General features: G+C 34.1%; 5 protein-coding genes and 2 long non-coding RNA genes across 7 annotated transcripts; 5 read left to right on the forward strand and 2 right to left on the reverse strand.

The window, feature by feature from the left end:
- Positions 1–10,978: 10,978 nt before the first annotated feature.
- LOC146951665 (uncharacterized) lies at positions 10,979–12,442 on the reverse strand. The gene is made up of 2 exons (XM_085741426.1): positions 11,175–12,442; positions 10,979–11,036 (listed from the first exon to the last, which is right to left on the reverse strand). The coding sequence occupies exons 1-2, from the start codon at positions 12,440–12,442 to the stop codon at positions 10,979–10,981; spliced, it is 1,326 nt and encodes a 441-aa protein (XP_085597552.1).
- Positions 12,443–17,113: 4,671 nt separating this feature from the next.
- On the forward strand, positions 17,114–19,264 carry LOC146951666 (putative F-box protein PP2-B12). Its single transcript, XM_085753961.1, has 3 exons — positions 17,114–17,406; positions 17,489–17,622; positions 18,512–19,264. The coding sequence occupies exons 1-3, from the start codon at positions 17,137–17,139 to the stop codon at positions 19,011–19,013; spliced, it is 906 nt and encodes a 301-aa protein (XP_085610087.1). The 5' UTR covers positions 17,114–17,136; the 3' UTR covers positions 19,014–19,264.
- A 2,893-nt stretch (positions 19,265–22,157) lies between these two features.
- LOC146951667 (uncharacterized) lies at positions 22,158–23,761 on the reverse strand. The gene is made up of 3 exons (XR_015029979.1): positions 23,317–23,761; positions 22,720–22,965; positions 22,158–22,632 (listed from the first exon to the last, which is right to left on the reverse strand). It is a non-coding gene; the product is annotated as an uncharacterized LOC146951667 (long non-coding RNA).
- A 3,675-nt stretch (positions 23,762–27,436) lies between these two features.
- On the forward strand, positions 27,437–29,381 carry LOC146951668 (uncharacterized). The gene is made up of 4 exons (XR_015029991.1): positions 27,437–27,880; positions 27,974–28,038; positions 28,206–28,265; positions 28,926–29,381. It is a non-coding gene; the product is annotated as an uncharacterized LOC146951668 (long non-coding RNA).
- A 4,323-nt stretch (positions 29,382–33,704) lies between these two features.
- Positions 33,705–48,265, forward strand: LOC146951669 (RAD3-like DNA-binding helicase protein). The gene is made up of 28 exons (XM_085753973.1): positions 33,705–34,252; positions 34,347–34,401; positions 34,546–34,621; positions 34,971–35,035; positions 35,121–35,165; positions 35,256–35,356; positions 35,453–35,594; positions 35,827–35,888; positions 35,966–36,039; positions 36,128–36,198; positions 38,000–38,087; positions 38,160–38,232; positions 38,335–38,430; positions 39,133–39,241; positions 40,366–40,459; positions 40,547–40,630; positions 40,707–40,863; positions 41,098–41,294; positions 42,524–42,568; positions 42,840–42,868; positions 42,960–43,081; positions 43,177–43,224; positions 43,663–43,787; positions 43,882–44,177; positions 46,353–47,241; positions 47,411–47,482; positions 47,818–47,937; positions 48,031–48,265. Exons 1-28 carry the CDS (start codon positions 33,925–33,927, stop codon positions 48,064–48,066), a joined length of 3,699 nt encoding a protein of 1,232 aa, XP_085610099.1. The 5' UTR covers positions 33,705–33,924; the 3' UTR covers positions 48,067–48,265.
- A 5,046-nt stretch (positions 48,266–53,311) lies between these two features.
- LOC146951670 (putative 12-oxophytodienoate reductase 11) lies at positions 53,312–55,214 on the forward strand. Its single transcript, XM_085753987.1, has 4 exons — positions 53,312–53,447; positions 53,560–53,700; positions 54,014–54,144; positions 54,260–55,214. The coding sequence occupies exons 1-4, from the start codon at positions 53,314–53,316 to the stop codon at positions 55,030–55,032; spliced, it is 1,179 nt and encodes a 392-aa protein (XP_085610113.1). The 5' UTR covers positions 53,312–53,313; the 3' UTR covers positions 55,033–55,214.
- A 3,345-nt stretch (positions 55,215–58,559) lies between these two features.
- Positions 58,560–61,915, forward strand: LOC146951671 (putative CoA ligase CCL5). The gene is made up of 5 exons (XM_085753981.1): positions 58,560–59,837; positions 60,808–60,953; positions 61,137–61,204; positions 61,359–61,461; positions 61,572–61,915. The coding sequence occupies exons 1-5, from the start codon at positions 58,607–58,609 to the stop codon at positions 61,683–61,685; spliced, it is 1,662 nt and encodes a 553-aa protein (XP_085610107.1). The 5' UTR covers positions 58,560–58,606; the 3' UTR covers positions 61,686–61,915.
- Positions 61,916–71,908: the final 9,993 nt, after the last annotated feature.

Raw genomic sequence — 71,908 nt, forward strand, 5'->3', positions numbered from 1 at the left:
TATTACTAATGATTCTCTAGTTTCACGATAGTTAACAAATTAGCCCTAATCAATCCCTTGAGTTAGGACCCTCTTTTTAAACTACAGCCCCTAATTCCTTAGGTGGTCTAATAATCATCAAAGGTTTAAGCACGTTAACCTAATATCACTAACAAACGATTATCCATTCCTAGACTAACCATGTTTATTAGAACAATTCAATTAGGTCTAAGTCGAAAGCTATGGTCAGTAGTCATTCGATCTCACAAAATCATGTTTATATTTGATCAGGATATAAAAAGCAGTAAGAACACTTGAATTGAATGAAAACTAGAATATCATTAATAAGTAATAGAGTTTCACAGCAACATATGATCAATTAGGGTTACATAGGTTCATCTCCGACCTAATCTCTAAGAGATTTAGCTACTCATAATTGAGTTTACAAATAGCATAATCAATGAAAGAATTAAAACATACATAAACTGGGTTAGAGATGATGAAATCCTCTCCGCTGCAGCCTTCTGGGTGTTAAAATCGCACTTTCGTTCTCCAAAATCGTAACCCTTGTTCTTCAGATTGAGTGCAGTATTTATAGAAGTCATGGGCCTGACCCATCAAAATCGCGCCGCGCCTTGTTAATTGGCGTGCCGCGATTTCCCCTTTACAGGAAGTGTGTATTTTTGCTTCAAAAATCGCAGCACGGCTTGAAATTGGCGTGGCGCGATTTCCTTCGAACAGACTTCAAATTTTAAGCTTTTTGCACTCCAGAACAGTAAAAATTGCATGAGAACTCTATCAAAATGTCACAATAAGTCCCTAATATTACGTAATGACAGAATGTCATCACTTGGGCTGCCAAACGCCTGCGTCATTATATGGTGAATCATACAACTTGGTTGATATCCCGAATGGATCCAATCAAGTACATCTTTGAAAAGCCTGCTGTTACTGGAAAGATCGCACGTTGGCAAATGTTGTTGTCTGAATATGATATTGTGTACAAAGCTCAGAAAGCAATCAAAGGAAGTGTCCTTGCTGAGCATCTTGCTTGTCAGCCGCTTGATGATTACCAGCCAATTAAATTTGATTTCCCTGATGAAGAGATTATGTATCTGAAAGCAAAAGACTGTGAAGAACCACTGATCAATGAAGGGCCAGATCCCAATAGCAAATGGGGATTGGTGTTTGATGGTGCTGTTAATGCTTACGGTAAAGGAATTGGAGCCATCATTGTAACTCCGCAGGGGCACCACATTCCTTTCACCGCTCGAATAACTTTTGAATGCACAAACAACATAGCTGAATATGAAGCGTGCATCTTGGGCATTGAAGAAGCCCTTGACTTGAGAATCAAACACCTTGACATCTATGGAGATTCTGCACTTGTCATCAATCAGATAAAGGGTGAATGGGAGACGCATCATGAGAAGCTGATCCCATACCGTGACTATGCAAGACGTCTGTTGACATACTTTACCAAAGTTGAGCTGCACCATATCCCTCGGGATGAAAATCAGATGGCTGACGCGCTTGCTACTTTGTCTTCTATGTTTCGTGTCAATCACTGGAATGACGTGCCTGTGATAAAAGTGCAACGGCTTGATAGACCCGCTCATGTGTTTACCATTGAAAATATGCCAAATCAAGCTGATAAAGATGTGAATGATAAAAAGCCTTGGTATCACAACATCAAACAATTCTTGCAGAATCGGGAATATCCACCTGGTGCTTCCAACAGGGATAAAAAGACCTTGAGACGATGGGCTAGCAGATTCCTTCTGGACGGAGAAATCCTATACAAGAGGAATTACGACATGGTCTTGTTGAGATGTGTTGACAAACAAGAAGCTGAGAAACTGATGCATGATGTACATGATGGTACTTTTGGGACCCATGCTTCGGGTCATACCATGTCAAGGAAATTGTTAAGAGCCGGCTATTACTGGATAACCATGGAGCGTGATTGCCACAAACATGCCAAGAGATGCCACAAATGTCAAATTTATGCTGACAAGATTCATGTGCCTCCACACGCTCTCAATGTTATCTCTTCCCCATGGCCTTTCTCTATGTGGGGCATTGACATGATCAGAAGAATTGAACCAAAAGCTTCCAATGGACATCGTTTCATTCTAGTGGCAATTGATTACTTCACCAAGTGGGTTGAAGCTGCTTCCTATGCAAATGTGACCAAGCAAGTGGTTGTCAAGTTTATCAAGAATAACATCATCTGTCGATATGGTGTTCCCAACAAAATCATCACTGACAATGGCTCCAATCTGAACAATAGTATGATGCAAGCTTTATGTGAAGAATTCAAAATTGAACATCACAACTCTTCTCCTTACAGACCTCAGATGAATGGTGCAGTTGAGGCCGCTAACAAGAACATCAAGAAGATTGTTCAGAAGATGGTCACTACTTACAAAGACTGGCATGAAATGCTACCGTTTGCCTTGCATGGTTACCGTACTACAGTGCGCAGTTCAACCGGGGCAACTCCTTTCTCTCTGGTATATGGCATGGAAGCAGTTCTCCCTCTGGAAGTGGAGATTCCATCTCTTCGAGTGATCATGGAAGCAAAGTTAACTGAGGCTGAATGGTGTCAAAGTCGGTATGACCAATTGAATCTGATCGAAGAGAAACGTATGGATGCTATGGCTCATGGACAGTTGTATCAAGTGCGAATGAAGAATGCTTTTGACAAGAAAGTCTGACCTCGAGAATTCAAGGAAGGCGAACTTGTATTGAAAAGAAGGATAAACCAGCAACCCGACCCAAGGGGCAAGTGGACACCTAACTATGAAGGTCCTTATGTTGTCAAGAAGGCTTTCTCTGGTGGTGCTTTGATCCTTACACACATGGATGGTGTTGAGCTTCCAAATCCTGTTAATGCCGATATAGTCAAGAAATACTTTGTCTAAAAAGAAAAGAACAGCGTGGTAGGTCGAAAACCCGAAAGGGCGGCCTAGGCAAAAATGCGCTTCCCGGTGGATCGAAAACCCGAAAGGGCGATCCAGGCAAAAGTGAGGGACAAAAAAATGAATATGAAAGAGCTCGCTGAGATTGTACGCAACTCAGGCAAGAATGAGCGCCTCGATGAGCCGAAAACCCGAAAGGGCGGTTCATGCAAAAATGAGGTTGATAAAAGACAAGTAACTATATCTGGCAAATCACCATTACCCCTTGGGACATCTGCAACTGTCAATGATTGTCTTCATCAGAGGCTTCTGTACTTGTGAATTCAAAATTTCTATGAAATGTAGCGGTCATCGTGTTCAATGTATCACCAACCAATAAAATTACCATTTTCCAGGCTTTGTAAATCCGTGAAGTCATGCCTTTGGCTGACTCTCACTCTCCTACATCAATTTGAGCCTGTGCTATTGTTTGAAATTCTATTTTTCTTTCTACTTTCAATGCTATATACAAAACACTTCCTTTCTATTTGATAATGACAATGTCTGAAACAAACATCTTTTGAAAACTAAACAATCGTTTTTATGTCTATTTTGAAAGTAAACCTGAGCAATAGGGTACATTTCAATGAAACATGCATGAATGAATGAATGTCAATGTCTATTTCAATACATATTACAAGCAGGTTACTCCCAGGATGATCTGTGGTCAATGGCAAGAATGAAAAAACAGAATGAAAATGAAAAAATGGAAAAATGAAAATAAAAAGCTCGCTAAGTTGAAAACCCGAAAGGGCGGCTTAGGCAAAAATGAGCACCCCGCTGATTGACAACCTATGAAGGCAATTCAGGCAAAAATGGGGCAATGAAAAGAATTTTATTCCCCGGTGAATCGAAAACCTGAAAGGGCGGTTCAGGCAAAAATGGGGTTTGAAAATGAAAAATGAAAGAATGAAATATTGAAGAAGCATTGACCACAGATGCGAACATCCAATGTTTACCCAGCACTGACACGCCTAGCAACGGCGAACTGTGTCCAAGAACCTTCCAAGGGTCCTCCTTTACAAGTTTTATTGCCCTCAGCCATGGTTTCGATACGTCTCTCAACGACGGTCTCTCCAAAGAGGTTTTCCCCTGTGAATATGTTGCAGCACGAGCCACTATGTGCCCAATCTTCCAATGTCTTGTCTGCCTTTGTGAAATTTCTCTGCCAAATTACCAACCAATCATGCATTCCAAGCATTCATACACGCATAATCATGCATCTTATGTGCTCATACATCCAATAATCTTGCTATACCATGCATACATGTTGCATGTCCAACTGTCAACTGTCAAATTCAGTCTCAATTTCAATTCCAATTCCAACTGTCAAATCCAATTCAATGTCAAACTGTCAAATTCGAAGCAATTTCCAATCTCCCATGTCAATTCCAATCTCAATTTCAACGTCAAACTGTCAAATTCAACTCAATTTCAATTGTCAAATTCGAGGCAATCTCAACTTCAATAACAATGTCAATGACAACATTCAATGACAATTCCAATGTTGACATCCAATGACAAAGTCAATGTCAATCTCTAATTTCAATGTCAATATCCAATTTCAATTCCAATTCCAATGTCAAATTCCAATTTCAATCCAATTCCAATGTCAATCTCCAATTCCAATTCCAATTTCAATGTCAATCTCCAATGTCAATTTCCAATGTCAAATTCCAATTTCAATCCAATTCCAATGTCAAATTCCAATTTCAATCCAATTCCAATGTCAAATTCCAATATCAATGTCAAATGTCAATGTCAAATGTCAATGTCAAATGTCAATATCCAATGCCAATGTCAATGTCAATGTCAATTTCAATTTCCAAGCCAATGTCAATGTCAATGTCAATGTCAATGTCAATTTCAATTTCCAAGCCAATGTCAAATGTCAAATTCAACTTTCAATTCAATCCAAATCAATGTCAATTTACCCTTGGGCCAACAAAAATGGTCATGTCTATTCTCAGATCAAGTCAATGACAATTTACCCTCAATTGGTATCTTGTTAAGCCAGACTTTCAATTTGTATCTTTTTACTGGTCAAGTGCCAGGTTCGATCCAAAAAAGAACCACTTGTACCTACTTGTATACCTATGCTTCCGGACAAACGGCAAGTTCGATTTGCAGAACAGTTTGTACCCAGCTTATACTCTGTTATCGGTCAAACGGCAAGTTCGATAGAACAGTTTGTACCCAGATTATGCTCTGTTATCAGTCAGACGGCAAGTTCAATCTGAAGAACAGTTTGTACCCCAGCTTATGCTTTGTTATCGGTCAAACGACAAGTTCGTTCTAAGAGAACAGTCTGCACTCTCCCACATGATGTGGTGATAATTCAACAAGCAAGTTCGATCCAAAGAAGCAGCTTGTATCAACCCTTCTGTCTATGTCTCCAGCCAAACAGCCAGTTCAATCCAAAGAACAGTTTGTGTCTGCCTATCTGTTTGTATCTCCAATCAAGTGTCAAGTTCGATCCAAAAGAACCGCTTGTATCTGCCTATATGTCTATGTTTCCGGTCAAGTGCCAAGTTCGATTCCAAGAACAGCTTGCACCTACCCCTTGTTTCGTATTCCTCGGTCAAGTGACTAGTTCGACCCAAAGAACAACTTGTACCATATTCTCTATCCCTGGTTTGTCTACCCTGTCAGTGGCCACCTGAATCCCCAGTGACATGATAGGTTCCATGGACTCCAGTTGTTTGTCTTGCATTCATAATCAAATATTGCATAGCATTCAAAATGTTGAAAATCTGAAAGCGTATTTTTACGTCCAAAACAGTGCAAATGTTAATATTTAAGTATCTTCGTCCCATCAACTCTAAGACTTCGTCTCTTGATTCTCCGGACAAAGAAACTTAAATAGGGGCAGCTGTTATACCCTAATTTTGGACCTAAAAATACTAATCAATTCTTCTTTTCTTGCATTACAAGCTATTTGAACTATCTCTGACCAATTGCATCCTTCTCTGCACTTCATTTCAATTTCATTTGCAAAATTCACATGTAAGGGTATTTTAGTCATTTCCTATGTCAAGTGTCTCTCAGTCTTTCAAAATTTTGTTTGAAGTCCTTTCAAGTAGTGTGAATAAGTCTCTGTATCATTCTATGTCAAAATCCATTTTTAAAATTGCATTTGAAGCCATTTTGAGTCAGTTTTGCCCATAGGGGCATTTTGGTCATTTCAAGTGTCAGGTCACTGTTTAAACCCTGAAATTTGTCTCTGAGTCTTTTAATTTTGCTTGTATAAGCCTTTGTGTCATTTCCCTGTTGAAAATCCATTTTAAGTTTGCATCTGAGTCGTTTTCAGTCATTTTAGCCCCAGGGGCATTTTGGTCATTTCACACGAAATTTCGGCAGAGAGGTACTTTAAAGTACCTCATTTAGGCCATTGGTTCGTTTTAGTCCGTTTTGTCAAATTTTAGACGTTTCACTTTACGTTTAGTCAAGTTACCATTTTTTTTATTACAATTTTATTTTTTAGTTTTTTTCTCTAAGTCCAAAATGTCCAAAATTTCATTCAAGTCCCTCGTAATTTTCTTTTTAGGACTTTAATTCCACATTTTCTGCATAATGGTCCTTCTTATTTCAATTTTCTTTTTAAGTCCTTTTTTATTGCAATTAAGTCCTTTTTCCATTTTTCAGTTTTGTCCTCTAGTTTTCTCAATTGCAGATTAGTCCCTCAGGCCCAAAAGTCCAGGTTTCAGTCCAAACAAGTCAAGAAACACGTGGCAGCTTGCCACTGGCTCCCAAGTACACATGTCAGCTATAAATACAACACATCATCATCACAGAGCCAGAGATTCATTGCCAACTCACCAAAAAAACTGACACCATTCATTTCCACGCGCCCACGCGCCGCCCTAACAAAAACTCTAACAAACTTTTTCAGCCTTTGAACCACCGTAACAGAATCAAAACCACCGCACAAATTCTCAATCTCATACCAGTTCCACCACATTCATCATCAAATATACAGAATCAACATGAACTTCTGGAAAATCAAAACGGAGGCGAAAAATTCAACGAAGTTCTTTTGAGTTTGGTTCGTTCTCAGAGATTTTCTACGAAAATCATCATCACTGAACGGTTTTCCTTCGCTTTCTCGCAATTCAAGTCCAAAGGACGATCACAAGAAAATTGGAGGAAGAAAAGAAGAGAGATTGAAGAAGAATCAAACCGGTTCGAAGAAGAAGAAGTTTAAATACCGATTTATTTTCGGTTTCAAAGCTTACCAGAGGGATCAAAAGCTCGCAAGGATCCAATTGTTCAAATCTCCAAGTAATTCAGGTAAAAACACAAAGAAACTTTCTCATAATCATCATCGAAACTTCGTGTTGAAAAATGAACGGTGAATTCATTTGAAAACTTGAAAAATTCGAACAAATTGAACATTGAAACCCTAAAAACACAAAATCAGGAAGATTCACCGTTCACTTTTCAATTCAGAAAGTAATTTCATCATTTACGAATCAAGTTAGGGTTTCAGTTCCAAGAAAGCCTCAAAATCCAAAACGCTTCGAACTTGCGAAGAATTAGGATAGAATCCATTCGAATCAGTATGGTGTGAAACGTTTCAATTCAATTTTCCACAAAAACATCAAGTTTAAAGAGATTCAAACAAATTTCTTTCGAAAAGTCTGGATCGAAACGTTTTAAACGGTGTTCTTCAAGAAGACACCAAGTTTAAAACGTTTCGAGTGGTTTTCCTCAAAAGTTTCCAAATCAAAGCATTTCAAAACGAAAAGTATCCAGATCGAACCATTTCAAGTGATTTTCGTCAAAAAAGAGCAAGAATCGAAACGTTTCATACTGATTCCTTGGAAAGATGCTTAGATCGAAACGTTTCAAACGATTTCCTTCAGAAAGCAACAACATCGAAGCATTTCGAATGGATCCTCTTCGAAAAAGTACCAAGATTCGTAAGCGTTTTGGCCAGGCTATGTAAGTGTGTGGTTTTGTTCATTATACGTGTGAGGATCCATGAGTGATAGGAAGAAGATGAACGGCGCCGTTAGGGTTAGGATGAGAGAATGAGAGAACGAAGAGAAGAAGGGAAGAGATAGGGTTTAGAAATGAACTAAACCGGTTGTGCTTGCTTTTATACGAAGGTGAACCGGTCTGGTTCATAGAAACCGGTTTGGTTCATTTCTAGACCCCATGTCAACCGTTGATCTTGTATCCAGATTAGATGTATGGTCCTGATCCGTTTTTGCTGCGTGTCTATCTGAGCTTGTCATGCACTGCTTGTCCTGGACCCTCAGATCTAGGGTTTTGATGGATCTGGATCAATCCAACGCTCCTGATGCGTTTGGATAGTCCATATCCATCAAGACTTTGGGCCTGGGCTTGTGTTTCTGCAGATTTCGTTTTTTCTTCTTATTTTTGCTATTTTCTAACACTGTTTTGTTTCTTTTACACCTCTGTTCATGATAAAAATTACTTGAAAAATTCTGCAATTTTTTACACATGTTTTTGTTAATTTTTGTGATGTTTTTATGCATTTTGTTTACTGAAAATCTTGATGAAAAATATTATTGCATTTTTCTTGCTTTATTTCCTTGATTGTTTGAAGATTCATGAAAATTTTGTCCAATTCCATTTCAAATTCTTGATAGTTGTGTGTGATACATGTCCTATGATTTTGAGGGAGTTTTAGCTACTGTTTGTGTTGGTATTAATGCATGAATATGAGTCTTGATAGGTTACTTAGCTTACAAGTTAATTGTGTAGTTAAATGATGTAAATATGCTTCAAATTTGTTTTAAAATGTCAAACAAATCATGTAGCCTTAATTTCCATTCCAAGACTTTATCATAAACCTTTTAAAATGTAATTGGAATGTGAGGATTATAGGTCACTTGGTTCTTGCATTTTATGAATAAATTTTAGCTATATTTGCACTCTTTTGCCTTTATTTTCTATCCTTTATGTCCTAGTACTTCTCTTGCTTTATTTCCTTTGATATTGCTCTATGCTACTAACCTTTCCATTTCATGTTTCATATTCATCACAAGCATTCCCACTTCATCTTCTTCTTCACCTAATTTCTTGCATTTTAAGTTACAATTTCATGCCAAGTTTAAAATGTAAATACTTAGAGGTTTTGTAATATTTTACCTTCATGCAATTTTTATTTTCTTGGCAAAGAGGCCATAGAATGTATTTAGGGTATGATGTAAAGGACAATGGACTCTAATGATGTACACCGACACAAGCACTGACACATGCACACACATCACTATATAGCTAGAATATGCATGTTTAGATGTATGTTTAGGATTGTATGTTTAGATGTATGCCTAGGACTTATACTTAGAAAAAAAAACCAATTTTCCAAACAAATGTGAACAACTTCACCCAAACCTTTTCCAAATAAACCTTGGGATCCAATATCCCATTGTATTTTCTTTTCCATTTTCTTGATCAAATTTCAATGAAAATAATCAAACTTTGACTTCTTTTGCAATTCACTAATTCAACCTCACTATTTCCTAATCTCATGCCCTTGAGGCCTCTCTCTATTCTTCCAAAATCCATTTTCAAACTTAAAATCAACCAACAAAAACAAAAACATTTTTTGAGAGAGAACTACGGTGGATTTGATCCCTTAATCGGGTACGTAGGCAAGGAACAAAATTCCTTCAATTCAACTAAAATAAAAATCCAAAAACATTCTTCTCCCTCCAATTCTTCACTTAGAACATCCTTAGGTTTAATAAGCATTTCAAAATAGCATTTAAAAATAAAGCGCGCGCGTAGAAATTAAAGACGGTTCCTATAGGTTACTATAGTCGTTATGGGTGCCTAACACCTTCCCGTAGCGAAAACAACTCCCGGACCTCGATTCTCAAGGGTTTTGCTTACTTTTTCCCTTCCCAAGAAAAAATAAGATATCACCGGTTTAAAAGGTTCAAACGTAATCAATGTTTGACACCCGAAAACCAAGATAAAACAATGTCCGACCAGATACAGTTACTTTGTCACAATCCTTAACTTTTGTATAGGTTACCCTTGCGGGTTTCAACCTATCAGGATAAGCATCATTTTTCATTTTTTCTTGTCTCTAACTTTTGCATGGACCGCCCTTTCGAGTTTTCAGTCCATCGAGACGCTCTTTTTTGCCTAAGCCGCTTTTTCAAGTTTGCGACTTATCGAGCTTTTTATTTTAACAAAGTATTTCTTGACTGCATCGGTATTCACAGGACATACAAGTTTGTCACCATGCTTTTTAATTAGGCATTCATTTACCCCTGGAATCAGACAACATATTTTTGAGCACAAAGCCACTTTCTTGACATTCACGGGGACGAGCCTTCTTTGTCGAATATTTGATATAACTGTCGGTGGCACACGACAATAACGCTTTTGAATTCAACCAAGCTTAGCTTTCATTGGAACTTCCGTTGACGGGACTTTGACCTCCATGTGGGGGCACTGCCTTTATACTGTGTACTGAGGGATGGTGGGGGGGTTGCCCCTGTTGAAGTGTGCACTTGAAGTATAACATCCCTGCAAGGCATATGGTAGCATCTCGTGCCAGTCTTTGTACATGAAAGTCCTCTTCTGGACAATCTTTCTTGATATTCGCAGCTTCGATGGCCAAGATGCCCCAGTAGGCGAGAATTCACATTGGAAACTTCTTCTTCATACTCCTCTTCAGTCTCGGATACAAGGAACTCAAAGTTGAGAGAGAGTACAGGGTTTAAGTGTTCAACGGGCTTATTAATGCGTGATTTGATTATTGATATAAACATTATGATTATGCAAATATGTGGAAATGATTTAAAGAAAAGAATTTTTGGTTTTTTTGTATTACCATCTTTCCAGAAAAAGCACAAAATAAAAACAAAGTCGGGATCAAAGCGACCTTTTAATTAATGATGAAAATACATAAAGCAAAAAGCCCTAAATAAGTTCACTTCCGTCTCGGGTGGGACGAAAGGATTTTTTTTGAAAAACATAAAGCAACAAACAAACATATTAATTAAACAGATGAGTAGTAGAAATAAACATCAACAAAGACCCAAATGCAGCTAAATATTCCATGTACCAACATCAGGTTCCACAATCCGATAACGGATTAACTTGCACCTTCAAATTCAAAACTCTTCAAAAGGTATGAGATTTTTCTGGATCAACTTCTGAACTATCTTCTGCAATTCACAACAGTGCTCAATATCATGACCTGGTGCCCCTTGATGGAAAGCACAAAAGAGGTCGGGCCTGTACCGGGCTGACAATTTTGTTGGCATTGGCATAGGTGCCTTGGTATAAACCAAATTCCTTTCAAGCAACTTTGGAAGCAACTCTGCATACTTCATGGGAATGGGATCGATCTGCTTCCATGAAGTCCGTTGTCGAGGCTGTTGTTGATATTGCTGAAACTGGGGTTGATAACCCGAACTTTGCAGAGCATTTGTGACAGGCATAACAGTGGCGACAGGGTGATAAGCCAGATACTGTTGTTGAGGCTGACTCTCCTCCACACTCATTTCCTGGTATTCTTCCTCTGAACCATCAGTGGGAACACTTTCTTTCACCAGACGTTCTTTTCGGACCCAGTCTTCAATACGCATGCCCGCGGTCATCATATCCGCGAAATCGCCAGATGCACTTGCAAGCATATGCTCAAAATAGAACAGATCCAGAGTTTCCAGGAAAATATCGGTCAACTCTTTCTCTTCCAGAGATGGACGGACTTGTTCAGCAACATCTCTCCAACGTTGGGCATAAGCTTTGAAGGATTCATTGTCATTCTTGGTCATTGCCTGCAGTTCCTTTCTGTTTGGGGCCAAGTGCAAGTTGTAGTTATATCGCTGAACGAAAGCCTCGCACAAATCCTTGAAAGTTTTGATATCATCCTTGCTCAGACCCATGTACCATATTAGTGCGGCACCGGTCAAACTATCTTGGAAACAGTGGATAAGGAGTTCATCATTACTTACATGAGCAGACATCTTTCTCACGTACATTATCAAATGAAGCTCAGGGCAAGTGTTCCCTTTGTATTTCTCAAAATCAGGGACCTTGAATTTGGGTGGTATCACGACATTGGGAACCAAGCAAAGATCATAAGCATTTTTCCCAAACCGTTCTTTCCCACGAAGAGCTTTCAATTCCAACTGTATTCTGTCAAACTTTTCTTCCAGTTCAGCTATCCGGTCGTATGCAACCACATTTTCAGAGTGATAGATTGGCCCAGGGCCCTGCTGAGTGCCATGAATCAAAGGAGCTGAGTAGGTCATAGCAGCTTGAGGGATCAAAGGGCTGAATTGAGGGATAAGCGTTGTCGGTTGCACAAAAGGAGCTTGAACCTTAGAGACACCATGACGGAATACTTCACCAGAACTTAAAGGTGTGCTCCAGAGATAACCTTCAAGCATTGCATGTTGAGGAGTACTAGCAAACACTGTTGAAATCGGGGTAGTGGAAGCAACCGTCTGAGCTTGAGTGTTGCCAACTGGAAGAGATAATGGCTGACTCTGTGCAACCGTCATCAAAGACACTAAATTCCTCAAAATCTCATTTTCGGCCCGGAGGGTTGTCACCTCTTCGCGAAGCTTGTGGTTCTCTTATTCAAGTTCAAGATGATCCATTCTGATTTGCCCGAGTGTTGGTAGATGCGAGTTGACTGATAGATTGACCTTTTGTAGAAAGAACCAAAGTATGAGACACGTGCTAGAAACTATGAATGCTAAATGATGCATGATATGCTTATGCAAAAATGTACAATTTTTTTGTTATCGAAGGATTTGTCAAGGCGAATTGTAAACATTACAGATGAACATGGTTTCATTTGAAAGTTTGTAAAAGTTATCGCAATCGGTTCCTTTTTCAAGAGGTAAGAACGAAACCAAGGACAAAGTTCATTAACAAAAGCAAAAGCTTAGTTAAGATTTTTTCTGAAATTGTGTTGCTTGGTGTTCATTCTTACAAGGTCCCTACCTTTGATGTTTACAAAAAAACTTGGCTAAATCCTTCAACACATTTTTTTTAATGGATGACAAAAGGTTTATGGATGAATGCATGCAATGCATGGTTATGCTAGAATACATAGAATACATGATGAGGTTTAAGGTATACAATGTTGGAGCTTAGGGACAATAACGCCATTTGGTAAGGACTATGGTTTCCATGTGCAAAAGTGACAAGGGTTCTACCAAGTTCCCAGAGTTTTCAACCACTTACGAATTTTATCGGTTTACGAAATTACTCTCGTTCCAATATCGTCCGTAATAAAGTCTCGTCTGAGTGTAGTATCACGTATCAACTAAATCAAGATTGACTCAAGATTAGCCACCGCACTACGTCCTAAAAAGGCCAAGTGGGGTTAAAGGTAACTAAAGGTCCTCAACTTTTAGCGGTCACTTAAAAATAAACATGTCGATCACGAATACTCATGTCAACATAGTATATCTCTAAGATCCCTAAGTTGAGTGGGGTTATCACATGTGCCACAACCAAAATTCACTCTTGGCAGGACACTATGATTATACCACCATCCTATCCTAATGTTTCTCTCAAGTCTGGGTTTTGGACTTGTCTCACCACTCACGTTAAAAATAAACAAGTAAACACGTATTTACAAGGTAAAAAGCACAAGTAAAAAGGAAGAAAGGTGGGCTTAACCCGCGTAGGATCCCCAGTGAAGTCGCCAATTTTGTAGACCAAGATTTTCGGGTGTCAATCCATTGATTGGAATTGAACCTTCAATCTACCGGACTTGCTCGGTTTTATTCTTGGGAAGGGAAAAATGAGATTGAAAAACCCTTTTTGGATCCGGGGGTTGGTTACGATTCGGGAAGGTGTTAGGCACCCGCGTCGTTCACGGTACTCCGTGAGAACCTCTTTCTAACTTTATTTTTATTTGAAATTTTGTTGTTTAAAGTTGAAGTGAAAGAACGGAGGGAGAAGAAGTGGGAGTTTTTGTTATTTTTATTTGATCGATTTGAAAGGAATAAAGCCTCTGCCTACGTACCCTTTAAAAGGGATCAAAACCGCCGTAGTTCTCTCTTAAAAATATTTTTTTGTGGGTTGGGTTGATTTTAGTTTGATTTTTGAAAATGATTTTTGAGAAGGGTTGCGAGACCTCAAGGCATAGAAGAATAAAATAGAGGTGAGGTTGTTTCATTTTATTTTGAGAAATTGAGTCTAAGTTTAATTAAAGTTCAATTAGGAATTTGATTAAGAAAATAAAGGGAAAATCACTTGGATTTGGATCCAAGGTTTATTATGAAAATAATTTGACTTTTGCTTATTTAATTTTTGGAATGAAAAAGGTTTTACTAAACTAACGGTAAATTGGCGTAACGATGCGAAAAGTAAAGCAAGCATGGATAAAATGGTGTAGTGTCGGTGCTTGTGTCGGTGTGTGCAATTACTAAGCTATTACATACCATCCTAGGGGCATTCTAAGCAAGAAATGAAAAGCTCAAAAATAAATTACATCAATGCCTAAAATACATACTAAGATCATGGAGATTAAATAAATTGCAAGGGAAAAGAAAAAGCGTGAGATTATACTAAAATTAAAGCAAGTATGGTATGACGAGATAACAAGAAATTTAAAAAGCATCAAACACTAGAATAAAATGCAATGATGTTAAGATTTTTTAAAGTAAGGCATGATACAAAGCAAAATTCACAAGTAAAAGCATTGAACAAGACATTTAAAATGCATGAGACAAAATTTTAAAGCAAAGAGTCAAAAATAAAATAAGGTATGGAAATTAAAGCCTAAAAATGTATGAAACAATGTTAATTGAAAGGAAAATAGAAAAGAAATGCATGAAATAGAGGTAAAAACAAAAGTGTGATATCACAATTAAAATAAGAAAATGCATGAGATAAAATTAAAGCATTAAAGCACTAAATATGAATAAAATGCTATACAAAAATGTGAAAATGATGCAAAAGATTTCAAAACAATGAATTGCAGTGGCGTAGTAAACATGGGTGGTGTAAACGGCAAATCAACAGAGAAAACATTTGGAAAGGGAAAGGAAGAAAGGATTTGAAGTGAAATTTTAAATCATGAAATAAACTAAGTTATAATAAAAAAATACATGACATGAAAAACATTTTGGGATTAATATACATGAACGTATAACTAACACCAAACAAAATTATATAATAAAATGATGCATGATTTGAAAAAAAATTGAACTAAAATGCATGACAGTACATCTAATATTAATGTGTACAGAAATGGGGGAAACAGTAAGCAAACAAGGGGGGTATGGCTAGCAAAACTGTAAACAAGCAGGAAGCATGCAAAAAAGGCCGAGCATAGAGATTCAGTAGGCCTAAGAGCCAGACCCACTCAGGTTGGGCCGGTTCGGTTCACCTGAAACGGTTCAGGAGAAAACCGAACCGGCAGGGAGGGTTTAAAAGCACCAGAGACCGGTTTTATGCTTCATTTTAACCTAATTCCTCTCTCAAACCCAAAAAAACTGCTCTCCCTTCTCTCTAAAGTACAGATCGGAGAAGATGGTGGATATGGGACTCCGACGCGGTGGCCGGTCGGCCTCCGGCGGCGGAGCCACCGCGTTGGAAGATTGACATTAATTTTTTCAATTTTTTTTATGGATCTAGTCCCTCTTCTTCTCCTCTACTCATTTCTGAAATTATTTTTCACAAAAACTAACACATATGGCCTAGATCTAGCACTGAAGATTCGAAAATTTTGGAAACAAAGATGAACAGAAAGGAAAAGATATGTTACCTTCTCTTGATCAGTTACGATCTGGAGATTAAAACGTTCGAATGAAAACTTCACGATCCGTATTTCTTTGTTACTGATTCCACGCCGACGAGATATTGCTCTTCTTTGTTACCTTCTGACTCGATTTCGTGCTTGCTCACTTCCTTCTTTCTTGCTTCAGATTCGTCCTATTGAGAGTTTGTTGTTGTAAGTCTGAGTTCGGATTCAGATCTGCTTCTTTCTCTTAGTTTCGCTTCTGGACGTTTACGTGATGCCTTGAACATATGATGAACTTCGATTTGAGGAATTTTTGTTGTGTATGATTTTGATTTCGAAATAGAAAAAAAAGGATATGTTAATCTGATGGTTTATGATGAAACAGTTTATGATTTGTGTATGATTAGTGTGGTTGAATGTTGTGGATTTAGAAAAACGAAAGTGATGGTGGTTTTTTCTTCATAAATGAGACTAAGAAATGTTCATGAATATGTATGAACATTCTTGATGTTCATCATTTTTTCGGTGTTTGATTCAGGAAGCTGAAAAAAGTTTGGGAAATTAGGGTTTCTTTGAGTGATTGGTGCGGCTGCTACTAATTGGTCAGTGTGTCAGTCCCCTTTCAGTGCCAATCATTGAATGTATATATAGTGCCTTTTTTAGGGTTCTGATTGCAGGTACAGTGTGCTGGATCAGATGAGGTGTCCCCTTTTTGCAAGCTTGGGCCCAAACGCCCCTTATGATAGACAGAAATGAGGACCAAATTGACAAAGAGCAAGGATTATATATCTATATAAAAAACAAAAAAGGACCTTGGACCAAAATACTTAGACTAAAAAAAAAACGTGAATGCTTAAAATGAGAATTAAAATAAGATGATTAGAAAAAAAAATAAATGAGTTAAAATACTTAATAAACAAATGATAATAACACTAATAATAAGAGATAAAAAAAGTCTAATTAAAATTGTCCCTTTCGGTAACCAAAATGAGGTATTTTAAAATACCTCTCTGTCAAAATTCCGTCTAAAACGACGAAATTATTCGGCTTTTAAAATACGAATAAAAACTTAAAAACAAAGAAAAGTGGTCAAAATTTGGGGTATGACAACGAACATAGAAAAAAAAATTATGTTCGTCTATTTAAACTAGGATTTAATTGATTTTTTTTCCATTGTTCGTCCATTTAATCTAAATTAAGATTTAATTTAATCTATGTCTTTTCATTTAATTTAATCTAAATTAAGATTTAATTTAATCTATGTCTTTTCCCAGTCCATTTAATTTTTTTTTCTATGTTCATATATTTAATTTATTTAACTTTTGGTCAATGTTTTTTTTTAAGAACTTTCTGGTCAATGTTGATAACTAAATTGTCTTTTTTATTTTTTTACTAAAAATATTCTTTTATAAAACTTTTAACCATGTACAAAATAAAAATAAAAAACAAATTCCAGCTTATACTTTTTGTTGATAAGTGAAAAGCAAAAGAATGGGAGCGTTTGAAGAATTGGCGGAAGGTTGCATTGCCGCCGTACTCTGTCGTACGACTCCTGTTGACGTCGGCAGGCTCTCTCTTGTCTCCAAGACTTTCCGTTCTGCCGCCGACTCCGATGAAATCTGGGATCATTTTCTCTGTTCCGATCCCCAACTCATAGCCGATATCATCTCACAGTTTCCTTCCCTCGCCAACGCTCCCACCAAAAGAGCATTCTATCTCGCCCTCTCCAATCATCCTATCCTCACTCGCGATGGTCGAATGGTATATTATTGTATTCTTCTTTCTTCCAATTTATCTATCTTTATTCAAATGTTTATTAATGCTCTTCGATTTATTTATGCAGAGCGTTCAGTTGGATAGAAAGAGTGGAAAAAAGTGTTACATGCTTGCTGCTAGATCTCTCTCTTTAGGCTGGGCCGGCGTTGCTTGGGAAGATTTTGAGCAAAATCGTAACTGGACTTCTATGTCGGATTCCAGGTTTCCTCTTAACTTTTCTATTATGTGTCTTCTTAACTAGTTATAGTATGAAGTTTAAGTAAAAATTTGTCATTCAACCATGATTTGAATCTAGCATCATCATTTGACCAGTTCCTTCATTCAACTTCAAACTGATTGATTTCTTTAAATTCATTGATATATACTTATACCTATTACGTTATTTTATCTACCGGATCCATTCATCATTCAGCACAGCAGGTGGCCATGAATTCACAATTTCCTAACATTCATTTTTTTACTTAAATTTCAAATAAAGTATCACAATGTACTCAGGAATCCAGAGTTGGGCATTTGGCAATGGAAAAAAGCTTTGAATTTTCATTGTTTTGTTGTTTTTCATTTTTGTTTGTTTGTTAGTCATCACTAACTACCCCCCCCCCCCCCCTTTTTTGTTCAAGTGCCTACAGCCTAAGGCTACTAAGTTTATGCCCTTCTTCTACCCCTCAGTGCTTTCTAACAAGTTTTGTTTTGATTCAAAATTTGGGAAAATAGCTTCATTTCATTTTGTTACACAAACCTTTTTGGTCTCTCCTAGAATGTTTGATGAAAAGGACTAGTACTGACCTTTATTGTGTGTGTGTGTGTTTAGGGATACAGAAGTGCCTCTTGTTCTTCTTAGACCCATAGTTTAGAATATTTGCATCTCACCCGAAGCATTGCATATGTATTGGCAATGTTATTGCCAAAATTAAATGAGTAAGCATGTTTAGTTAAATGAGTAAGCATGTGTTCATGAATAAAAAAAAATCTATTTTTTATTGATATTTTAAATTATTTCAAATAATATTTAACACCCTTTAGATTTATGGCTTTCACTGGTTTTTTGTATTCTTATCTTGGGTAATTTTTGTGCACAAATTTTGGACAGGTTCCCTGAAGTTGTTGAGATTCTTAATGTGTGTCGGCTTAAAATTCGTGGAAAGATAAACACCCGTGCCTTGTCCCCGAATACTACATATGCAACTTATCTTGTGTTCAAGATGGTTGATGGCTTTGGTTTTGGGGTGAAGAACTATCCTGTGGAATTATCGTTTGGTGTAGCAGGTGGTCACAGTAGAACCAAAATTGTCATTTTGGTAGATCCAAACGTGAAATGTAGGCGGATCAACAAAATATTAGGTAGTCAGGACAACAACGCGTTTAGATTGCAACGACCTAGAATGAGAAGTGATGGGTGGTTGGAGACTGAGATGGGAGAGTTCTTCAATTCAGGCTTAGAAGATGAAGAAGTCCAAATGAGTATTACTGGGATAAAGGATGGTTATACTTGGAAGAGAGGTTTCTTTGTTGAAGGAATAGAAGTTAGGCCAAAGGAAGATAATAATCAATATAAACTAAACTATGGAAGGGTCTTGTGTCTTGGATGGTAGAATAGTGCTTAAACCAGAACAAGCAAATGAAGTTTGACAGATCTTTGCCATCAAGATGTTTGATGGCCATATACAAATATGTTGAGAATAAATACCAACATCTCTTGAATTTGACAGCTCTTTAATGTTTCAGTCTTAGCTCTTGGGTACCAATTTTGTTTTGAAATGAGTCATTCTCTTATCAACACAGTTCCCTATCCCATTTAAGAACAAATTACCAACGCAACTATAACTGAGTTTTTAGCTTCTTATGTTTTGCCTATGCTTTTCATAGTAGAGCGAGATACGTTCTCTGATAGCAACACATCTGCATTATATTGTCGATCTTAAAAGGTAGATAAGCAATTAAAATGAACATTATATAAACAAATTATATTCACAAGAAAACACAGTATTGTGATCTTTTTATTTTTTTAAAAAAAATTATTTTAATTTATTTTACTGCATATGAATAGCCAATGCATTTTTAATTTTCTTATAACAAATATTTCTATTTAATTTTTTTGTAAAATCCAATTTTATATTATTTTTTCTTCCGTGTAAGGCTTCATTGTAATATTTGCTTTAACCTTTCATGTTATATTGAGGTGGCACCGTACCGGATACCATGGGAACAACAAAACTTGTTAGGCTCAACCACTATTTCTAAGATGGTATTAGAGCATTCCTTAAAATCAATCGGATCACCTGCTATCAGGTTTCCGCTATCGGGTCATCCATCATTTATATCCACGAACCAATCCCAATTGTGTTGGTCGTGAGTGTTAATTAGTGGTCGTGAGGGGTGTGTTAAAGAGTGGACCTGAATATGTGTTTATAAGTGGGGACAATTTTCACTTTACAAGCCAAATTTGTAGGGTTGTGTTAGTCTCAACCACAATTACTAAGAAAACACCACCATGATTTAACTCTCTACACAATGAACATGTTGTTTGATATACTCGTGAACGAAGTTGTCGCTACTACATCTAAACATATCATTTGGAATGGAATTGATGTTGCATCTAAGCTTACTAAATTGCTAGGAGATTGCCTTGGCATACCGAGAGTTCCATTAGGAACCATTGCAAGCTATAGTCCCAACCCTAGTTAACGAAATCACGCAAAACAAAACACTACAACACAAACAACCTTAAAGGTTTCTACAAAGCATCTTCATGAAATCAATTTCCTGCTCATAGAAACCTCACTAAAAAAACTTCATAAAATCGATGAATCACAGTCTATAACGGCCTCCCATAAAATCTCCACGACCATGCCTAGAAAAGGTATCCTTCATCAACAAACGAAGCTCATGCTTATTGTTCCATATGCTTGTTTTTAGGATTAAGCATTTTTTGTTTGAAACAATGTACTTGCATAATTCGATGCTATTTTGTAATATTTTGATTATTGGATTTTTTTTAACAGTTTTTGGCTTAATATCTACTGCATTTTTATTTTTTTTGAAGTAATCTACTGCATTATTTTTATCTCAATTAGTTTCTTACATGCTTAAATTAAGGGGGAGTTTCAGGTTTTTTAATCGATATATGGAATAATTTGACGGTGAGTCATAATGACTTGTATATAGTGCATATGATTTGAATCAAAATAAAAAAGGATATCAGGGAAAATTGTTGAGGGAAAATCACAAAATCCCCTCTTAAAAGATGTCTTGAGGATAACAAACTTAATTGAATTAGATCATTTTATCATTGTGATGTGTTTTATTTTTTAAGATTCTTTCTAGTCTCATCCTATATAATTTTAATTACACCTAAATTTACTTAAAATTTTACAATAATACCGAAATTGCCGTCTCCATGTAAAATTCTAAAAACTGATTTTTCATAATCATTTTGAACATCCACCCCTTTTCACCCACAAACCACCATAGACGTGAAACCAAGATCAAATATTGAATCACATCTTTTTCATTGGTCGGTAATCTATTCACAAAGGTTAGTGAATTTCATGAATTTCATTATCGAAAAGTTTCTATTTATTTCTTGTTCGTTGTGTGCTTTCTTGTTTTGTTATGAGGTCTGCCTGTGTGGGCAACATATAAGGTAGATATGAATTTAGATTAAATAGGTATTATTTAGGTAGACATGAATTTAGACGTTATTTAAGATTACGTATCAATTGTTAAGGTAAACGTAATTTGATTTTATGTATGCATTATTACTCACTCTGAGAGGTTAGTGTAAATTAAGTTTACGCATGTACAATTACTCACTACGAGAAGTTAGTGTAAATTCAGTTTACATATGTACCATTACTCACTATGAGAGGTTAGTGTAAATTCAGTTTACTTATGTATAATTACACTATGAGAGGTTAGTGTAAATTCAGTTTATGTATGTACAATTACTCATTATGAGATGTTAGTGTTAATTCAGTTTACGTATGTATAATTACTCAATACTAGAACTTTTACCCGTGCTACCGCCCGTGCCATAAACAATGGAGAAACTAATATATTGCAATATGATCCATTACATAGATAAGAAAACAGTTCAATATAAACAATATTTTAAGACATACAACAATTGTTCACACATTTTGGAATATCTCTTTATACAGTTATAAACACAACTCAAAGAGATATAAAATACCCACAAATTACTTGTCAAAGCAATACAATTGATTTAATGTGATTCCATGCAATTATTAATAACTTATCGCATAATTACAAACAAAAACAACAATTTGTGCACTAATACAAAATTCTGCATAATTATAGCGAAGTCGAAGCACAACTCTATTGAACTAACCATGTCTGCTTTTTACTGGTAAGCGTTTAATCCTTTGAACCTCGACTGAAACCAACAAAGCAAATTGGATGGCTGAGCTCTAATGTCCTGCAAAGTATTCTGTATCCATTCTTTTCCCACATTCCCATATATCCAATTGAAAAATACGCCCATAATTTATAACATAATCGATGCAATATACTCCAATGGTTATTTTAACGTTACTCTCTTTTTTAAATTGTATTTTCATCACAAAACTTTCATCGAAACATTCTAATTTAACGTCCGCGTAGATTGAAAAATAGAGCTTTTTTAAATTGAGGTGTTTACTTAAAGATGTGAACAGATTTTGTTAAAAGGATAAGCATTAGTCACAGCAGTAGTTGAAATTGAAATAATGAAACACTAAAAACTGAAATACTTGCGTTCATTAGCAATAGCAAAACTGTTAAACAAAATTCGCTTAAACATGACCTTACATGAGACAACAAAACAGACTAAATTTAGGCCAGAAGGGTACACCAAACATCCAAAAAAGGTCATGCATTGTCATTGATCACGTAGCATCCAAAACCAAAATAGACATAAAAAGACAAACAACGAAACAGAGCAAAACATAGGAAAATCAACATTTATTCTAATCTTTGGGCTCGATCTTCACGCATTTGAGCTTCACATTTTTCTGTTGCGGATTCCTCGCCAGGTTCAGCATTATCTGTCAAAGCAGAAAGTCCCTTTTCAGCAGACCTTTTTCCAACAACCTTGTTGCAAAGGGTCTGTTCAACATGCTTTTCTTTACTTTTGTTGTCAGACAAGGTAACACAATCAACTTTTTGATTAACAACAGACTTTGAAGAATCCGCACAATCAATCATGAGGTTCTGAAATTTTATTTTTATTAGTTAGAATCAATAGTTAAAAAACTATACAACAAAAAATAACAGCAGCAGCAAGCAAATGTCTTATACCTCATTTGGCTCTGAGTGGGCCAATGTCAAGAGGTTGTCAGGAAATGTAGGATGCACGTCCCCATCAATTGTTTACACGTAGAAAGAAGTATGATAAGATGATGAGCACAAATTAATTAATCTATCGGTTGTGGCGTAATTGCGCCAATTATGGAGGAGATTTCCATCAGTAACTTCAACTTTGAACAACATTTCATTTCCCATAAAAACATCGAGTTCAGCGGGGCAATCAACAACATTGTTTGGCTGTAATGTCAACATAACGTACGGATTTATATTACAAATCAAGTCGTAAACCGTTTGACCAACAAAAAAAAACATAACAATCATGACTTTGACCATTAAATGATAACAAAAGATGTTATAAAAAACTTAAATAAGCAATGCTAATATTGCTCAATGACAGCAAAAATCTACTCTCAAAGCTATATAAAATTATTCTATTAAGATAAAGATTGTGTGAGACAATATTCCTCCACAACCCACCAGCAAGCTCACATATCAATAAGATGAATAAAAGAATGTAAAGCAAAGGACCCCTTGAAGTTAGGATTTCAAAACAGAACAAAAAGAGTAAAAGATAGGACCAATACTAACCTCAAACTTGATGTTGCCCAAACTGAGTGGAAGTTTCTCTTGTATAACTTGTAGCAGTACCAATTGCAGTTTGTATTTGACCATCCAGCCCATTGTTCATGTGAATTGGCAGCAACAAAATCTCTTAAACAACGTTATACACAACTAACCAATTGCAATGCCATGATTGCTTGGGTTTTAAACTTGAGATATAACAAATAGTTGAAAATCTAAATTGTAATATAACAATGGAGGATTGCTTGGTTATATCTCAATTGAAAATCAATAGTTGTTGTGAATTGTGATATAAACAAAAACAAAAATGGAAGTGTGAACAAAAATTAGAAATATAAAACTTAAAATTTTACCGCACCTACAAATACGTTGTTAGGTTGAAGAATCCTTTTCTGAGTACACCGAAGAACCTCATCCACCGTTAAAAGCCTCCCTACCCGTTCCAGCCAATCTGCAATCACATACGGTCGTATCAGATTCAATCATATAACCGACATAGCATAACCACACAAAAATCCACAACCAATTTAAGATTATTTGTGGATAAAGAATGTGAAAAGAATGATTGAAACGGAAAACACCTTTTACATTTTTTCTTTTGAATAGAGCACACATTAACATTAGCAAGTTTCAAGCTAAAACAAAATAAGAATTGAAATAAAATTTACATCAATGCATCCATAATACATATACCTGTGTAAAATGTTTTCTTAATGGACAATCAAAATCAACAAAAAAAAAATGACTAACGATATTTTTCATATACTTTTTCTAAAACATAAAATGACATTCAGATAGTTCATTACATTCCTTCTAAAGTGATAAGAATACACACCTATGACCTCTAAATTAAAACAGACCAAAAGCAATATTATCTATCACTTATAGAACTAAAGACTTAGGTTTAAGGTTTGGAGGGGTCATTGAATGTTAATTAGGATTAGATATCAAGTTTTGCAAAACCTACGTAGAAATTGCAACATAATTTTCAAAAACAAGACTTAATTGAATTAGATCATTTTATCATTGTGATGTGTTTTATTTTTTAAGACTCTTTCTAGTCTCATCCTATATAATTTTAATTACACCTAAATTTACTTAAAATTTTACAATAATACCGAAATTGCCGTCTCCATGTAAAATTCTAAAAACCGATTTTTCATAATCATTTTGAACATCCACCCCCTTTCACCCACAAACCACCATAGATGTGAAACCAAGATCAAATATTGAATCACATCTTTTTCATTGGTCGGTAATCTACTCACAAAGGTTAGTGAATTTCATGAATTTCATTATCGAAAAGTTTCTATTTATTTCTTGTTCGTTGTGTGCTTTCTTGTTTTGTTATGAGGTCTGCCTGTGTGGGCAACATATAAGGTAGATATGAATTTAGTTTAAATAGGTATTATTTAGGTAAACATGAATTTAGACGTTATTTAAGATTACGTATCAATTGTTAAGGTAAACATAATTTGATTTTATGTAGGCATTATTACTCACTCTGAGAGGTTAGTGTAAATTAAGTTTACGCATGTACAATTACTCACTACGAGAAGTTAGTATAAATTCAGTTTACATATGTACCATTACTCACTATGAGAGGTTAGTGTAAATTCAATTTACTTATGTATAATTACACTATGAGAGGTTAGTGTAAATTCAGTTTATGTATGTACAATTACTCATTATGAGATGTTAGTGTTAATTCAGTTTATGTATGTATAATTACTCAATATGAGATGTTAGTATAAATTAAGTTTACGTATGTACAACTTGTTTAGAGTGCGCGTGAACAGATTTATACATACATACATACACGTAAATTTAGTTTACTTAACTTATGTAAACTTAATTTACATTAACTACGCAAATTGAGTTTACATAGTTTAAAGGATATATTGGTCATTCCGGGATGTAACGTGAGTTGAGAAGCATTTTCAAAGCTACGGGAATCTAATCTAGTTAGATGGCTTGCACACTTGCGCATGAGAAACGAAATCAATCGAAGATCTGAATCAACACGGATATTAGAATCTGGAAGAAAGCCATTTCTCTATTTGACTAAAAATCTAGTGAGAAGATGTCGCTGGATTGATGAACGGAGGGCCATTATTGCAACACATACATCCTACATAAGACAAGTGTGCAAGAGTTAATCAAAATTCAAAACATGTACATCCCTCTTATTTGATACTACCTCCGTCCCTAATTATTAGACTTTTTATGTTTTTTCTTTTTCTCTTTTTATAAAACTCCTTTCAAATTTCAATGTACATTAATTATTTATTTACCAATGTATCCCTACCTAATCACGATCTTCTGGCGGAATCATAACTTTAGTTAAGGAAGCACACGACGAAAGGCAACACCACTAGGCATAACGATAGTCTTGAAATAAGGGGTTATCTTGATTAGCACTTAAACCCAATTTAATACCTCATTGATTCTAGCTTTTCTAATTTAATCCTAAAATTCTAGGATATACTTTAGTTCCATTGGTGGATCCCGTGTCACCATCGTGACGAGATTCATAGGAATTGAAAAATTTGTGGACATGGATGTACAACTTCTGAATCTTGAAGGGATGATTAAGCTTTGGTTTCAAACTCAGCTAAATAGTTTGGTTATGTGTGTTAGAGATGACACATTTACCGTGTGGGTAATTCATGTTGGAATGGAGAAAGAAGGGTTGCCACGAAGGAATAAGAGAGAAGAAGGAGAAACCAACACAACAAGATCAAAACGAGGGCAAACAAATGATATGAAACACACGAGGGCAAGGAAGACATAGTTTTTCAAAACAAACAAAAAAATCTAACGTCATCAACAAATGTATAACTAAGGTACAATTAACCATATAAGAGAAGAATCTATACTATGGAAAGAAACAAGTTTGAATACAAATCTTGAACCAATATCGAAGAATTCTTGGAGCGCTCATTAGTGTTCGAGGTTTATTGCCTTAGATAAAAAATAAGATTTTTTTAATAAAATATAACATGAGAGAGAGAGAGAGAGAGAGAGAGAGAGAGAGAGAGAGCTACATGGTTCAACTCACAATAAAAGTTAAAAAAATGAAAATAGTGTTTTGTTATAAAAACTCAAAAACAAAAGTATTTTACATAATTATATGTTATTACATTAATATACAAGAAAGCCATAAATTTAACGCGTAGAGGATTAATGAGAAAAAAGAGTACCCCACAAGTATTGTACATGTATTGAAACCGGGTAGATATCCATAGATATGTCGATATTTTATAAGTACTTGTGCTTCAGAGGATATGAGGATCTTATGTTTGTGTTTTACATTGAAATTCAAAATTTAATTTTAATCTTGCAATAGAAAATTGTTCAAATTTGACATGCATATATCAAGGCTTCGATTGGGACCATGATGACCCAAAAGACAAAACAAATGGTCCCATCTAACCCATAATTTCCTATATATGCATAAATACTTTATCTTGTCACTATTATAAGTAAAATTTCACTTTTTAGATTTATTAAATAATTGATATATCTAGTCTATATTATATGTCAAATACATTAGTTATTTAATGAATATAAAAAGTAAAATTTTGCTTATAATAATGACTGTAGAGAGTATGTCTCAATTGATAGAGAAATATTTAACTCCTCTATTCTATAAGCTAACTTTTAAAATTGATCTTTATTTGAATCTTGATCCATAAAGTTACGGAAGGTTTTCACATTTTGCAAGGAATATATGGTTCATACTTTTTTTTTTAACAGAAGGAATACAACATACTTCATTAGCAAACAATTTATTGAATTGCATAATGATATTTAACAATAAATATAATATATAAAGCCATGAAGGAAAAAGGAAACACATTGATGAGGTAGCTCTATGTAATCTTTTATTATAAACGACAGTCTTGCCATGTTGGCATCTTTGCCCTAATCTCTCCCTAATTTCCCTCCTAATCCCATATTAATTGCTAAGCTAAACTGCCAACCACCCAAGTAAATCTCAACCGTTGTTAAGAGTTTCATTTACCTCCACCCACCAATCAGATCATTTGCTTTTGCTCTTGTCCCTCTATACAAACTCTCCTTCCATAATAATCTCATTTAATGCAACCAATTTCCCATATCAACTCATCTTTTTCCTTTTTATTAGCTCAAGGTGCACGCCTACAAACAACAACCGTTGAAAAATTGACTTCTTCCATCAGGCTCTATCAAAGCATGTAAACTTAATGGAAAGAAAATTCACTTCCACTTCCATTCATTTCACACGGTTTCTCTGAAAGTTCTCATAATGTTCAACTTTAGAGACTTTATCCTCAAAGGCTAAAATGTTTCTTGAATACTTCTACCCATGTTGTATTTTTGCCAAATTCATGTTTTTAATCTCTTGAATACAACCTTTAAGTTATTTTTAAAAGAAAAGAGTTATAGTTTTTGTTGACATTGTTTTTATGACACCCTTTGCCTCTCTGGCAATGGAGAAAAGAGTGATGGTGAATATCTTGACGAACCTATTCGAACATATATTTTAAATTTGAGGTCATGTCATATGGAATTTGACATCACAAATGTAAGTGATATTGCTTTATTTTAAAAAATGCATTGTTAACATGAATGATTGCCAAGGTATTGATTTGCTTCATTAAAATTTGAATATGTCAAGATTGGATAATTTTATCATGATTGCCAAGGATCAAGAAGCAGCTGATGCCCTCGTCTAACTGAAAGGTTCGTGGTTCCTGTATACCCAAATATTCAAATGGTTAATTGGTTTTTTGTGTTATATTTGTTTTTTCCTCTTATGTTTTTAATGTGATTAGTGTTCTTATGTTCTTTATTTGAACTTTGCTTAATTATGTGATCAGTGTTCTTACGTTCTTATGTTCTCATGCAAGGCTGTGAGAAGTGATTTGGCTAAATTAAGGACATTTAGCATGGAATATGACGTTGGCACCGTAAGTTAATGTTACTTGATTTAAAAAAATGAATCTGATGTTACTATATAATTTCATGTCAACACGTTTATGATTTCAACTTAAAACTTAGATAATGTATGATTTATAGAACATGTTTATGATAGACAGAACAAGTTTGTGGTTTATACTTAAAATTGTGATAATATATGCTTTGAATTTTATAGTTTTATAAACATACCATAGCAAAAATCTGTTTGCATTTGTTAAACTGAGACATAAGTAAGACACACTCGGTATGGATTAACGGCTCTTTGCATTTTTCAAACCGAATATCAACTATTAGTACTATGTGTTTTCATTTTTGTAGTAAATCTAACTTTTGTTTTGTGTTTTTTATGGTATGGTCTACAAGCATTTTTTTACAGTAGCCATTCAAATTGTTTTGCATGTAATAAAAGATATTAAGTAAATTTTGTTTGAACAATGCTAAGAAATATATACATTCAACAGCCATACGAACTGTTAGCAATTTTCTTTGCATGAAAGATACTTTAGATTCAGCCCTTTTTACGTCTTGAAATGATTAAAACTGAATATTGGATTATTATTTGAAATGTGTGATTAAGAACATAGTAAAATACTTATATCAATGGCTAAAATTACAGCATGTGTATTGAATTTATTGTTTACATGTTTTAGCGTAAGGGAAGGCTACCTAGATAATTTTCAAGACAGTATGGAATGCAGGTTGCGCCCTATGTTATGCTTCGTGATCCAAATAATAATGAGTTTGAAGTGAAAGTTGAAAAGAAAAACAAGAGGGTTTATTTTACCGATGGCTTATCTATGTTGACGAATTTTTACCAAGTTCTTGTTGTAGCTTGGATGACTGACATATTCACAAACAGAAATCTGAAGGTTAAAAGAGATGTACATCTAATGTAGTTATATGTTGGAGTTTATTTGCCTCAACCAATATTTTCAAATTTGAAATCTATATGTTGCATTGTCAAGAGTTAGATCAAAGAAATGTTTGAAGATATTGGTTATTGATGATAAAAGGTAAGATAGCTATATGTCATCTAATGTAGTTTATAAAGAAATTTTTTAAAATGTACTTTAATTTTTTAATGAACTGTTTAAACTTATGTCGCATTGATCAATGATACATAATATTCTAAAATGATTTATTTTTCAAATTGCTTGAGTTGATTGTAGTAAAAAAATATTGATAAATAGTCTATAAAAGACCCGCGCCATAGCACGGGTCAAGAGTCTAGTTATTTATATCTTTTTCCGTAGTACTAGAATATCAAGCACCAATGGTCTAGTGGTAGAATAGTACCTTGCCACTATGGGTGTTTATGTCCAATCAAATCCAATGTAAACCGCGGTAACCAAACCAAAAAATAAAAAACCAAACCAAACCAAAAACCGAAAAAAACCCGCAATTTTAAATGGATTGGATTGGTTTGCGGTTCTCTTAGTATAAACCGATCCAATCCAATTCAAACCGAAATATTTATACTTGTATATATATATTATTATATAATTTTTCTAAAATGTTTCCTTAATTTACAATTTTGTAACTATTTTCTAGACTTATTCTTTAATAATGTTGATTTTTTTTCTTTCTTTAAGAAATACTAGTTTAGAGACCCGGCGTTGCCCGGGTTAGATATTAAATAAGTTTTATAAGTTTGTGTGCACGAATACACGTGTCAGTATATTAGATTTAATTTATTTAAATTTACAATTATAATAATATCATAAAAATAAATATAAATATTTCAAAAAAATTAAAAATAAATATAAATGATGAGATGAATGTCCAATGCAAGAATAAAAAGTGTAACAAAATCAATAATGAATTAGTCCAAGTGGTAATAGTTTTGGGTCCTTTAAACATGGACTATTACTTTCCCACCCTATTGCCTTCTCCCGCGCCCTGTAAAATTTCTAAAAATGCCCTTGTGCATTCCGGATTTTAAAATTTTGATTCATGTTTACTATTTTGGATTTTATAATTCGGACAATTCTTATGTATAATCAGTCATCAGACTCTCTCACATTTCAACAGTTTTGAGTTTTCCTTTTAAAAACAACAAAAAAAACTAAGTAAAAAATGCTAAAAACCTGTCAAATAAAATCATAAAAATATAAAAATAGTACCAAAAAATTCTAAAAATCAAATAAAACTAATGGAAATTTTTTCGGATTTTTCTGAGAATATGAAAATTAATAAAAATGAAAAATGGGTCTAAACGATGGAATTTTGGATTTTGAGGGGCGGAGTCCCGTAAGAAGACCCTTCTAGGGGAGTCATGGTCCTTGAATTTTTTCTGATTTTCTGGGGATGTTTCGGAGCAATCCGATCAAGTAGCTCGTAAACCCGATTTTTGTTAAATAAAATATTGGTTTTTAAAAATAGAAAAAATAATAAAAATATTGAGAATGAATGTGGAAGTGACACGTGGCATAAAAAACCTTACTTTATATATATACTATTGATTGATTGATGTGTGGTTTGTTGAGATAAAAAATACTGAGTGCATAAGATCAAAAGTTTGTTGAGATATTTATGTTAAATAAAATAGAAAAAACAATAAAAATATTGAGAATGAATGTGGAAGTGACACGTGGCATAAAAAACCTTACTTTATATATATACTATTGATTGATTGATGTGTAGTTTGTTGAGATAAAAAATACTGAGTGCATAAGATCAAAAGTTTGTTGAGATATTTATGTTAAATAAAATAGAAAAAACAATAAAAATATTGAGAATGAATGTGGAAGTGACACGTGGCATAAAAAACCTTACTTTATATATATATACTATTGATTGATTGATGTGTAGTTTGTTGAGATAAAAAATACTGAGTGCATAAGATCAAAAGTTTGTTGAGATATTTATGTTAAATAAAATAGAAAAAACAATAAAAATATTGAGAATGAATGTGGAAGTGACACGTGGCATAAAAAACCTTACTTTATATATATACTATTGATTGATTGATTGATGTGTAGTTTGTTTAGATAAAAAATACTGAGTGCATAAGATCAAAAGTTTGTTGAGATATTTATGTTAAATAAAATAGAAAAAATAATAAAAATATTGAGAATGAATGTGGAAGTGACACGTGGCATAAAAAACCTTACTTTATATATATACTATTGATTGATTGATGTGTAGTTTGTTGAGATAAAAAATACTGAGTGCATAAGATCAAAAGTTTGTTGAGATATTTATGTTAAATAAAATAGAAAAAACAATAAAAATATTGAGAATGAATGTGGAAGTGACACGTGGCATAAAAAACCTTACTTTATATATATACTATTGATTATTAATTTACCATTCTGTAACTATTTTCTTTAACCTACTTTTTTATTTGCTTTATGTTACTTTTATTTTCTACTTATTCATCTTTTTCGTAACCCTATCTTTTTTTTGAAATGCCATGAAATAATATATTTTCTTAAAAGAAAATGAAAAAATATACAACAATGAAAACTAAAAACCAATCCAATCCAAACCGACTTTTTTTGGATCAGATTGGATTTGATTTTAAAACAAAACCAATTGGATGAACAAATAACAAAACCGAAGAGATTGAATCAAATGGTTTTTCCTCCCAAAACCGAACCAATCCAATCCGCGAACACCCCTACCTGTCACGATACAGACCCGGGTTCGATTCCCGGCTGGTGTAATACTGAGAGTTATGATGAAACTATCTGTGGTGTGTTGGGTAACACCACCTTTCCTGAAACACTGGATGAAAAGATAAACCTCTGAGCTCTTTGTTATATTTTTTTTTACTATTTAAGTTTTTGTGAGATTATTGCTCAATGCAAGTTGCTGTTATGCCACCAATCAACTCCCTAGTTCAGTTAATGTTAGACTCATTGAGTCATTAGCAGGGCCGTCCCTAAGAATTCGGTGACTCGGCTCTAGGAATGAAAAGAGGTCAGTGATAAAATCAAAACGTATTTTTTTTTTAAAGAGCAATGTTCTATTTATATTTTTTAAAAGATAAATACAAGGTGCCGTATATATGCGGTACACCCAAAGATGAAAATGACTACCGTATACATGAGGAACCCCCACCTAACACCAAAAGCAAGAGGACCTAATTCTAATAGGCCTAAAAGGCTAAAACAAGAGGACATAAAATGGCCGGGGGTATTAAAATTTTTTTGGAGGGCAGTAGTACTAGTGGGTATTAATTTTTTTTTGAGGCCCATGACTGGGGGAGGCCCAGATCTGTTGAGCTGTTTGCACCTCCCAGGGTCGGGCCTGGTCATTAGTGATTCTAATCTTGAAACTGGAAGCACTTAAACCCAATTTAACATTAACGCAATAAAAAGAGCGGAAACCGTCTTTTCACTAGTATTAATAATAGATATATTAAAAAAAAAGGTAAAGGTAGAAATATCTCCTTATTTTATTGATGGATATCCCATTAAAGGAGTGAATAGTCAATTACCCCCTGAAACTGTAAGTTTCGTCAATTACCCCCCTGAAATTAACAAAACTTCAATTACTCCCCTGAAATTGCACAATGTTAATCAATTTACCCCATCCGTCAAATTTTTCTGTTAGTAAACATGACGTTTTGCAAATACCCCCTAAAGTTTTACACTTATGTGCAAAATGCCTCCTAAACTTGAAAATTTATATTTTTTTTCTTATCCTTAAAAGTGATTGCATTATCACTGAATTGTGAAACATATTAGCTAAGTTTTTGACGATATACAACCATATATTAACAATATGGTAGAACAAATTGGTAGTATTTGGTAAAACCTACAATAATTTTCAAAAGGATGGTGCAATATATGCTACCATTTTCCGGATTCTATATATTCCTAGCTACCATTTTCTAATCATATTTGCAGGTAGTTAGTATTGTCTTAAGGTTGTTAGAAGTTGGAGCCTCGATTATGAATTCCTTAACTAGTCAAATTTTCATAGATTCACTTTTCTATTGCTAGAATTCCTTAATGTTACAAATAGAGAGAAACCTCAATGTCTGTTTAGATAGAGTAATTTTAGTGAGTGGTGTGTTTTTAGGATGTGCTTAAAAGGATTGACTTAAACTACATTGTTTGGATAATTAGTCCATATTAGCTAAGTTTTGTTCTACCATTCTGCCAATATATGGTTGTATACCGTCAAAATTTAGCTAATATGCTCCACAATTAAGTGATAATGCAATCACTTTTAAGGATAAGAAAAAAATATATAAATTTTCAAGTTCAGGGGGCATTTTGAACATAAGTGTAAAACTTCAGGGGGTATTTGCAAAACATCATCTTGACTAACAGAAAAATTCGACGGAGGGGGTAAATTGATCAACGTTGTGCAATTTCAGGGGGGTAATTGAAGTTTTGTTAATTTCAGGGGGGTAATTGACGAAACTTACAATTTTAGGGGGGTAATTGACTATTTACTCCCCATTAAAGCAATCCAACTCACTTGCGTGTATATTGCGCGTATAAGCATAGTTATCGCAAAAAAAGAAAGAAGAAGGAAAAAAAAAAATGACGAAGTGTAAGTGAGAAGCTTGAAGAGTTGGCGCCTTGATAAAAATGAAATTAAGAAGGAAAACAGAATTCCCGCCTAAAGAATGGAAAATACAGAAGAGCACTAATACCATACCACCTGTGATCCGTAGTAGTGAAATTAAAAATGTATTCCTCTTCCTCCGCCGAGAAAAAACCTAACCCTAAAAATGTATACCACATCGGAGGTCTTCCCGTCGAATTTCCATACCAACCCTACGGTTCTCAATTCGCGTTTATGGGTCGAGTTATCTCAACCCTTAATCGAGCTCAGAAAGAAGGCCACTCTCACGCGTTACTCGAATCCCCCACTGGCACCGGTAAATCCCTTTCTCTTCTATGTTCCTCTCTCGCTTGGCAGCAACATTATAAACCCACCCCTCCGCCAACCGCCGCCGCCGATCCTCTCGCTGACGGCGGTGGATTTCTTCTCGACGAGGTTTTACTTCCTTTAGGTATGTATCTCCCTTCAAATTCCAATTCATTTCATTTTATTTTATTTTATTATTTGGATAATCTTTCTTAACCAATCACACTTTCCATCGTCAGAACCTACCAATAAGAAGCTCAAGAAAAAGACAGTTCCTACTATTTATTATGCCTCGTACGTTTTTTTTTTCTTTTTCATTTCTTACCATTGCTCAATTTATAATTATCATCTTAGATTGTTCCAGAATTTCAATGCCGTTCTCTATATCCTAAAATTTAACTATTTTTTTTTTTTTGTTTTGATTTTCTCATGTACTAGGAGAACACACTCACAAATTACTCAATTGGTTCGTGAATTGCGCAAAACTTCATACAGGGTGCCCATGGCTTTGCTGGTAGGTTGAAGGAACCCATTGCATTATGATCCTTTTGAATTTGTCATTTTTTCTTAATGAAATTTATACATATACGTCCTTTTGAACAATGTGAACTTATTTGATATTAATCTGTCAATTTAATTTGTTTGTCAATCATATTACAACTAAATTATATAGCATTGTTGACGAGATAGTGAGATACCAACTAATATGATAAGGATTCTAATTTAGTCGAGGTTTTATGTGAAATTTACCTTGCCATTTTACCTGTCATATTTGCATATACTGAGAGATATATTACATTAAGCACCATAATCTTAAAATCATATGGATCTAGCTGAGTATTTCCCCCCTCTTATTTTGTCAGGCATCACGGAAGCATTACTGCACCAATAAAAATATACGTGGCAGAGAGAACATAGACGAAGAATGGTTGCTTTTACCTCACCTTTTTTTATTTTATTTATGAGAATTTATTTATATTATGCGTACTGATATATTTCATAAATGTTCTCAGTAAACAACTTTTGAAAGATAAGGTTATAGGATGTCCAGAGTTCAAGTAAGTGTAGTCTTATCCACGCATGCTTTCAATATATTTTTATACCACTCTTCTTGAAGTAACTGGAATAAGAAACTTCCCGATAAGCAGAAGTGTACAGAAAGTCAAAGCTCATCCTTCCCTTCAGAAAGGAGGATGCAATGAGGTGCATGACATAGAAGATCTTGTTAAAGTTGGACAATCGGTGAAAGGTTAGGTTTTTTACTGCTGTAATATTTGCCTTTTATTTATTTAAATTTTACACTAATCCATGTTAATTACAAGCATTGTATTATATGCTCTTTCAGGTTGCTCTTATTATGCCGCCCGTTCTATGTCAAATGATGCACAGTTGGTATTTTGTCCATATAACTACATCATTAATCCAGTCATTCGGGGAGCAATGGAGGTGGATATTCAAGGAGCCATCGTGATATTCGATGAAGCTCAGTAAGCTTTGCATCTTTTCTATTTGTTTGCAAGTTAACAAGACAGTTTTAGGATTTGGGTTAAATTGTGCTGGCTTTATTATTTCTTTTACAATTATTAATGGGTTCCAGATGTTTTTTTTTTCTTCACATCAGTTGTATGCAAGCCAGGCTAGAGCTGAGTTAAACTTCGGTAGTAGCTTATATCCGTTTCTTCCCTATATAACCGACCTTTACATGTTTGAACTTTGCAGCAATATAGAGGACATCAGTCGTGATGCTGGTAGTGTGGATATTGAAGAAGATACATTGGACAGTATGTTCTGAATCTCTATAGCTTCTGTTTTTATCATTTTAATGACGATGTTAACTAATTGGTCATACTTTCAAAAGAACTACAAATGGAGCTTGAGCAACTATGTCATTCAGATATTGCAATTTACCTACCCCTGTATGAAATGACACAGGTAATTAGTTTAGATATTGGGTTTGAAATGCTTGACTATATAAGTTTATCCTCGGTGAATGTATATTTTACTGAGTACTTCTGTTCAGGGCCTTACTAGCTGGATGGAACAGAAGAAAACTACTCTGGAAAAACGTGACTTTCAGCACTATGTGTCATGGTAAGTTAAGGCACTTATCAGTCTGTATGCCTCTATTTATATTTTGTAAATATAATTATTCATTTGGTAATTTTTATTATGACACTCTAAAGATCCCAATTATTATAGAAGTTGGTGTGCTATGACTTGATATAAACACAATGTAAAGTGTGATTTCGGAGATGAGATAATAAGTTTTTCCTCTTATCAAAATGGCATCATACAGTGCTGGAATATAAAGGCAGTCTATCATGATGTGATTAGGGATTACGACCAATCAGATACAGCTTGGTGTGAGTTCGGGCGAGCGTTTAATAAATATGCTTTTAGTGAACATGATATTATGTAGTTGGTTTTATTGAAATTGAAGTGAATTGGTTTATGTTTGAATATTTCTACGCTAAAAGAAAATTTGATATTTGATATAAAACATAAACTTAACACAAATGCTACCTTTTTATCATTTACACTCAAACCATGGCATAGACTATAGAGAAAATCAATTTTCATTCAAAGTAATTAAACATTTAGTTTTTTTTTTACCAAAATCGCAAATGATAGGAGAGAAAGTCACACTACACCATGAATCCAAACTCACTAAAAAACAGAGGATAATAAATAGTGACAATAAATTAGAAGCTGATTCAGATTTAAATCGCATAAATTATTGTCTGAATTCAAACTATTCTTCTCAACTATCTGAACAAACTTTGACATGGGAAAAGGAGATTGGGAAAAGGAAATTAGAAGCTGATATAACTATAAGTTGTTTGAAACTTTAAATAATCAGATCCAGCTGAGGTATTGGGAAAAGGAGATTACGCTGTCATGTTCTTCCACGATACAATTTTATTAGAAACATTGTTGCTCCTTCTATCCTGGCATGGCGCTGTTTTATTTCTGATTAGCTTGGGTTGTTACCGTTAATTGTAATTATAATATCTTACATTTTATACCAGTTTCACTCCTAATAAGGAACAAGAAGTTAAATATGCTTGGGAAATTACATTATTTTTTGGTCACTATTTTGACAAACAAATATAAAATTAGATCCTGAATCAAATTTTATTTTGAACTATACAACAACAATATCCCACTAAGTGGGGTCAGCTACATGGATCAAATTACACGATAATGTTCTATCGTAAACTATATTTTGATCAAATTCATTAACCTCTAAATCTTTCCTAATAGTTTCTGTTATAGTTTTTCTAGGTCTTCCTCCACCTCTTTTGAATTATGATTTACTGAAAATTTCGACAGAGTATCCCTCTGTTTTCAATACTCCCAATATCAGAATCATGTTTACAAACAAGTATTCCCAACCAGAATCTCAACGATAACATATATAAAGCTTGCAAATCTCAAAATAAAGATATTTCTATACTACAATATAGATGCAGAATACACAGACTCAAAATATACACAAACAAAAGGGTCGCCCATCAAGGAGGATTACTAAAAGTGTAATAATGCTCAAACTTTGGATCTGCTAGCAGCCTGCTACTTAGTTGCATGTAAGATGGAAAATAGAAAGGGGGTGTTGTTGAAACAGAGAAGAAGAAAATGAAAATGGAAAAGTGAAGAAATGAGGGAGAAGGGTCATGGGTTTTGTTTGCTTTAGTTTAGTTTTTTTTTTTTTTTTTGAAATGGTGCATTTCATTAACTATGTGAGAACTGAAGGATTGCTTATAACTCAGTTAATCTTTTTGCCTTATTTGAATTGGTATTTGAAAAAATATATAACCTATGTATCATCCAGAGCCTCGTAATATAAAAGCTATATCCGTGATTTATTAACATAAGCCGTTTTTATCTATAGTTGGACTGGTGATAAGGCTTTACAAGAGCTTGAAGAAGCAAATATTTCAAAGCAGTGCTTCCCTATCTTGCTAGAATGTGCTACTAAGGTATCTCATTTGTTTGGCATGTTGGATTATTCTTATTTTGCATGCTATTTGACAACTTGATCATTTATCAAGGCAATCAAAGTTTATACTGACTTGGAAGCAGATGAACCGCATTTAAGTGGCATGTCAGTGATAACATTGGAAGGTTTGGGATTATGTTTTTTTAACACACACATTTCGTTTTTCAGTTATTTACCTACCTCAGAGTATCTGCTATTACCAATAATCTTTATCAATCTCATTTCAGGCTTATTCTCATCACTATCCTATTTCTTCTCAAAAAATGGATCTCATATGTTGGATTACCAGCTTGCTCTTCAGCGAACTGTTAGAAAACATGATAGTAAGTAGTTGCAGTCCAACAATCAATAATGTCAAGCAAAACCCCAAATGTCAATGTTGTTATCCACATGTAGCTAAATGGGAAATGGTTTGAAAACCTTTTGATTATATGAATGGAAATTTTGGATGTACAATTCAAATATGAGAATATAAATCATCAAATATTAAACATAATTCAAATATGAGAATATAAATCATCAAATATTAAACATTTATGTAGAGAAATTTGATTTTTTTTTTTTTTAATATTAAATATAAAGAATCAAATTATTTCCAATGTATTTATATTCTACATCAACTAGTGATATGGGTCATTTGGCAAAAGTAACTTATAAGGTTGGGGTAATTCTCACCAGTTGAGCTAGGGTTGAGTTAAACCTAACAGGCTAAGAAGTTCTAGAATGATATATGGGTTCTTGTATTGATATTGAAGCTGTTGTTCATAATGTACTTACTCAGAACTTTATTCCGTCATCAGGACTTAATCTGTTAATAAAGGAAAAAGTAGACTTGAACTTAGATATATAAAATAGTGTAGTTAGTTTGTGAAGACAAATGATGGCTTCTATTTGTATGATTGGGAAACTAGTAGCAGGATAAATTGATTAATGACATTGTAAAAGTTTCAAATGGTAGTAAATCTCTGCTGTCTCTGCCTGAAAATTTCTGCATCAATGAGCATTGTTCTTTGATTCTATGTCAGGAAGAGCTTCTGGAAACTGGACACACACTTTAAGTCTGTGGTGCTTGAATCCAGCTGCTGTGTTTAGAGATGTTGCTGATCTTTCTTTATCAGTCATATTGACTTCTGGGTAAGCATCGTGAATTTGCATTCAGGGGCCAAGTGTCTACACGTTGAGGACATTAATTATTTGATTTTTTTTCTTTTGTTCCAACCATGTATTCTTGAGAGGCACATACATGCCTGTTAAACAGCCTGATCTTATAAAGTAGCCTGATGGGTCAGATTGATAACGGGCCAATTATGTTCAGGCCAAATAAGTCCAGTTTCATGTAAGCATGTAATTATATTCATAGCCTGCCCTGGGTTTATGTGGACCTGGCTTGCTGGGAAATGGCCCAAACCTTTTATTATATAGATATTAATGGAATTAACCTTCTCAAATGTTATGTTAAAATCCCCCAAACTAACATGATACTACATTGGTTTAAACATCTCTTTAATCCATGCCATGTGCACATTTTCTGGTTTAGTCCTTAAAAAATTACAGTCTGTTTTAATTCATGAAATATAGGAAATCTGCTTTTAGTCCTTGTTTTTAGACCCTGTAATACTTGCCCATGCTGGAGCCAGTCCTTATACTGTGTTTTTAGTCCCTGTAATACTCATCCATGCTGGAGCCAGTCCCTATACGGTCTCTATTAATAAATACGGTACACATGTAACAAGGATGCAATTATGTTGTGGATAAATATTACATGGACTAAAAATAACTTTTCCATAGGGATTTGAACCAGTAAGATATTTTTTTACAGGCAGTAAGGCACCAAAGCTGGAATTGAGGCATATTACACATACTAACAAGTTATTTAAACCTATCTTTCCTTATAACCCCAGGGGTTCTGAGCATGCATAATAAAGTTGGTGCTTTTGCCCAAATGCTATGTCTGAGTAGCAGAAATAACTCGATTTCTAATGGCATGTTCTGTGTAAAACATTTGTTGAAATACATTTGTTGAAATTCGGTTCCAGTGAGGCAACGCCGCATTAAGCATTTGTGGTTAAAGTTTCACCAAATAAGTGATCAATATGATATATCAATATCATATATTGCTGATTGTTATTTGTTTTCTTAACTGCTGCAACACTTGGCATGAGGGTCAAAACTTGTATAGAAGTGAGTTCAGTTAATAGCATCTCTGTTTCGTAACGATATTCTAGTATCATCGACTTATCAATTTGGGGTATTTTTAGGACACTGTCACCAATGACGTCGTTTTCTTCTGAACTTGGAGTTAAGTTTGAAACTAATCTTGAAGCTCCACATGTAATTGACACTGATTCACAGGTCTGTGCTACTCTCTCTTATCCTTAAAGTTGATTATCTGCTGTCATGTAAGTGCCTGTTTTCTAAATAATAACCTTTTGCGTACAGGTGTGGCCTGCTATAATCTCCACTGGTCCTGGTAATTATCCTTTGAATGCAAGTTACAAAACTGCTGATGTATATGCATTCCAGGTATCCATCCTCAGTAACTATTTTTCACTATTCTATCCTCTTTGAATACATCTGCTGATTATAAGTTTTGGTATAGGATGCAGTTGGAAGATCTTTAGAGGAAATCTTCAAGATTGTTTCAGGTGGTTGTCTTGTGTTCTTTCCAAGTTATAAATTGATGGAAAAATTATGCACCCGATGGTCTGAAACAGGTCAATGGTCTCGACTCAAGGCAGAAAAGCCCCTTTTTGTTGGTGAGTAATCCTTATCTTCTTCCTAATACTCAATGAATTATGAAATTGATTTAAGATTGTAGTTTCTGTTTATTTATTTGCCTTTTCTTTTGGCGATCCTTTTTTTCTTAAAAATGCAAACCTTAAAATTGAGAAGATTTAATTTGGTTTGTTGTTAATATCTAAAAGGTTCTTGTCGTCACATTGTTTTGGGTTGCATTAAGAAACTGTATTATGTTTGTACTTGGTATGCAGAATCAAAGGGGGGAAGCCAAGATGATTTTGAACTTACATTGAAGGGTTATTATGACTCAATTCATCATGACAAAAAACCTGCTTCTGGAAGGAAAAGAAGGATTAAGAAAACTGATCTAAATCACTTCCATGCAGTTGATTCCATACAGGATACTAAGAAAGGAGGAGCAGCTTTACTTGGTGTTTGTCGAGGAAAGGTGCATCACAATTTTACCCATCCCTTAGATGTTGCTTAAAAATTATGTACTTGCAATTTGATTTTCGCTACATTTTAGAAAGTTAGAAGTGCTGCAGTAGTACACGAGGGAAACAGTATTTTCATTTTGATCTATTCCATTCCAAAAAATGGAGCATGGAACCATTCCATTATATTCTTATCTAAGATTAATTTCAAAACATAACACTATATTATGGCCTTTCATATTAGCTCTTAGGATTGGGTTTTATACTTTTAATTACTATCATGTTTTGTTTTCCTTTTTTGATAAGAATTAGAAGTCTAGTATTATTCTAAATTAAATTCAAGGCTTAATCTTGGCATCAAAATATCAAATAATAAACATAATCATATTTCAATCAAAACTTTATTTTTTCTCTTTTCTCCTTTATCTAAATCCCTATAAAGTAAACAAAGATCAACTGCAAAAGTCTTAACCAGCAAGTCTATCCAGCTTCTTCTTTGTGCTTCATTTAATTAAAATAAACTATGATTAAAACACAGTTATTGAAAAAAAGAACATACTGATGTGAATATTTTAATTGGTACAAGATAAATAAATATCTGCTTACCCAGCTTGTAAGATAAAAAGTTGACATATATTGGTCTGTTTAAGTTTATTATTTTACAATTTTAATTTTATATAATTTTCTATTTTTAGTTTTATTATAAATATTTAAATTTTATTAGATTTTTTAATTTTTTTTGTATCGTATATAATAGTAAATTAAGTGTGTTTAAAGATTACATATTGTTTTTAAAATTATGTTTATTATTATTTTTAATTTAAATATTTTATATTATATTTTAAAATAATATTTTTATTAGGGTTAATGTTGAAACAAGCTCCTAGCCGATCCTATTGGTTTCTAATCCAACCCTCCTATCAAGATAGAAATTTGTCTAGTTTATCTAGGTGGACAAGATATGATGAAGAGACAGGATTGAGTTATTCTTGTATCCTAATGACTCAACAATTGCTAGATTATAGCAAAATATGACTTATATTATCTTGTCTCTTTTATCATGACTATTAAGTTGACCCTATATTTTTCATATTGCCTCAAGCCTTTACGAAACTGACTCCACTGTTTAGTTGAGACACAGTTTCAGCATTTTATACCATGTTTTCTCTTATTCAACATATACCTTCACCACAAATGTGCAAATGAGCTCATTATATGATTGTATTTTATATAATGCTTGCAGGTTTCTGAAGGAATTGATTTCTCTGATGATAATGCCAGAGCAGTTGTATCCTTCTTTCTACTTATAAATTTACTTAATTGTTCACTTTAAGGAGGGGGAGATATCCTGGTCTTATTTGGCCACGCTGTATCTTGAGTTGATTAAAATAATGTATATTTTCAGATTATTAAAAGAAAAATAAAGGTTTACTATTACGATTATTAAAGTGGTAAAATTGTAGCTGGCATGGCTTTGATTACAGATTATACACACCAGTTTTATTAATCAATGTAATTTTTAACTAAAAATAAAAATTGTACGTTCTTGACTATCCTAGATCATTGTTGGTATCCCATTTCCAAACATGTAAGAATATTTTCTTTTCTATTGTAAATATTCTTGATAAGGCACCTACAGGGGGAATACATTTCTCTGACTGCCTGATTTATTGTAACAGGTATGATATTCAAGTTGCACTAAAGAAGAAGTATAACGACACATTCAAATCATCTAAACAACTGTTAGGAGGAAATGAGTGGTACTGCCACCAAGCATTCCGAGCTTTAAATCAAGCAGCAGGTAAAACTTGGTTCTGATTTATTTATCATATTCTAACCAAAGCAGATTTTTTTTCTACTTTCTTAGCTATGTTGGTTACCTTCTACATTTTGCAGGGCGGTGTATACGACATAGACTTGATTATGGAGCAGTCATCCTATTGGGTAATCATACTGAACTGCCAATGCCAATTATTTCAGTTCTTTTCCACCTTTTATCTTGTTCATGTCTTTTTTAGATTTAGAATTTAGAAACTTGTTTCAAATTTGGAAATGAAGGAAGGTTGAATTAGCCAAGTTTTCTAGAGTAAGGAATACTACCTTGGTGATTTTTAAATTTTGATCTTTGTATTATCTTGTTCAAAACTGATTCTTTTAAGTTTATTTTGGATTTTTGTAGACACCATAACATTTGGTGAATAACTAGAGAGCAGGCAGTTCTGTCTCAAACCATCTTTTTGGTTTAGAAATTAGAATCAAGTTGTTTTGTTTCCTTGTCTTTTCCCCTTTTTGCAGTGTGGTCTATTGTTGAACTATGGTTTATTTGATATTGTTTTTGGACCATTTTTACCATAATAAGTGTAAATGTTATTGTTGAATTAGATGAACGCTTTCGTGAAGAAAGGAATAAAGCATTTATTTCGAAGTGGTTAAGAAAACCCTTGAGAGTGTATGACAGTTTTGATTTGTCACTGGAGAAACTAAAATCATTCTTTGAGAATGCCAAGGTACATGACATGACATGTTGGCTTAGTTTTACCTTCCATGTTACTTTTTTGGGCTTGGTGCGAAAGAATTATTGATGCGTTTAACTTGATGTAGGAGCGGTATGGCTTGGTTACATTGCATGCCACAAAGAATTTGAACTTAAATGATGATGATGGTGTTCAAAACCAGGATGGAAATATGTGGTTTCCAAAGAAGAAAAATCAGAAACTGAACAAGTCTAGAAATGGAGCTGAGAAAGAGACGTCGGTTATTGAGGATAAAATCTCTATTCCCACACCGATTCCGAGCTCTCACAATCTTGGTGAAAGTCAGCCATCAGCTCCAAGGAATAGTAACACATACAGTTTCAAAGACCATATTAACCTCCAATGTTGTAATCTGACGGAAAGGTATTCTTGTTTTCCCCCTTGTTTTTGAACATTTTATTTTTAATTGGATGGTGTTTTTTTGGCAACTAAACTTAATGTTGAACATATCTAGCTTGCGGAGTCAGTGTTGACCAGAATCTTTATTTAGTTATACCTCCTAGTTTGTGTTCTTTGGCCTTCATATATAAAAAATTATAGGCATGTCATAGGTCTACCGTGAATAGGAGGCCCATTAACAATGGGTGCAACAGAAGAAATAGAAAGAAGAAAGAGACAAATGGGCCTAAGGTTCCAGGTCTCCGGGTGTGATAGAGACACGAATGAGGGCTGATAAAGAAAAAGTATAAGGTAATAAAGGTTGGGTAGGCTGCTTAGTCGGCAAGTTTGTTATGTGTGAGTAGGTATAAATAGTGAGGTGAGTGAGTTCTGTTGGTTATGCAAGAATATTAGAGTGACCATTATGGTTAGGTAGAATTTTCTCTATCTCTGAGGAGCATGGCTGTGGGGTTGATTGGGATCATTTCCTTTTACAATTTATCTTTCATTTTGCTATTGTAAGAGCTTTTGCTCAGCTTCCATTCAATAAACATACAATTGGGCATTCTGAGTTTTGGGTGGGATTGAGAGTGAGGAAGAGGTTTTTAAAGGGGATTTTATGACCAGCACAGGTGCTATTTGGATTGGCTTATTTGATCTTATCCACTGGCATAATCACTTGTGTGACTGTTTGGAATAACTTATGACCTGTTCGTAAGCTTTTTACACTTTATGATTCTTGGCAAGGATAGGAAAGAACTGGTAGTAGGAGAACAAGGGGAAGATGAGATCATGAGACTGAAGGTGGAGAAGTGAAACCACTATAATTGTACATGGGTAGTGTGGCAAGGATGACCTCACGAAAATCCTTTAAGTTATGGGGTTCCAATTTTGGGGAAAGGGGTGATTGAATTGGTTGGCTTGATTGAATTGGTTGACCTATGCATCCCATGATTTTATCTCTGAACATTTGGTGAAGTCATTCTGTTTCAGTTAGTTAGGTGGCTCAGTATTTATATATAGAGATGCATTGCCTTCTCTTATAAGATAATAAACAGATATTCATGATTCATTCATCTTCTATCTAAATCAAACAAGTTGGAATATTGGAGCTTATCATGTGAAATTGAGGATGTTAACATTGTGTCCTCTAAAAGAGTTGGATCTGGTGGAAGGATTAGAGGAGTTGCTTCAGGAATACAAGGATTTGCTTAGTACAAATACAGAGCTGCCACCTAAGAGGTGTTACCATTGACTCAATTGTTGAAGAATAATATTATGTGGGGAGAGGAGGCCATGACAACATTGCAGCTTTGAAGGAATCAGTGGTGTAATTACTCCCGTTGGAAATACCAATTTTCAAGGTACCCTTTGAAATTGAAACCAATGCTTCAGGGTTAGGCTAAAATCTGTGTATGAAAGGGAACTTATTCCACAGTCTTGCATTGCAAAATTGGAGGTCATTCTTAAAGGGGAATCATTTCATATTTCGTGCAAACCAAAGAAAGTTGAAATAACTTGTAGAACAGAGTGCTGAAGAGGAACCGCCAAAGTGGGTGTCCAAGCTCTTGTGGTATGATTTTGAGGTACAATTTAAGAAAGGGAAGATAACCATGTTGCTGATTTATTGTCAAGGGTGATGGACGTCTAGACAATTTTGATTATTTCCAATTAGCAATTTAGGTTGATAAGTCCCTTAGAAAAGTAATACTTTATATAACTGTGTCTCCCAATACCCATCTAGGCCATTCCTTCTCAATGTGTAATGTGTTGATTATGGAACGAGAGGAGGTTGGTATGCATTAGTTGTACAATCCCGAATTAGTTGCTAATCGGGGTTGGAATTAACACTCACATTAACTTGTGTTTATTGTAAATACAGCCTTGTGCAGTCTGATTAGATACACAGAAATTACAGAAACTACAATACCAATTGATCTTGCTTGGATTAACTATTTTGTTAAAATGTAATCGTAAAAATAGAAATTTAAGTAGGATTTTACCTTATGCTTGTATGTCTTTCTATCATGTTATGGGTGGGGGATATTTGTGGTTTTCAATTAGGGGATGAACAACCGACCTTAGTATCTTAATTCTCAGCTGCATTTGGACAAAAGGTTGTTATTTTTTATCTGCTAAAATGCTTTAGATCTCTTTTAGGTTCACTGAGGCATCATCTGTGACATTTACACATGATGAAACCCCCACCATCAAGGAAAGCCCATCTTCACATATTGCCAGTGATGCTGGCAGCGCATATTACTCTAAGGATGACAATTCTGATTGCACCATAATTGAGGCTTCTGATCAATTTGCAATGGATCACTCGTCAAGTTTTCCAGTGTCTTCAACTACTGGAAGTAAAATATCAAACACAGTCACTCCCGAAAAGAGTGTAACTGCAAATAATATTCCAGAATCATCTTTGAATTCGAGTGTTAATTCTCACAATCAGAAAAGGAGAAAGCCCACGGTAGTACCATTTATAAACCTCATTGAAGAAGAAAACCATGAAGCATCTTGTGTCAGCACTCCGAAATGGTACACAAAAAGCTCAGTGGAAGTTAGAGAGGCAACCCATGAAACTGAATGTAGTTTGGGAAGAATTTCAAACTCGCAATCTCCTCAGTTACCAACAAGCAATTTACCTGGGTCATGTTCATTAACTATCCCTCTACTAGACAAAAGGTTACTGCTATTTTGTTCACTCTGCAAAAACCCATTGGGACGACATGAGAACCATCTATCTCTTACATGCTCTTTGATTTCATCATCAATAGTTCACTTGAGATTCCTTTTGAAAAAAAGACTTGCAACATACACCGCTGATGCAGAAAAGAGGGTACCAGTTATTGTTACTGATTCTTCATTTGTTGATCAACGTGTTTGCAATAGAATACCTAAAAGTACACAGGAAGAAGGTATATGGTGTCCAGAAGATGGGTGTGTTTTCAGCACAATTTTTTGTCCCTTCTGCAGCAATAGCAACAATTTGCTCGGAGTTCAGATCATGGCAACCAATTCTTCAAATGCTAAGTTACTTGACAAGGTGAATTTTACAACTAACATCAGACAACCTTATTTCACTAGTGCTTAAATCTATTTTTTTTTTTATTTTTTTTATCATTATCTGCTGTTTCAACTGGTCCAGTTTCAGCTATCAATTCTTCTATTTGCTGTTCTTTTGATTAATGCATTCACTAACATATTCACCACAGATATTGTTTTTCTTTGATTCTTTGGAAGTGAAAAACCAAGAAGAAGCAGGAAAAAGTGCTTCAGAGGAAGTGGTAAGATTAAATCATACCGTTAGCTACTCTTTTGTATGAAGCTAATATTTAACTGCTGTTGAGTGACAATAGAATAACCAATACTTTTTCTAGCGTTATGCCAAAAGTAATAATTTTATGGCTATAATTTGAATTGAAGATATGGAACACCAAAACTACACCAAATGGTCTTTTGCTTTCGTTTTATTTCCTATTTGGTATATTGACCTTGAATTATTTTATTGAATTAAGAAAGTGATTATTGCTATATTCAATACATATGGAAAGTTTCATCTTTACTTTTGAAATTATTGTGAAACATAAATAGTTAGATAATCGCTTTTTAATTGCTTTAGGATTTTTCACCAATTACCGACTCTGGCATGGATGGAGTTGCAGCCTTAAATTCCTTTGAGAAATATTCTTATGTTCCCCAACCAGGGAAATCAGAAGTCTGGAAGTCTAGAAAATCAAAGGTCAAAATTTAAACAATGCTTTAAGCAATTTTCTGTTAATGGTTGGTTATTCCTTTCTCTTATACTATTTGTTTTATTTTTCAAATGATGCAGCCAAAACTAAGAGGGTCGCCTTATGCAGAATGTTAAAGCTAGTTTGGCAATAATTGAGGTAGGGATGGTGTTCTCTCGAAAATTGAATCAAAGAATGACTTGGTCGTCAGTGCATCTGGTGTAATTAAGGACTTGTTTAGTTTGAGTTTGTTATCATTGCATATATCTTGGCTAATGATTACAAGAATCTTAATTTATTTTCATTTTGTTAATTTACTTACAGAATTATTTTCAATGCTTATTTTTTGAGAACAAAGGATAAAAATCTAACCCCAGGGAAAGAAAAAAACGATCAAATAAAAAAAGGCTTCTCAAACTAAGCAAATTTTCTAACCTGGTATTCTATAGCTAAGGTTTTATTTTTTTGCATGTTTTTTTTCTTGCCATTGAAATTGCCAACGTAAAATGCTCTTCACCCAACAAGCAGTAGAATGGTTCTTCAAATATTTAATAATTGTTGCTTTCTCTTCCTCATGAGTGTAAATTCTATCTATATTAATTTCTAAATTTTTTTTTTTTCATAAAATGTTGCAATACCTTAAAGTCATGAGCAATATTTGCATTTAAGTCAATAACAGTTTACATGTTTTGTATTTTCAATCAAGGCAATACTAACAAGTTGCTAACAAGAGCCATTAAGTCAAATGCTAGCAACTAGTTTTCTAGTGAGAGAAACTCCAACTTCTCTCTAAACTTTTTTTCCCCTTCGTTCATCGAGGAGGGGTGGTTTTAGGTCATTTTTTGACCTAGAATCACCCCTCTACATCTTTTTTCTCTTTTCTTTCAATCTAAATAAGTGGTTTTCACATAGATCAAGTTTCTTCTTTTGTGTTTTTTTGTGATTTCGTCGTCTAAGTGCGGCGTTGTGTTGTTTGTCGTCTTGTGCGGCGTTTGATTTTGCGTCTTGTCGCGGTGTTTGTTTAATTCCTATTGAAAGATCGGCATCAGTCAATTACAAATTCAACAAATGATTTGGTCGTCAACGTTGCAGATCTGGAAGCATGTGAATTTCGGTGACTTAGGTTTTATCATATTTTTTGTAGGCATTTTGCCGTTTTATGCTATTAACTTGGGTGCTGTGAGTTTGTTCGCAGATTCACCCTCTACGTTTTTAGCGATGTTTGTATCTGATGTACTCTATCAATTTGAATGAATGAATATCGTTTTGTTTTTGTCAAAAAAAAAGTCAAATGCTAGCAATACCCTTTTGTTAATAGATATTTTTAGCATTTCCTTTTAAAATACATGTCACGTTAACAAAAGTCCTATGATACTAGTTAAGAAAAAAAAATAAAAATAGACGTATTTCATTCATTGTAAAAATAATTTTTGAACATTCAAAAAGTTGAACAGAGCTTTTCAATGTTATTTTTATATTAATTTTCTCAAAGCTTAAATGGATTTTTGATCCCTCTAATTTTTAAAAATGAAGTTTTAGTTCTCCACTTTTTTTTATAGTGGTGACGTGGCTTAGTCATTAATAACATGCCATTGCTTATAAGGCAAATATGTTAAGACATGTTTTTACTAATTTGTTTAAGGGTTATGTTAATTTGTGCCCTAAGGGCACATGTTAAGAAACCTAAAAAAAGTAAATTTGTATTGAAAAATATGATATTTTAACTTTTTAGAAGTTGACTACACGACTTTTGAAGCGTATATTTCTATAAAGAGCTCCTTAACATGTGCCTTTGAGGGCACAAGTTAATATTTGCCTTTGTTTAATTAGATATTATATATATATATATATATATATATATATATATATATATATATATATATATTTATATAATGATATAACTCAAACAAATCAATAAACTCAAACAAGTCAAAATTATCTTCAACAAACTTCAAAAATCAAAACTCCAAAATTCAATCCTTTTTTCAATCCATGAGCATGAGATTGGAATTTCGAGGTACAATTTTGAAGGTTGGATACATTGTTCTACGTCGGGTTAAGACTTAAGAGATGTTGATGAAGTTTGTGGCGGAGGACAGAGATTGGGTCGATTTAGAAGAGGGAGACCCACACCCCCATATTATTTGCAATTTCCACTTAAATAGGAGCCTTCGTTTATGTGTATATATATAAGAGGTGGGTTTGAGGGCACAAGACACGGTGCATGAGAGAACATACATGTTAGTGCTTTCATCTCTATTTTTAATTTTGGTCTCTAATAACAAATAAAGATAAATTTAGTACCTATGCACATCCAAAAGTAGTTCTTGAGACCTTGCTAGTTCACGTGTAGTGCTAGAAAGAAATGACTGTTGTATCTGGAGAGTGTTAGCTATGATGCCAACTGCACCGAGTAATTTATCTGTGGTGGTGAAATACTCTTAATCCCAGTGCATTTTGCACGCCTCAGTCAAATCTGATAAGTTACTTATTCTCTATTCTATTGTGCTTATAGTTGTATAAGTTTTGTCTAATATTTCTTATTGTTTATCACTTTATAATAATTCTATGTCTAATTTTTTCAACAATCTTAAGAGTATTTCGTTGACATAGAATTATTATTTTAAAGTCTAATTGTTACAGTATTTTGGATTCATATATTTTGTGAATGAGAATTTTTTTTGTCGTGGCATGTGTTGATTTTGAAAAGGCAGTATTCTTGTAACAAGCATTGTTATTATTTAATCTCAATATCTAATCATCCTTATTTGTAAAATTGGAGGATGTTGAAATCATGGCAGTAGCGGTGAACCTTTGATTAAAAGTGAAAGTCGAATAAGTTGCAGAAATTATATTATAGATATACCACCTAGGTTCTATCCATTCTATTTTTACTTGTTAAATTAAGACTTATTTGTGTTAATTACCAAAATATGAAAAGCTAAGATATTTGATACAATTTATGTCTGTTGTGAATTGGTTGTTAGGACAACTAATTTTGCTAGAAATGAAGTGCTGAATTTTGATTATAAATATTTTACTGTTATTGTGAAATTATTCATGATTGCTGAAACAATAATATATGTTTATATACAAGTTGTGAAAGTTGATTTATATTTTCAACGTACTATTATAATATTTATTGTTGATTGAAGAAAAATATGTAAAATAAATAAAGATATGTTCGTAAAAAAGTAATAAATGTAGTTTGAAATAACAAAGAAGTCTTATAAATAGAGACAAATTGTTCATGTGAGCTTAGCTAAATTGGTAGAAACATTGCATAATAGTAAAATAAATAAAGATATGTTCGTAAAAAAGTAATAAATGTAGTTTGAAATAACAAAGAAGTCTTATAAATAGAGACAAATTGTTCATGTGAGCTTAGCTAAATTGGTAGAAACATTGCATAATATATGTAAGGCTGAGATTTGATTCCTGGACACTTCAATTCTCAACATTTAAAATGTGTAAGCTCCTGCCACTAGACTACTTGACAATAAAAAATGGACAATTTTTTTTCTTCAAAATGGTCTTATATTTAAGGGTGCAACTAATACTTTTTTTATTTATATTTGAGTATATCTAATATGGTGATTCATCGATCATTGAAGGTTGTGTATTTGGTATGAAGTTGACTCGCTGAAAAGGTTGATAGTCCAACTCCTACGGTTCGAAATGATACATCTTTAATGGGTGGTTTTTTTTTTTTAAAGAATCTTTAGCGGGTAATTTATAAGTATTTCTACATCCTTAAAAAAAAGTACTACATACTTTTTTGGTCACTATTATAAGCAAAACTTCATTTTCTAGGTATATTGAATAATTAATGTATTCGATCTTAATTAAACATTAGATGCATTGATTATTGAATGTACCTAGAAAATGAAGTTTTGCTTATAATAATGTTAGAAGGGAGTACGTTCTTTGAGCATTGAAGATTGTTCTGACTGTAGTGAAACTCCGAATCCCACACCTATACATTTTTATTCCAAAATAATAACAATGGTGATCCATCTTTGAATTTTGCTCTCCACCCAGCACATTTTGCTCCCACCCTGCAGCCATGCCAAATTTACCCTTGCGCAAGTTAACTCACGCTGCGCAAGTTAACATGCGCTACACAAGTTAACTCACGCTGCATAAGTTAACTCACGCAATGTTCCTGTTTTTGAACAAAATCCATCAGTCCGAACTCCAACCACCATTTTCTTTCCCTCCACCTTCAAAAACCCAAAAAGTGCGATTTTTTGGGTCTAAATCATCATCCCAAATCATTGCAAATCGTCAGGAAGCAAGTTTCTACGCTCAATTATTGCTTCCATTACTTACTTTGTCTCTAATTATTTGTAATTTGGATCGTTTACGTGTCATTAAGTGTGTTTAAATGATTACGGGTCATTACCGGCGAATTTGTGTAATTTGGACCGTTTGGATCGTTATGTGTGATTATGTGATTGTGAAAAAAAACGATGTTTTGGTGTAATTTTGATGCACCAAGTCGTATTATCCAATAATATTGTTAAACTGACGTAATTAGGTTCAATTACGAGCATTTTAGGGTTTGGACCCAAACTGCATTCAATGCACATCAGTACAACATTTAATGCTGTACTGATATATCAGTAGTGCGTGAGTTAACTCGCGCAAGTGTAATACTATGCGTGAGTTAACTCACGCAGTGTTTTTTTTCATACATGCCTATGCGTGAGTTAACTCACGCAGAGTTTTACACTTGCGCATCTTAACTTACGCAACGTTACTTAACTAACGCATAGTATTACACTTGCGTTAGTTAACATGCGCAGGGGCAAAATTGGCATGGCTGCAGGGTGCGAGCAAAACGTGCTGGGTGGAAAGCAAAATTCTCCATCTTTTTATGGCTGTGGTACAAATAATCTTCTTTTTATCTTACCTGCAAGTTGCCTATGAACGTAAACCCTCAGCGGAGCTTGTCATTACGTACGTAACATCAACATCATGCCACACTTTTTGTCTTGCATGGTAACATCGTAATTCAACTTCTTGAATGATTCAACTTCGTGGATGATTTGAAAAGTAAAGTCCACAACCTACTCTTTCTTTTCTAATTACTACTACTATTTATGTAATATGATTTGTGTCCAGAAAAATCTTATCACGACAAAGTCACAACCTCACTTCCGTATACTTAACATTAACTCCTTTCTTTCTAAGCCGCCCATGTATCTAATTCTAATAATGAAAGTTAAATCTTACATCATAAACAATTAACTTATGCACATTAGATAAGGTTTATAGTTTATCAAACTATTTTTATTTTCTATATATAAAAAAGGGTAATTATAGTTATCAGAATGCAGTCTCTATAAGTATAAATACCAAAGTGTACACTACGTACATAGATGGATAAGTCATTTAATGGTTGTGAAGTAAGTAGAGATAGAAGGATGACTAAAGGAGAAGTAATGGTCGATGGAAGAGAGACAATGCCCCTGCTCACCCCATACAAGATGGGAAACTTTAATCTATCTCACAGGTAATTTAAATATTTAATTACTTGATATATATATATGTGTGTGTGTGTGTTTTTTTTCTTTTTGGTCTAAATATTATGATATGATGATTTTTAATTTAATTTAATACGACAGGATAGTGTTGGCGCCGTTAACGCGATCAAGGTCATACAACTTTGTCGCTCAGCCTCATGCTGTTTCATATTATTCTCAAAGATCAACTAAGGGTGGCTTCTTGATTGGGGAAGCATCTGGTGTGTCTAACACAGCACAAGGGTAAAAAAATAATATTAATTAAATGTATGTTTTTATGTCATTTTATAATTTATAAATTAATTCGACCGGTAATTTTATTAATCATTATAAATTCAATCAACTAACTAGTTTACTATCAACTATATGTTATAGACTAACTTATCAACTATTCACTATTTTATACCAAACAACGCCAAAATTAATTGGGCAAATTCCATTGTTGATGAGTGAAAAAATTAATGGAGCAGATTTTGGTCAACGTACATGAATGAATATTATTATTATTATTATTATTAACGAGAATGCTTTTTTAACATGGATGATCAAATAAAAGGTACCCAAATACGCCTGGCATTTGGACAAGGGAACAGGTAGAGGCATGGAAACCAATTGTGCGCCAAGTTCATGAAAAAGGAGCCATATTTTTCTGTCAACTTTGGCACGCCGGAAGAGTATCCAAATATGGTACGTGTGTGTATATTTATCCCATTACAAGGATTTTATTTCATGTAAAAAAACATTTGATATTAACATATCATAACTTGAAAAATTAATAATATACACATATAATTGGATGTAGTATACCAGCCTGAAGGTAAACCTCCAATATCATGCACAAACAAGCCTCTTCAGAAAGATATCTCCAATGATCCTGCTGCAGCTAATCAATATCCACCTCCTCGCCGATTAAGCACAAATGAAATCCACATGCTTGTCAATGACTTCAAAATTGCTGCAAGAAATGCCATGGAAGCAGGTTTTGATGGAGTAGAGATACATGGAGCTAATGGCTACTTGCTTGATCAATTTCTAAAGGACAAAGTGAACGACAGAGATGACGAGTATGGAGGTAACTTAGAGAATCGTTGTCGCTTCCCACTTCGAGTGGTGAAGGCAGTAGCTGATGAGATCGGAGCTGACAAGGTTGGTGTGAGGTTGTCGCCTTTCGCTGATTATAATGATTGTGCAGACTCTGATCCTCAAGTATTGGGTATTTACATGGCTGAATCATTGAATCAATTGGGTATTTTGTACTGTCATATGATTGAGCCAAGGATGGTTACACAATTTAACAAGTGTGACACCACCAAATGGTCCTTGATGCCTATTAGGAAGGTGTTCAAAGGGACATTTATTGTTGCTGGAGGTTATGATAGGAGTGAAGGAAATGGTGCTATAGCATGTGGTGCTGCTGATCTAGTGGCTTATGGACGTCTCTTTTTGGCAAATCCAGATCTTCCTAAAAGATTTGAACTCAACGTGGATGAGTTCAACCACCCTGATCCAACTACCTTTTATACGCATGATCCTGTCCTTGGATATAGTGATTATCCATTTCTCCAAAATAACTAGTACTATCTAGTCTAGTTTTACTTTCTTTCTAGTTGTAGTTGTAGTTATAGTTTTTTTTTTTTTTTTGAATAATAGACTATATATTGATTAGGAAATTAATTCCGATAGTTCTAGTCTAGAACAAACAAACAAGTTTTACATAACAAAAAGCTATGAGATATTGAAATGCTTTGAAGTTTGAAGTTTGCTAGCATCTCTGGTATAACTGGTAGTGTATTGTTTGGTTGTGCAACACACTTTTTGAATATATATATATACACACACAATGGCGGATTTTGAGTAAGAGAAACACTTGTGTGGACCATGACCAAGAATTTTGGTTTGGTCACACACACAAGTTTTTCTCCTTCTCTCTCTTCTCTTCTCTCTTCTACATGTGCTCCCTCTTCTCTCTCTTCTCTCTTCTCTCTTTGTGTGTGACCAAACCAAAATTTTTGGTCTTGATCCACACAAGATTTTCTCTTTGAGTAAATACGTTGGGGGTGTCAAATTTCTATGGAATATATATTGAACAGTTTTAAGAATTAACAATAAAAAATAACTAACCTAGTGGCATAAATTCTTTGAAAGCATCAAGAGATTGTGGGTTCAAAATGTAAAAAGAACACTAGGTAGTGTTGAACCCGCAACCTTCACCAAGTTATTAACCCGCGACCTTCACCAAGTTATCCTATTGGCATTTGCTAAAAGACGCCTTTAAAGGGTGTCTTCTAGCAAAACTCATATATATATATATATATATATATATATATATATATATAAAATTACATTGTCGATATTATAAATATAAATTTTTTACATTATCAATCAATCATAACCATTCAATCATTAAAATTGTTTGACTTTAACCATAATTATTTCTAAAATCACACATGAGTGGATGTGATTTATTATTTCTAAATGCATTTAGAATAAAAACAATAAGGATGTGTTTGAATGGAGGGTTTAGGAGGGTAGGGTTTATTTTTCGTTTTTAAATTATGGACATTATGGAATGTTTTTTTAAAAAATTAAAATAATAACATTTTTTTTACAAGATTAAAATAATAACATGATGATAAACGATCATATAATTATTCAATCACACTTAATTTATTTTAAAAAAACATGTTATATAATCTATAATTTAAAAAGAAAATTAAACCCTCTCCTCCTTTTCCCTTCTTAACCCTCAATCCAAATACACCTTAAATGAATTGAGAAATTCTCACGTGAACTCTTACCCAACACATCATTCTTACACCCAACCAATTAAAATCTAACACCTCATTAAACTAATAAAAAGAATTAATATCAGAATTTTTTCTCATTATTTTTAATATTTCTCTCTCTTTTTTCCACTTTTTTAACCGACAAGAACCACCCACCACCATTTATGTTTCCATTTCCTTAATTAAAATCACACTTTTTTTAAGTTAATAACATGTGTCATTTTTGTATTGGTTAAGTGTAAGAATGATGTGTTAGGTGAGAGTTCATGCAAGAATATCTCGAATTGAGAAATATCAAAATTACAACTTTAGATCAAAACTAATCAATTGTAACTACACTAAAGTAAATATTGAGAGGGGTTGTGAATTGGATCATTTCGAGTTAGGTAAATTATAGATCTAAATCAATTAAATTTGGTTGGCTATAGTTTGTTTGTTTATATTTGAGTTGGTATTATTTAGGTTATAATATTTTTTTTAACAGGTTATAATATTTCATTTTAAAGTTATAAAAAAATAGTTTAAAGATTAAAGCTTAGGAAACATAAAATTGATCGAAAACACATTAATTGGAATCAAACATGCTGTTGAAAAAAATAAAATTGGAACCAGACATTGAATTTAGTAAACTACAAACTAAACTCATTGATTCTTTTCTCAGTTAATGACTTGTAGTTGGTCGATTATCCGGTTGACCCAAACTCCTGCAGTTGGATCAAACTTGGAGCTCCAAAAAACTTCCAAGATGATCAAAACTTGTCATGGGATTATTTTTGTAAAGTATACCTCTTGCGCAGAGCTGGAGAAATGAAGACCCCTCAACCATTTTGTGGAGGCTTCCTTGAGAAAAAACTAACCGTTAACGGCAATGGCATAAGACTCACGGCTCGCAGGTCACAATTGCTCTCCTATTATGGAACCTGACGTTAGCCTCTTTTGGAATCGCCACTCGAGTCTTTTAGCCCATAGGCTCTGGTCAGCTGACTCACATATTGGAAACCCAATCATGGCACACCATCTTAAATTCAACAACCCTATTGCAACTTTATCTTCAGAATCTTCAAATAATTTAAATATGTGTGACTCAGAAGCTAAATCTTCATAGAGGATGAATTCATCCACAAAAATTTTCCTCTCTTGAAGTATGTTGCTGCCATCTACAGACATCACAAGCAAACTTAAAACCTGCAATGCTTCTACTGCTGTATTGTGAAAACTGGAATTTACATATGCAGAGAAGACGTAGCCGCATGTTGTTGGATCAGGCTGAACTTTTTCTTGGTGCATAAACTCCACAATAAACTCAATTACATCCATTCTTCCCTAAGTCATGGAAGAAATTAATTGAAAAACTTAGTAGGATACACATTCTAAATTTCCTTTATAAATAGAAGAAAGTAAGCGCAGGTAGGTTTTATAACAGAGTAGGATCTCTCACCCACCCCCCCCCCCCCCCCCCCCCCCCCCCCCCAAAAAAAAAAAAAAAGAAATAAACAAGCCAAACATGAAATAGTTGATTTAGCATATCAATTGCAATTTCTTACGAAAAATACCAGATTAGATTTTAGTCCTTATAAAATAAAACGAGGTGTTTTCATCCTCACAAAAAATATTGTTTTGTTTTTGGTCCCTAACGAAAATAATTTTGACTTGTTCCTGACATTTTTTTATCATAATATGAACATACAAAAGTTGAATAAAATAAACAGACTCATAATCTTGACATTTATATTAACATAAAGTGGTCATTAGGGACTAAAAACAAAATAATTTTTTTTGTGAGGACGAAAACATTATGTTTAATTTTTTAGGGACTAAAATCGAAATTCGCTATATTTTTAGGGACGAAAAACTTGTTTAACCCTTAATTTTTTAACGCATTTGTTAGCATATATTTTTTTTAGTACAATATTAGAATTTCCCTAACAATATTTTTGTCTAAAAAAAATCTCGAAGAATATATTGGTGGCGTTATGGGAAAAATGGTGACCAAAACTCCGAAAGGGCCAGCGAGAAGAGTTGGTTGGAATTGGAAATGGTGAAGACTCCCACCGTCCACTGCACGCATGTCATTGGACCAGTTCTGCAACAGTCAAAATGCACACCCCACGTTTATGTTATGTTCTGTATTTTTTGTTTTCTCTGCCTTTTTAAAAGTTGAATTATTATTATTTGTTTGGACGGAATGAGGTTGGAGTCAAAAGAGAAAAAGGTAGTAAATAAATAATGAGGGGGGTTCACATCACATGCGAGTGAATGAATGATGATATTGGACGACGGTACAAATAACACATTTAGCATAGCAGTCCCAGTTTGATAGATACTACACAAAACAAAAAACAAGAGAGATTAAGATTAAGAAGATGGAGGTAAACGGTGAGAATACGAATAGCAGAAGAGTGATCGATCCAAGAAGTGGGTTTTGCAGCAGCAATTCAATCTTCTACAGCAAGAGAAAACCCCTTCCACTTCCACCAAACCACTCTTTAGATGCCACCACTTTCATCTCCTCCCGCGCTCATCACGGCCATATCGCCTTCATTGACGCCTCCACCGGCCACCAATTCACCTACCAACAACTCTGGCGTGCTGTAGACTCCGTCACTTCCTCACTCTCCAACATGGGGATCCGTAAAGGTGACGTCATCCTCCTCCTCTCTCCCAACTCCATTTACTTCCCTGTTGTCTGCCTCTCCGTCATGTCCCTCGGCGCTATCATCACCACCACCAATCCCCTCAATACATCTCGCGAAATCGCTAAACAGATCGCTGATTCCAAACCTGTTCTTGCTTTCACTACTCCACAACTCCTTTCTAAAATCACCCAAGCATCACCTTCACTTCCAATCATTCTCATGGACACCACCAGCAACTCATCATCAACAACAACACTTGATGAAATGATGAAGAAAGAACCTGAGTTGAGTAGAGTGACTGAGCGCATCAACCAGGATGATACAGCCACACTACTCTACTCATCAGGAACAACTGGACCAAGCAAAGGAGTAGTATCTTCCCACAAGAATCTCATAGCGATGGTTCAAGTTGTAATGGCTAGATTTGGTAAAGAACAAGAGACGAGAGAAACTTTCATATGCACTGTTCCGATGTTTCATATATACGGTCTTGCAGTGTTTGCTATGGGGCTTCTTGCTATGGGTTCAACCATAGTTGTTCTCTCTAAATTCGAGATGCATGACATGCTTTCATCTATTGAGAAATTCAGAGCAACCTTCTTACCACTTGTGCCGCCGATACTGGTTGCTATGCTGAACAACGCAGATGCGATTAAGAGAAAGTATGATTTGAGTTCGCTTCATACGGTGGTTTCTGGTGGTGCTCCTTTGAGTAAAGAAGTAACGGAAGGGTTTATAGAAAAGTATCCTAATGTAAGTATCTTTCAAGGTTATGGTTTAACTGAATCCTCTGGAATTGGAGCTTCTACTGAGTCTTTGGAAGAGAGTCGTAAGTATGGTACGGCGGGGCTTGTGTCTGCTTCCACGGAGGCTATGATTGTTGACACTGAGACTGCTCAGCCGTTACCAGTTAATCGGACTGGTGAGCTTTGGCTTCGTGGTCCCACCATTATGAAAGGTTCGTTTCTTTTCAAATGTCGTCGCTTTGTTTCTAATTAATTGATCTTTTGATTCTGAAGATCGCTCTTTTAATAAACAATTCAGATTAGATTGGAAAGACAAAACATCCAGATGGATCCACGAGTTTATATGCTATAATTTCCTTTTTTAATTAATTAAAATATTGAACACGAGGTAGACCCGGAAACTTGTTTAGCAATTCAGAGTTTATATATTTGTATTTGTAGTTGATTGATGAGAATGAGAACATGTGGTCTATTGGAATTTAATACTCCATCCGTTTCAAAATGAGTGTCACTTTAAGCAAAAAAATTTGTTTCAAAATGAATGTCGCTTTACATTTCCAATACAACTTTAATTTTTTTCTTCCAACTTTACCCTCTCAAACTTTTCTCACACAATTTTCAATGCAACTTTAAGTTTGTCTTTTTCTAATAAAGTAAGGACAGTTTAGTAAAAGCGTTATATCCAATGATTATTTCATTCCATTTCTTAATCTGTGTGCCAAAGCCTAAAGCGACACTCATTTTGAAACAGAGGGAGTAATGTTGGTCATATGCTTGACTTAGGCTATATATCCCACATTTTTTAGAATATCGATAGACAAAATGACAAAACATTTATTACAAACTCACACAAATGGATATTGGGGATCGAATCCTGGTGTGCTCTGCCTAACAATTTTGACATTTTACTGTTTGAGTTCGAACTTGTGGGCTTTCGCTTTTCTAATTTAATAAATTTAATTTTTATTTAATAAAAAAAGAAGTAACCATTAGACATAAAAAAAGTAACCATTCATTAGACGTGCATGACTCTCCAAGGTGTTTATAACACTAAAATAATAGATGCAAAGGAAAAAGCTTGGTGAGCCTTTGGTTAGTTGCTGGTATTAGATATAAGCTCACATAATTGTTGGTTCTATTATGGATGCTAATTAAAATGCAAGACATGGTTGGTGATGGCAGGTTATTTCAGTAACGAGGAGGCAACCACATCGACCATTACTCCAGAGGGTTGGTTAAAAACAGGGGATGTTTGCTATATTGATAGCGATGGATTCTTATTTGTCGTGGATCGCTTGAAAGAGCTCATTAAGTACAAGGGATATCAGGTTATTATTAACAATTCTATCTAATCTAATGCAGTATTCACAACCACGTTTCGATCACTTCAACTAAATAACCCAGAGATAAATTACTGTTTACCGACACACAATAGTAATAAAGATTATAAACGTAAATATTGTCAAACTCATGGAAGTTCTCTTGCTTTTGTTTTATGGTTATTGTTACAGGTCCCTCCAGCAGAACTAGAGGCTTTGTTGCTGACTCATCCTGCTATTGTAGACGCTGCTGTCATACCGTAAGCCTACCAAAGAATATAAATTAATTATAGTATCTTAATTTTAGTTTTTTTGTCTGCTTTGATTTATTTTTTATAATATGATGGTGACGAAAACCAGTATTCCTTCTTATCAATCAAGACCGCTGAATGTTTTGTGTGTATATTATATCAGGTATCCAAATAAGGAGGCTGGGCAGGTTCCAATGGCATATGTGGTAAGGAAGGCTGGAAGTAGCTTGTCAGGAAGCCAAGTTATGGATTTTGTTGCAGAGCAGGTTTGTTTGTTTGGAACACTTCTCAACAATGACACTCTTTTTTATTAGATGCTTGGGTTTTGATTTCAACTATGAGATTGAAAACTAAATTAATTTTTTTCAATATATAGGTGGCTCCATACAAAAGAATTCGAAAAGTGGCATTTATATCTTCTATACCCAAAAATCCATCTGGTAAAATTCTTCGGAAGGATCTTATCAAGCTAGCTACGTCTAAACTTTGAACTCAGTTGAACTTTTAAATGATAGGTTTCTATCGAATTTGGTTAGATGGCGAATACTTTCAACCATTTCTTTATTTTGTCACAAAACTGTCTATTTGTAAATACCTGCTGCATTCCTGAATGCTTCCTGCTTCCCTTATAGAGAATAAAAATGTTGTGGTCTTGGTTTCTTTGAAAAATATGATAAGTATGAACAATGATATCTTGAATATACTTGAAGTTCAAGCAAATATTATTTTTTTTAGGTTTGGAATCAGTCTCTATTGATTTCAACACGAAGAAAGAAAACCGTATAATATTGCTAAAATTGATGCTCTTCTAAGCACATCTCTGTAAGCATAAGTAGAATTCTTTCAATGACATCTTGTCTTGCACTTAGTTAATTAACTAAAGTTTAGGCATGAGGCCAATTTGTGATGTGACAATTCTAGTCACAATTCCCAATGTCTCAACTCAAGCATTGTTCCAACCTGCACCTTGGCAGTACTAGAAGGTACAGTTTCTAGAAGCTTCGTGCATACAGGAATTACTGATATTGATACATTCATTCAGTGATGGTTTATTGACGCATATAGCTTGCATATCAATATAGTATTTAGTAGATCTTGTTTGGTTAATATAGTATTTAGTGGTTTCTTCATCAAAGATATAAAAGTCTATAGAAAATTTAAAAGCATTCGAATTTCTTTGTTGATTAAAAACGATAACCTATATTTGCCACAAGGATCATATAATCAAATGATAAATTAAATAAAAATAATAATGTAAGAAATAGTCAGAGTGCACATCCAAACAATTCAGTCTTTCTATGACTATTCATATCTGCAAAAATTCCGAATGACATTTCATAAGAATTGATCTTATATGTAATATCAAATACAACATAATCATATTTTTGATACCAATCAAAACAAGAGGCTGTAGATCAAAATATATGCTCTAACTTTATTTTTAGGGGTACCTTCTTTCTTCAACAAGTGTATACGCATATTGAAATTAGAGCAAAATTTTTCAACTGTTTTCATTATCTTTCAATAAAAATATACTGTGAATGTCTTTTTCAATAAATGAAAGATAACCATGCTTCACATTTTTCTCTAGTTCTACGACATATATTATTTGTCTAACTGTAATCCCATCTTATTTTAATAACAAAATGAATTCACAGTCATCTTCTAAGATAGTTCAATAATCAGATAAGAAATGCATCTATGATTGGGGTAGCAAACCATGGTCATGTTCATCAACAAACGATGTAATTGGTCATTCAATTGTAAATATACCATGAGACTTCATAAATAAACGATGTAATTGGTCATTCAATTGTAAATATACCATGAGACTTTTGTAATTTAATTCGTAAATTATCTTTGCATTCACCTTTGGAATATTCTCATTTTCTTTGCTCTTTTGATGGTTTCATGGTTTTCAACGAGAATTCACCTTCACGATAGCAAAATATATCACGCATGCTGATAATTTTATTTTTATTATGAATCTACCTTTTAATTATTGAGAATCCCTATCGATACACATATCTCTTATAAAATACAAATGCTTCTTCTCCAAGAAAAAATTGGCTAGCAAACGGAACACAATTTCTCTCATTCTTTATCAAGTTTTTCCTCACTTGTTGTGATATTCGAACTTGAAACAAAGGTTTCTTTCTTTTTAGTTATACTAGTAATAGACCCGTGCTTCCAATTATATAAAAAATAATTACATTGTTGATATTATCAAATGTTTAAAGATATTAAATGAAAATTATCAATACTAATATAATGTTTCTATTGAATTTTTTCTTATATTATATATATAGAAAAATATGTTAAATATTTGAATCGGGTATGTTGTGGATTTTATTTTCTTATGTACGCAAAAACAAAGTTTTATATACATATATGAGAAAGTTAATAAAATAAATTGTTTAAAACTCGTGATTATTTTCAAAATATCAAAATTAATGTAATGTTTCTATTAAATAACTTTTTATTTTATATGCAAAACACCGTTCAATGTTAGCATCACACTTGTTGCAGGTTTTATGTGTTTTATCTGCAGAAACAAATTTTTATGTAAATATATGAGAAAGATGATATGATAAAATTGTGGAAACTCATTAATATTAACAAAATATAAATTAACATAGTGTTTCTATTAAATAAGTTTTTATTTTATATGCAAAACATTATTCAATGTTTGCACTGCACCTGTGGCAGAATTTATGTACTTATATCTGCATAGCAAATTTTTATATACATATATGACATAGTCGATATGATAATATTTTGAATACTCGTGTTAAACATCCATGGAAATTGGTTATACTTGTGCTAAACATTATCCGTTATCAATTTTTTGAAAAACAAATAAATTAAAATTTGCGAAATGACCATTATGCACATAAAATTAAGGATATCATGAGTTTTAATAAGGACGATTGCGAAATTTTGCTGTACTTCGATTTTTATATATTGTTAGTAGTTTATATTTCAAGGACTTTTATCACATCACATAGAACATGTCGTTCAATTTTAGGCTCATTCAAAAAAATTTAATGAAATCCCATAATTTGTAGTCTATCTATAATAAGGAAAAAAGTTGTAGAAACCGAACCAACATATATTCAGGAGAAGAACGAAATTTTGAGTATATGTACTATCAAAGACTTCTAGCACATCATATAGAGTGTATCTTTAAAATTCTGACCCATTCAATTTTTTCACCAAAATTGCAAAATTTGTACTCCATAATAAGAAAAAAGACCCTAGAAACCGAACCAATTAAAACCCTCGGAGAAGAATGAAATTTTGAGCTTTTTTTATTCTTTCGACTTGTATCACATTGCATGTAGCCTATTTGCAAATATTCAGTCCATTCCATTTGTTACCAAACTGTACCGCAAAATCACATATAGTAAGGGGAAAAAATCCTTAGAAAATGTACTGATAAATATACTGCCTGACAGAGGAATGAAATTTTAACCTATATTTTATTTTAAATACTCCAAGCACATCACATAGAGCGTGAATTTAAGGCTCTGTTTGGTAAAAATAGCTTTTAGCTGATAAGCTAGCTGATAGCTTTTAGCTGATAAGCTAGCTGATAGCTTTTAGCTGATAAGCTAGTTGAAGTGTTTGGTAAAATTAGCGTTTCAACTAGCTTATAAACGTAAAATGACATAAAAGGGTATTTTTAATGCATTATAAAATTTGTATCAATTGATATTTAAAATATTTAAAATTTCATAGTTTAAACATATTAATCTAATACTTTCATATGTTATTTTTAAATTCATAAATTGGCTAATAATGAGCCACTTTTGTAAACTTTTAAAAACATAATAAATTAAAAAAAGAATAAGAAAGATGTCTACAATTTTATTTTATTTTTTGTCAAAGTTTACAATATTTTTTTACTAAAACGTTTAGATACGTTGTTTTTTTATGCAACGTGATTATTTTTTATTACAAACATGGTTGGTACGTTGTATTTATTTTTTATTTTTTTTGCAACATGATTATTTTTATTTTGAAAGTATCGTTGTTTTTTGAAGATATTGATTTTTTTCCCTATCATTTCACATGTATAAAACACAAAGCATAAATTATAATAAATTAATTATTAAGGGTAAACATTGGTTTTAGTTAAAGTGGTAAGGGTATAAATGGAATAAAACATGAGAAGCTAAAAGCTATAAGCTCAAAAGTTACTTGGAATAGCTTCTGAAAAATAGCTTATAAGCTCGTGAAATAAGCTATAAGCTCATGATGAAAAAGTGATACCAAACAGAGCTTCTTTTGTCAAACGAGCTTATAAGCTAGAAGCTAGAAGCTAGAAGCTCATTTATGTGGCTTACCAAACAGACCCTAAATTTACAGCTTATTCATTATTTTTTCACCAAAATCCAAAATTTTGTTGCAACGCCTGTAAGTTGTATAGAATTCTTACTAAAGCATTAAAATTTCGTACTGGATACATTAATTTACACTACAGAATTGAAGTCTGAAATAGATAATAACATACATATGTCTCAAATATCACGTTAATACAACTGATGCATACATATACATATCTGACTGAATGACACAAGTACTAATTGACGAGTACATAATATCGAGAACATAGTCAGTATACGCAAGATACCATGAAATACTTAAACTGAGTACATAAACATAATATGAGACACATATGCTAAGACATAAACATAACCCGCACGATCAATCGGTAGCCTTCTCCTTACCCTTGCTACGTGCCACCTGAGTATATGAAAAAGAAATAAAATGATTGGGACGAGATAATGTCTCAGTGAGCTCCACCTATCCTAGGTTATTAGTGGTCGAGGGGAAAATAAACCATAAAATTCATAATTATTATGTTAGCGTAACAGTCATATTATCTGGGTTAATTTTATGGAGTGCACCGAGTGGAGTAACCTCAACAACATTCCACGCAAAAATATCTATCATATCAGGCTAAAGACGGACTCCTCTGACTACGTGTGGTTTACCAACTAGGGTAAAACCCATTCAACCAGTCTGAAGCCTACGAGGAACACGGACAGGGGCGGAGCCAGCTGTGTTCGAGGGTGTGCAGAGGGTGTGCACCTGCACACCCTGGATTTTGACATTTTCTCTCGGTAATCATGGTTTTCATGTATTTTGCACATCCTGGCATTTTAATTTTGCACCTGCTTCAAGACTCTCTCACATCAAAGTTGTTGCTTACCTGCACCCCTCTAGTACTTTTTTGGATGCAGTTGCTTTTCAGTTTTAACATTATAAATACTAACTATATCTGACTTTTGCTTTTAATATCCATCCTTATTTTTCTACTTTGTTTAATTGATTTGATTAAATCTCTGCTTTTTTTATTTTTATTTTTCCAACTAAACGTGAAAACAATCTTATTTCCAAATCCAAACAGATTTAGCCCCTACACCATTAAAGTTTCTTGTGAAATTCCATCATATGTATATATATTATACTGGACGTGGACAATATCTTGAAGTTTTACATTTTGCATTTATGTCGTTTTGTTTTGTTTTCAATTTCTTTTGTTTTGTTTACAAGGACTATGACTCTTAAAAAAAAAGTACTATGACCATGTTAAACGTTGAAATTACTTCACCAAAATTTGAATGTTACATAATTTAATAACGTTTTAAAAAAGTATAAAATAAATAAATTTATTTTAATGAGATTTTACTAAATTTTACTAACAAAAAGTACAAATTTTTTAATTACCATTGAATAAAAAAGATACGTCATATATCATTTAATTTAATTGCGATATATGTTGATACACTGGTAGAAACTAAGTTATTTATGGTGCAATAAGAGAACTCTTTGAAGTGTCCCCGTGAACATAGTTTAGTTGGCAGGGACATGCATTGTTATATGCAGGGGTTGTGGTTCGAACCTCGGACACTCCAATTATTCATATTGAAAAAAGTGAATTTTAGCTACTAGGCTATTTGACAAAAAAAAAACTCTTTGAATCGAAAAATTATTTAGATAAAATAGTCCGCACCCCCTGGTTCAGGGTCCTGGATACGCCACTCACGCATTATCTGATCATATATTACTTGATATGTTCTTAAATGTTTTCAAAGTTATTCATAACATAGCTATTCATGTTACATATTAAGAGGATGGTATGAGAGTTACAGCTGAAGCTGGTATGGCTGAAGTAGCTAAGAATTATTTTCAGGAATTGTTTTTAGCTAAAGATAGCGTGAGAACACCGATTTTAGATGCACTAAAGCAAGTGGTAACGACAGAAGACAACATTCAGCTCACGTCGCCTTTTCAGATGGAGGAGTTTAAGGAAGCGATGTTCTCAATGCAATCGGACAAGTGCCCAGGACCAGATGGATTCAATCCAGGATTCTATCAACATTTTTGGAGAATTTGCAGTCCGGATATTTTTAAAGACTGTGTGACTTGGTTAGCAAACGGTCAATTGCCGGCTTCGTTAAATGCAACTAATATTGCACTCATTCCAAAAGGCTCAGAGCAGCGGACAATGAAGGATTGGAGACCAATAGCACTTTGCAATGTCTTGTACAAAGTGTTATCTAAGGTGCTTGCAAATAGACTAAAGGTAGTTCTTCACAAATGCATCTCTAACAATCAATCCGCATTTGTTCCAGGGAGGTCTATTTTGGATAATGTGATGGTGGCTATTGAGGTGGTCCATTATATGAAGTTGAAAACCTCTGGTAAGAAAGGAGATGTGGCTCTCAAATTGGATATTAGCAAAGCATATGACCGAATTGACTGGACGTATTTAAAAGAAGTCATGCTTAAGATGGGCTTTTGTGAACAATGGGTGAAGTGGATTATGATGTGCATAGAGTCAGTTGATTACTCGGTGTTAGTGAATCAGAAGTCTGTTGGCCCTATAATCCCAGGAAGGGGTCTCTGTCAAGGGGATCCTTTGTCACCGTATTTGTTTATATTATGTGTTGAGGGGTTGTCCGCTCTTATTAGGCAAGCTGAAGCTCGTGGTGAATTGCATGGAGCTAAAATATGTCGGAATGCACCTATCATATCTCATTTGTTGTTTGCCGATGATTGTTTTCTGTTTTTTAGGGCCACGGAGGAGGAAGCGCACAAAATGAAAAGCATTATGTCAACCTATGAGGCGTCTTCGGGACAAGCAGTCAGTCTACCTAAATCTGAAATATATTATAGCAGAAATGTGGATGGAAGTGTTCAGCATACGCTTACTTCTATTCTTGGGGTTCAGGCGGTTCTAGGAACAGGTAAATACCTTGGCTTACCCTCTATGATAGGACGAAATAAGCAAGCAACTTTCAGTTTCATTAAGGATAGAGTCTGGCAAAAATTAAGCTCTTGGAGTAGCAAATGTCTGTCTAAGGCTGGAAGAGAGGTTATGATTAAGTCTGTCTTGCAATCTATACCCTCATATGTCATGAGTCTTTTCTTGTTGCCCTCTACTCTTATTGATTCTATTGAGAAAATGTTGAATGCGTTTTGGTGGGGAAATGGAGGTAATAATGCAAGAGGCATTCATTGGCTAGCGTGGGATAAACTCACTGTGCACAAAAACCACGGAGGAATGGGGTTTAAAGACTTAACAGCTTTTAATTTGGCCATGCTAGGTAAACAGGGTTGGAAGTTTCAAACCCACACTGACTGTTTGGTGACAAAACTATTTAAAGCTTGTTATTTCCCTCAGTCTGATTTTCTTGGTGCTAAAATTAGCTATAATCCAAGCTTTGTGTGGCGTAGTATCTTTAGTTCAAAGAGGATTGTTCCAGAGGGTGCTAGATGGAAAATAGGCAATGGTATGAACATTCCAATTTTTGAGGCGCCTTGGATGCATAATGGAGGTCGAATCTCAGGTTTGGGTCAGTCAAGCGAAGTGATCCAACATGCCAGAATTCATTCTCTTATTGATCAGGAGAGTAATACTTGGAATCATCAATTGATTTCGTATTATTTTGATGATGCGGTGGTTCAAGATATTCTCAAAACGCCTCTGTTTAGTCAAGTGCTGGAAGATCAGTTAATATGGAATTTAGAGAAAAATGGTCATTATTCTGTCAGAAGTGCCTATCGGCTGTGTATGGAAGTTATTGCAGATAATTCAGTTTTACACCGGCCTAGTAGTTGGTCTAGTATTTGGAAATTGAAGGTTCCTCCAAAGGTGAGAAATATGTTATGGCGAATTTGTCGCGAGTGTTTACCGACACGTGCACGTCTGTTGGATAAGGGGGTGAACTGTCCTTCTACGTGTGCTATGTGTGAAGAGAGCTATGAGGATGTGACTCATGTGCTGTTCGATTGTCCAAAAGCGAGAAATGTTTGGTTGAATTGCTCTTTGGTAGACAAAGTAAATTCAGTGATGCACAATAATAATACAGCGGCTGAAATTATCTTTGCGCTATTACAAGAGTTGCCAAAGGAAAAAGTTGAACAGGTTGCCATGAATTTATGGAGTTTATGGAAGAGTCGGAACTTAAGAATTTGGCAGAATACTTCAGAGACAACTCAGACTATTACAGCTCGAGCAAGACAGGTTCTGGCTGATTGGAGAGAAGCTAATAGCAGGAAAATGACTGCTGGTGCAGCAGGTGTTATAGCAGATCTGAATGCTGCAAACAGTCTGCAGTCTGCAGGAGGGTCGCGAGCTCTGTCTTCAGTTGGGCAGTGGGCAAAATCGCAGCATGGGAGGCTCAAGTGTAACATAGATGCCGCGTTTTCGGAACATCTAAACCGCGTTGGTGTTGGTTTATGCATTCGGGATTCTGCTGGAAATTTCATTAAGGCAAAGACGTTATGGAATAATCTTATATGCGCACCGGAGTTAGGGGAAGCATTGGGACTGCTACAAGCAATTCATTGGGTACATGAGTTACAACTTTCAAATGTGGATTTTGAAATGGATGCAAAGAAAGTTGTTGATTATTTTAACAAGGGCAGCAACGATGTTTCCGAGTTTGGAGTAATAGTCGACGAATGTAGAAGATGTTGTAATGATAATTTCGAAAACTCTAAGGTGGAGTTTAGTCGGAGACAAGCGAATGAGGTCGCTCATACTCTAGCTAGAGAGGCCTTGTTCTTAGCTGGTCCCCATGTCTTTGATGATGTACCTCTTTGTATTTTGTCTTTGATTAATAATGAAAAGCTATAAGCTATTTTCCCTCAAAAAAAAATGTTACATATTCAAGGTAGATATCCCCATGTCATAAGCAGTCGGTATAATACCCGAAAATTTGCGGTCTATAATAAGGAAAAAAAGCCCTAGAAATTGTACTGACAAATAATAATATCATGACAAGAAAATAAAATTTTGTGCTATATTCAAAGACTTCTGGCACAGGTGGCATTTAACATACACAAATGAAACTTTTTGTGTATCATACCCAAATACAATTCTAGCCATTGATCTATAATTTAAAAATCTAATGGTAATATTCTCATAAGAATGATTTGTAGTGAGAAGTAGGAGATTGCTTTGCCTGACAAAAAAACATACGAGACAATAGCCTCTGTGGATCTACCATTTCGATGCTTTTTTTCTTTGAGGACTGTTCATGGTTCCAGTTATTACCAGAGGTCAGAGGATACTTTTCAAGCTTTATTTTTTTGTCTGAAATACTTATCAAGCTTTAAATTCTTAATAACTAACATAAAAAAAAATTATGAATTAAATATGTTTTTAGGTTAACATAACACTTTTCTTTTTTTTTTTCTTTCAATTTTCTTGGTTATAAATCATTCGACTCGAGACCCATTATTGAAATAAAAATCTTGTCTCATGGAAAAAGTATTTGTAACCGATTCTCTTCAATTTTTGGCAATTTATTTTTACTCTTATGAACCCCATGAAAAAGCTGAGACTTTCTACTTTACTTTTGGGTTTTTTATTTCTCTAAATATAATATTTCAACCAAATACTTGGATTAACAAATAATACAAGAGATGGGTCATTGGTTTTTGCGGGAGGCAATCCATGGGATAGAAGTCCATCCATCTTCATAAGGTGTAGGAAGTGGAAGTTATGGAAGAAATATAGAGCAGAGAAGAAAGGATAAATTTTGGATATGAGTGTTGTAACACCCTGTTTTCCCAACGTATAAATTTCATAATTAAAAATCAGAGTAATTCAACTTTAAACGGAATGCTACACTTCTTAAAAATTCATAAACTGAATAAATAACAATTTATTCTTCAAAATCTTTGAACATAAGTAATTCAAAACTTCGCAGCGGAATTAGTTCATTCAACATAAAAAGTCTTTGGCACGCAGGCCTCATCAGAAAATATCATAAGTCTTAGTTCAATATTTATTCATAAAAGTTCATAAACAATACGTAAGGAATAGAAGTAAAGTCAAGTCTCATCCCGTTACGTATCAGAGCACCTAGACACACATGTGAGGAGTCCACTCACGACGCCTCTAATCTTGATTACCTGCAAGTTACCCATACGAAGAGCAACATTTCCAAGCAGAGGGGTGAGATTTCTCAAACAATAATATTAAACATATAAATCATATAAAGTACATTCAACAACTTAAACATCTTATAATTCATTAACCATATCTAACAACTTAAACTTCTTTAACTAGTGTCATTATTCTTCCTACATTAGTCATATACTTCATCAAATAACCTCAATTATTAATCATAAAACATCATCACATATCATCAAATAATAGTCACAAACACCTTATCATAAATCACATAA

The sequence above is a fragment of the Medicago sativa genome, chromosome 1 (assembly GCF_051527215.1).
Source record: "Medicago sativa cultivar Bolivia chromosome 1, Bolivia_mono, whole genome shotgun sequence".
Classification (NCBI taxonomy): Eukaryota; Viridiplantae; Streptophyta; class Magnoliopsida; order Fabales; family Fabaceae; genus Medicago; species Medicago sativa.

What these genes read in the sequence shown, in the direction of transcription:
- LOC146951670 (XM_085753987.1), top strand. Translation starts at nt 53,314, where the DNA reads ATGGATAAGTCATTTAATGGTTGTGAAGTAAGTAGAGATAGAAGGATG. An exon ending in AACTTTAATCTATCTCACAG is followed by an intron (nt 53,448 to 53,559) that starts GTAATTTAAATA and finishes TTAATACGACAG; the next exon opens with GATAGTGTTGGCGCCGTTAA. An exon ending in GTGTCTAACACAGCACAAGG is followed by an intron (nt 53,701 to 54,013) that starts GTAAAAAAATAA and finishes ATCAAATAAAAG; the next exon opens with GTACCCAAATACGCCTGGCA.
- LOC146951671 (XM_085753981.1), top strand. Translation starts at nt 58,607, where the DNA reads ATGGAGGTAAACGGTGAGAATACGAATAGCAGAAGAGTGATCGATCCA. An exon ending in TGGTCCCACCATTATGAAAG is followed by an intron (nt 59,838 to 60,807) that starts GTTCGTTTCTTT and finishes TGGTGATGGCAG; the next exon opens with GTTATTTCAGTAACGAGGAG. An exon ending in GTAGACGCTGCTGTCATACC is followed by an intron (nt 61,205 to 61,358) that starts GTAAGCCTACCA and finishes ATATTATATCAG; the next exon opens with GTATCCAAATAAGGAGGCTG.
- LOC146951669 (XM_085753973.1), top strand. Translation starts at nt 33,925, where the DNA reads ATGTATTCCTCTTCCTCCGCCGAGAAAAAACCTAACCCTAAAAATGTA. An exon ending in TGCTAGAATGTGCTACTAAG is followed by an intron (nt 38,088 to 38,159) that starts GTATCTCATTTG and finishes TCATTTATCAAG; the next exon opens with GCAATCAAAGTTTATACTGA. An exon ending in AACTGTTAGAAAACATGATA is followed by an intron (nt 38,431 to 39,132) that starts GTAAGTAGTTGC and finishes ATTCTATGTCAG; the next exon opens with GAAGAGCTTCTGGAAACTGG.
- LOC146951666 (XM_085753961.1), top strand. Translation starts at nt 17,137, where the DNA reads ATGGGAGCGTTTGAAGAATTGGCGGAAGGTTGCATTGCCGCCGTACTC. An exon ending in TCACTCGCGATGGTCGAATG is followed by an intron (nt 17,407 to 17,488) that starts GTATATTATTGT and finishes TTATTTATGCAG; the next exon opens with AGCGTTCAGTTGGATAGAAA. An exon ending in ACTTCTATGTCGGATTCCAG is followed by an intron (nt 17,623 to 18,511) that starts GTTTCCTCTTAA and finishes AATTTTGGACAG; the next exon opens with GTTCCCTGAAGTTGTTGAGA.
- LOC146951665 (XM_085741426.1), bottom strand. Translation starts at nt 12,442, where the DNA reads ATGACGGTTGCACAGAGTCAGCCATTATCTCTTCCAGTTGGCAACACT. An exon ending in CCAACAAAATTGTCAGCCCG is followed by an intron (nt 11,037 to 11,174) that starts GTACAGGCCCGA and finishes TTGAATTTGAAG; the next exon opens with GTGCAAGTTAATCCGTTATC.